The 60,948-nt window shown below is 46.4% G+C and overlaps 2 protein-coding genes across 4 annotated transcripts; one reads left to right on the top strand and one right to left on the bottom strand.

Annotated features, from left to right (window-relative positions):
• Positions 1-12,022: 12,022 nt before the first annotated feature.
• On the bottom strand, positions 12,023-13,815 carry TMEM276 (transmembrane protein 276). Of its 3 annotated transcripts, none has more exons than XM_073632321.1 (3): positions 13,478-13,766; positions 12,718-12,824; positions 12,023-12,624 (listed from the first exon to the last, which is right to left on the bottom strand). In XM_073632321.1, exons 1-3 carry the CDS (start codon positions 13,485-13,487, stop codon positions 12,139-12,141), a joined length of 603 nt encoding a protein of 200 aa, XP_073488422.1. In that variant the 5' UTR covers positions 13,488-13,766; the 3' UTR covers positions 12,023-12,138. The 3 variants fall into 3 exon arrangements, with proteins under 3 accessions (XP_073488422.1, XP_073488424.1, XP_073488423.1); XM_073632323.1 differs by having other exon boundaries at positions 12,024-12,624; positions 13,735-13,815; XM_073632322.1 differs by having other exon boundaries at positions 12,024-12,624; positions 13,654-13,792.
• On the top strand, positions 13,603-50,516 carry LOC141145551 (flap endonuclease 1-like). Its single transcript, XM_073632320.1, has 11 exons — positions 13,603-13,720; positions 19,052-19,142; positions 23,778-23,880; positions 25,406-25,445; positions 28,465-28,526; positions 29,974-30,110; positions 32,979-33,039; positions 35,207-35,338; positions 40,580-40,728; positions 42,669-42,822; positions 45,690-50,516. Exons 1-11 carry the CDS (start codon positions 13,639-13,641, stop codon positions 45,723-45,725), a joined length of 1,047 nt encoding a protein of 348 aa, XP_073488421.1. The 5' UTR covers positions 13,603-13,638; the 3' UTR covers positions 45,726-50,516.
• The last annotated feature ends 10,432 nt before the right edge of the window (positions 50,517-60,948 follow it).

Genomic DNA, 60,948 nt, shown 5'->3' on the forward strand with positions numbered 1-60,948 from the left:
GAGTTCAAAGGCTACAGGGTTGATTTCGCGTTTGATCTCGAAAGGACCCAGGAACTTGGGTCCCAATTTCCGAGATGGGCATGGTAGCTTGAGATTTATAGATGAGAGCCAGACCTTGTCCCCTATCTTAAAGGTAGGGCTCGCTCTTCTCTTCCTATCGTACTGCTTCTTATATTCTTCTTGGGCCTTCTTCATGGTATCCTGGAGTGTCTGATAATTAGTATGGATGAAATCCACTCTGTCCTGAACCGCCGGTACTGAAGATTCTGGAATGACGTTGGGTAGGAATGAGGGGTGGAAGCCGTAATTCGCCCAGAAGGGTGATTGGTTGGTAGAAGTGTGTATTGAGTTATTATAAGCAAATTCTGCACAAGGTAATAGTTGAATCCAGTCGTCTTGAGAAAAGGAACAGAAGCACCGCAGATACTGTTCCAGCGTTTGGTTGGTCCTTTCGGTCTGACCGTTACTCTGTGGGTGGTAAGCTGTGGACAAACACATTTCAATAGAAAGTAATTTGCAGAGGTTTCTCCAAAACCTAGAAGTAAATTGTACCCCTCTATCTGATACGATGTTATTTGGTAATCCGTGTAGTCGAACAATTTCCTTAATAAAGATTTTTGCTGTATCTAAGGCAGAGGGGGTACCTTTCATAGGTAAAAAATGCGCCATTTTGGACAGGCGGTCTACTACCACCAAGATGGTAGTAAATTCTTCTGAGGGGGGTAACTCCACGATAAAGTCCATGGAAATCTTCCTCCATGGTTGTTCTGGGACTGGCAAGGGTCTTAACAAGCCCCAAGACCTGGCGTTGGATCCTTTGTTCCGTTGGCAGATGATGCAGGAGCTGACGTAGGTTTTACAATCAAGTTTCAAAGTGGGCCACCATAGGGACCGCTGAACTAGCTCAGTTGTTTTTCGAACCCCAAAATGACCAGCTAGCTGATGGTCATGAAAGGTCTTCAACACTTGTAATCTGGCTTGCTGGGGAACGAAAATCTTATCTTGGTGCCATAGGAGTCCCTCTTGGCTTCTCAGGGAGGAGACTTCCGCTTCAGTACACTGACTAGAGGCCTGCTCAATAGAGGATCTTAGGTCGGGTTGGATCAGTAGGAAGTTTTGGGGAGACAAAATTGTACTGGGGGCAATTTCTTCAGGCGTGTCCGAAAACATCCGGGATAAGGCGTCCGCCTTTCCATTCTTCGACCCTGGGCGATAGGTTAAGTGAAAATTAAACCGAGAGAAAAATAGTGCCCATCGAGCCTGTCGGGGTCTTAGGCGTTTGGCCGTACGGAGATATTCTAAGTTCTTGTGGTCCGTAAAAATCAGGATGGGATGAGTGGCACCTTCCAGGAGATACCTCCATTCCTCGAGGGCTGTCTTGATTGCCAAAAGTTCCCGATCCCCCACATCGTAATTCCTCTCAGGAGGGCTCATTTTCCGTGAGGAAAAGGCCACGGGATGCAGCAGTGCTTTGGGACCCTGACGCTGAGATAGAATCGCCCCTGTGGCGACTTCTGAGGCATCGACTTCCAGGACGTAGGGTAGAGCAGGGTCAGGGTGTTGCAGAATTGGGGCAGAAGTGAAGAAGGTCTTAAGCTGATCGAAGGCGGACTGTGCCGCTGCTGACCACTTAAACTTGGTATGCTGGCGGGTTGTCTGAGTAATAGGTGCTACAATGGTGGAGAAATTCTTTATAAACCTTCTGTAGAAGTTGGCGAAGCCAATGAATCTCTGTACACCCTTCTTGTCAGAAGGGGCCGGCCAATCAAGGATGGACTTTACTTTTTGAGGATCCATGGCGATTCCACCTGTGGTGATGATAAGACCCAGGAATTGAATTGAAGTTTTTTCGAAATCGCACTTTTCAGATTTGACGAATAACCCATGGGTTCTGAGGATGCTCAGTACCTTCTTCACGTGTATTCTATGGAGTTCCAGAGTGGCAGAAAAAATAAGAATGTCGTCAAGGTAGACAACAACAAAATGATCTAAATGTTCCCGGAAGATGTCATTTATGAAATGCTGAAAGGTCGCCGGGGCATTGCACAACCCAAACGGCATGACTAGGTACTCAAAATGTCCAAATCTTGTTCTGAAAGCCGTTTTCCACTCGTCCCCCTCTCGGATGCGGACGAGATTATAGGCACCACGGAGGTCGAGTTTGGTAAAGATGTGTGCTGTGCGGAACCTTTGAAAAAGCTCAGGGATGAGCGGGAGTGGGTAGCGGTTCTTAAGGGTAATTTTGTTTAACTCCCTGTAGTCCACACATGGTCTCAGTGTCTTGTCCTTCTTCTCAACAAAGAAGATTCCGGCACCTGCAGGGGAAGAAGAAGGACGGATAAAACCTTTTTCAAGATTCTCATCAATATATTGTCTCAAGGTCTCAAGCTCAGTCTCGGAGAGGGGGAATATACGACCAAAAGGAATAGTAGCTCCTGGTAGTAATTCAATGGGGCAGTCGTAAGGACGGTGTGGCGGTAAGGTGTCTGCTTTCTTTTTATCGAAGACATCAAGAAATTCCAGGTAAGCTGCTGGTACATTAGGATCCGGACTCGGTGTAGATTGTACAGTCAGGCAACTGGAAAAGTCCTGGAATTCGGGGGTCAAACAATGTTGTTGGCAATAGGGAGATGTAAGGAGTACCTCCTTCTTGGACCAATCAATCTGAGGATTGTGTGCTTGTAGCCATGGGATTCCCAGGATGACTGGGAACATAGGGGAACTTAAGACATCAAATCTGAGAAACTCCTGATGACCAGAATTGGTAGTGGTAAGAATAGGTATGGTTTCCTGGGTGACATGACCCGAGCTTGGCAAGGAGCCGTCAGCCAGATGAACTGTTAGTCTCTGTTCCTTATAGTTTAACGGAATAGCTAGATCTTTAGCCAAGGCCAAGTCCAAGAAGCAACTACACGCCCCGGAATCCAGTATTGCTTGGAGGTGGATCTCCTTACCTGCCACTAGCAATGTAACAGGAAGTGAGATATGGGCAGAGGAAGACCTGGATACTTGAAGGTGAGTACGGAGGGTCGGTTTTCTTGGTCTTATAGGGCAGTAATCTATGAAATGTCCTGATTCCCCGCAGTAGAAGCAAAGTCTCGCCTGCCGGCGATAAAGTCTCACCCCAGGAGTTAATGCTGGATGGAACATGCCGACTTGTAAGGGAGCTGATGCAGACTGAACTTGGGGCAGGTTCCGAGTGGAGCAAGAGGCCTGGTCACGTTCACCCTGACGTTCCCGTAAACGTCTGTCAAGCTGAATAGTTAACTGGATGAGATCTTCAAGTGTGGCCGGACCCTGTAACCTGGCTAACTCATCCTTGAGGGCCTCTGATAACCCCATTCGATATTGGTATTTTAATGCTGCCTCATTCCAACCAGAATCCATGGACCATGTGCGGAACTCCACTGTATAGTCCTCCGCAGGGCGCTGACCCTGACGGAGGGAATGTAGATTTGCTTCGGCAGAGGCTACCCGTAGGGGGTCATCATATAACCGAGCCATGACTTCAAAGAACTGATCCATAGTGTTGATGGAGGGACTGCTTCGTTCCAACAGGCCATGGGCCCAGGTCTGTGGTTCACCACGTAATAGGGAGATGGTGAACCCCACCTTGACTGTTTCACTGCAAAAAGTCTGTGGTTGCAAGTCAAAGTATAAGTAGCAGGAGTTTTTAAAAGACCTAAATTTTCTTCGATCGCCACGGAAACATTCTGGCATTGGGACACGTGGTTCTGGAGGGACCATGATCCCAGCAGCTGCCGCTGGAGGTGGACCTTGAACCGAGGAGGAGGATGACTCAGGTAGGTGCTGCAGACGTTCCTCCAACCGGAAGTATTCCTCCTGAAGCTTCTGAATGACTGGGGTAAAGGCCGTGATTTGCTGGAGAATGGCCTTCATCGGGGAGTCACCTCCGTCGGTCTCTGACATGGCTGGATTATACTGTCAGGACCTTGGTAGGAGACCGAGTTGCTGAGAGGGCTCCCCTTGCGGCCGAGTGCAGCACAACCCTGAATATGGTACAGGGATGTGGTGCTCACAGAAGCACGGGTTGCCTGGAAGTAGGAGCCGGTGTTGGTGGCTTGATAGAGAAAGTCCGTAGAGGCAACGTGCTTAGGATCCAAGGATGGGACCAATGGAAGTCCAATAGGAAAATCAGAAGCCAGGCCAGGGGGTCAAACACAGTAAGCAGTCCGAGAATCAAAGCAACAAGTCCAGGTACAGGAGACAGAGGAATGCGGAGTCCGTTTAGCCAAGCCGGGGTCAGATGCAGGAAGCAGGCAGGGAGATTCAGAAGCAAGCCGGTTGAATAAGCCAGGAGGTCCAGAGGAGTCGATAACAAGCCAGGTCGGTGCACAGGAAGTCAGGACAACAGGAAGTCAGGATAACAGGAAACACAATCACAGGAACACAGGAAGAGCTGACGATAATCCAGCAATGTGGCACCATCAGTGGGACGTTTAAATAGACAAGGCGTAGTATCACGTCGTACGCACACCGTTCCGTTCGTGCGTTCGTAACATCGCGACGTTGCTACGCACGCGCATTCGTCCGAATTTGGTGCCAGGCGTCCGCCTAGTAGAAACATTGCACACCCGTGTGCGTTGATGCGCGTTAGCGCGGCCTTGCCTGTGCTGGTTTGCTAGCCTATTTCCCTGACACAGTCCAGGCCCCGCGTCCTCCTGACAATGGGAGTTTGGATCTGCCAGGTGCTTGGACTGATGGGCTTCTCAGCGAGCCACTGAGACGGCCGCTTTCCGCCCCTCCACAGCTCAGCGCTCCAGTGAGTGCGGAGGAGCAGAGCAGAGAGCTACTGATTGACAGACAGCAGATCTCCACTCGGGGAGCTGAGAGAACTAAGCCATCGGCGGTGTTCGATCGCTCGGCTCTCAGTGAAGAGGCGCCTGGGGACAGATGCTGCATAGGACCAATGCTACATCCACCTAGGTAAATATGATTCTACAATAACCCCCATTCCCATACTTCTTTTTAAGGCTGCATTCACACTTCAGTGTTTTAAACCGCTGGCAGATTTGCCCGTGACTTGAAAGCACCAATGTGTGAATGAAAAATCGCGGGACTTGCATTTGAGATGCCATTCATTTGAATGACACCGTAAATCACGGTACAGGTCTGCCGCGATTGTCGCGTGATAATTCACGCTGCATTTGCAGCAACCCATGTTGCGGGAAGCATGTTGGCCAAAAAAAGTTCAGGCGCTACTTCTGGGCGTCATGCTTCCCGCGACACGGGTTACAGCGTGAATTATCGCGCGACAATCGCGGCAGACCTATACCGTGATTTGAGGTGTCTTTCAAACGAATGGCATCTCAAATGCAAGTCCCTCAAATCACGATACAGGTCTGCCACGATTGTCGCGCGATCATTCGCACTGCGGGAAGTATATCACGCGACAATCACAGCAGACCCACACCGTGATTTGAGGCATCATTCAAATGAATGGCATCTCAAATGTGAATCCCGTGATTTTTCATTCACACATTGGTGCTTTCAAATCACAGGCAGATTCACAGCAAATCTGCCTGCGATTCAAAATGCTGAAGTGTGAATGCAGACTTAGGCTGGATTCACACCTATGGATGTTTAGTGCTTTTTGCATTTTGCAGATTTGCACTACAGCCCATTTAACATGGTTTCCTATGGAACATGTTCTGTAGTGCAAATCTGCAAAATGCAAAAAGCACAAAAAATGCATAGGTGTGAATCCAGCCTTAGAAAGGCTTTCCAAAGCATAGTGTTTCTAAACACTGTCTTGAGTGTCATGAAAAAAATCCAGCGGTTACTACATTTATTGCCATTGATAGATTCACGCCCCATTGGAGTGGGAGTTTTGTGAGGAGTGAGATCTCTCGAATGGAGACCTGCTGGATCTATTTGCCCTTTGGACTTAACGTTGATAGAGACGTGAATTGTTTCATTAACATCAGCTAATATCTCATTGTTATTCCAATTTTTTTTTCAAGTCATTATGACTAGAATTGGTTTATTTGGTTGGTAGGGTGTCTTAATATGTGTAATATACATTTTCTTTTGTTTGTCATTTTAATAATAATTTATATTTTATTCTGTATTTTATGTATATTATTTGGTAATTCATGATATGCTTTTTGTCCACTAGGTGGAAGCATCTTCACCTGCCTGATTTATTGATTTCTTTTTTTTTTTTTTGCACTTTTTTTTATCAGTTATTGTTTTGTTTTTTGTATTAAGGTCGTGATTTTGTATGACTAATTAATCTTTGGTGTTTTGTTTTCTACAGTGAGAGAAAAAAGTATTTGATCCGCTACTGATTTTGTACGTTTGCCCACTGATGAAGAAATGATCAGTCTATAATTTTAATGGTCAGTTTAATTTAACAGTGAGAGACAGAATAACAAAAATATCCAGAAAAATGCATTTCAAAAAAAGTTATAAATTGATTTGCATTTTAATGAGTGAAATAAGTATTTGATCCCCTATCAATCAGCAAGATTTCTGGCTCCCGGGTGTCTTCTATACAGGTAACAAGCTAAGATTAGGAGCACTCTTAAGGCTCTGTTTCCACTACTGCGAGTTGTTGTGCGACTTGACACATGTGAAGTCGCATGACAAGTCAAAACCCATGTATTTCAATGGCCCCCGTTCTAATTGGTGCGACTCAAGTCGCAGCGACTCCAAAAAAGGTTCTTGCACTACTTTGGTCCTACTTGGGTGCGTCTTGTTCTCACATGGCTTTCACCGGTCGCATGACATCGCAACACAAATCACATAGCAAAGTCGCAGTGTCAATTGCGTGACTTTGGGGACGCAATAGTGGAAACATAGCCTTAAGGGAGTGCTCCTAATCCCAGCTTGTTACCTGTATAAAAGACACCTGTCCACAGAAGCAATCAATCCGATTCCAATCTCTCCACCATGGTGGAAATAAACCTACCATTAAAATTATAGACCAATCATTTCTTTGTCAGTGGGCAAATGTACAAAATCAGCAGGGGATCAAATACTTTTTTTACCCTCACTGTATATGTATTTTTTTTCCAGTCAATATTATATGGCATTGCGATAATGCGCCAGCCTTTCTGTGTTTGCATTGCTATTTTAAAGTGCATCGGAGAGGTGGAGCATTTCTGTGGGATTGTTTTACATCAATCATCTTGACTTCCGGCTGTTGGAACACACTGATTATTTTCGGCCACTTCTGGCAGCCAACTTTCGGCAAATGAAGGCTCCGGTTTTTATGTATAAAGAGGCGTGCTTGTGTCAGTTGGCCACGCCTCTGACAATGTCCTATTGGATGAAACACGTTGGACAGGCCCTGAGAGCCACAAGCACGCTATGAGCTGGCGCGTTTTACGATTATATTGATGCTCATTTTTATGCTTGTGTTTGTAAGTACATTTATATTACATCTTTTTTTATTGACCTGAACGTACTTCACTGTGTGCCTCTTTTTTCTGCGACTGCATTCCTTTGGAAAAGTGATGTGGAGGTCCGGTCACTGACCTTTTGACTGACGAGGATTATTACATCAACTGCATCATTCTGTAGACTTGTCCAACCTCTGATCTGACGCTGGAGAGTGTATCAACCCTTGGTTTATGCCGGTTTCTATTTTCGTTCTTGTAAGGAGATTTCATTTACACTGTGGTGTGATCAATTCACACTGAAGCTGGTGCGGGGTCTCCTCTCTTGACTCCAATATTTATTGTGGACTGTTTTCTCTAGTATTTTAGCGCTGCTTTCGGACTCATGTGTTATACTTACCTGCTCTGTGCCAGGCTTTCGCACAGAGCAGTCCCAAACCTCCTTTTCTGGGATCCCCCACTGCTGTATCTGGCTCCTCCCCTTAATCGGGTGCCCCCCCCATGGAGAGCCGCAGTCCCTGGGGGAACCCGTACGGGCACGCTCCCGAGTTCTGCTGCTGTGTCCATTGACACAGACAGTGGGACTCAGCCTCGCGTTACTGGATTTGATTGACAGCAGCTCCTGCTGCTATCAATCTGTCCAATGAGGACAGAGACAGCGGAGGGAGCCACTGCGCTCGTGCACATCATTGGAACGGATGGGCCCAGGTAAGAAAAAAAGGGGGGGCTCTGGGGGGAGCTGCAGCAAAGAAGGTTTTTCACCTTAAAGCGGAGTTCCGCCTAATTTATTGATTTATTTTTTTTAAGTCAGCAGCTACAAATACTGTCGCTGCCGACTTTTAAAATAAGGACACTTACCTGTCTGGGGTGCCCGCGATGTCGGCACATGAAGCTGATATGTCCCTCAGGCCCTCGGGTGAAAGCGCCGCCATCTTCGGTAAGGGAATCAGGAAGTGATCCCACTGGTCCCTGCTGTCTTCTGGGACCTGCGTGTCTCCCAGAAGACAGCGAGGGGGCAGAGAATGGCGCCGGAAGTGGCGTAGATACCCGCAGGTGGCTTGGCTATCTATGCCCGGAAGTGGGAGCAAAATACCTGTATTAGACAGGTATCTGCTCCCTCCTCCCCCCTGAAAGGTGCCAAATGTGACACTGGAGGGGGGGGGATTCCAAAAAGCAGAAGTTCCATTTTTGGGTGGAACTCTGCTTTAATGTTTTGCAATATGGCAGCTATTACAGACCCAAGCCTTCTTAAAACAGATACTAACTAAAGGCAAATAGACTGTGCAAGTGCAGTTGCTCCAGAGCTTAGTAAATAAATTAGGTAAAGCATCACTTTTCAAAGAAAACCCGATCATATGAAAGGAAAAAATAAAAATTAAAAAAAACAGCATTTTTGCTTGCACAGAATTGGACAATAGAAGGCGGCAGAGCTTCCCCTTATTTACTAAGCTCTGGAGCAAATGTACTTGCAGAGTGCACATTCTATTTGCCTTTAGTAAATAAACTCCATAATGTACATAACCAGCCTACAACCGATAATGAAGATCTGCCAGCACAGTACAGACAGGATTCATTATGATAAACAGAACGCCTCATCTCCCTCACAAGCATTGTGTAGAAAGGGAGAGCTAAAAAGGATTTTCCAGTAATCGAGTTTTCAGAAAGGAGCATGTGAAAAGGTAAGGACATCCCCTGATGACGTGGTTTACCACAAAACGCATTGGGTGGAGCCCGTTCATGATGTAATTGCGCGCGTCGCTGATCGGGCATTGGTGCAATTTGTGATTGTTGGTTATACAGCAAACAAAGTGCATTAAGCCCCACCCAGAGACAGGCCACAGGCCCGTTGTGCTGCTTAAACCAATTTTGCTGGCGGTGCTGATGGCCCCGCCTCCCTATGTTGTATCACTGGCCTCCAGGCCAACCAGGCTGGCTGTTATGCTGCAACAACAAACTTTGTAACCAACAAAGAATGGTCTATACATTTGAAGCAATAACCAACAGGTTTCCCGTTATATACACCTTACACTTTCAGTATATTCTCCCTCCCTATTGCTAGAACAGTCGGTTTCCTCTGTTAGTGTTGTATGAGTTGGGGGGAAATGATGTCCCGTCCACTGGCCCTCTTCCAGCAGCATGCACCAAGCACCTCCAACCCCAACTCTGGAGAGGTGTCCATCACCGCCTGTAGACTTCTTAGTGCAGAAGATCTCCCATAGAATAAACACCACAACCATCATCGGTAAAATAGTTTATTCTGAAAATATGACATTTCTTGTAAACCAAAACCAGGCAGATCTATCACACACCTAGGTGAGAGGACATTCGCCTTCAAGACCGCAACTAGAGAAAGCCCAAATCACCGGCCTGTATTGTGTATTAGCAAGGGGGTGATACTATACATACAGCAGAGCCCCGGTCCCCGTCCTCCATACCCCAGACCCATTTACATCTGTCCTCCATACCAATTTACAGTGCCTTGAAAAAGTATTCACACCCCTTGAAATTTTCCCCTTTTTGTCATGTTACAACTAAAAATATCAGTGTATTTTATTGGGATTTTATGTGATAGACCAACACAAAGTGGCACATAATTGTGAAGTGGAAGGAAAATGATAAATGGTTTTCAACATTTTTAACAAATAAATATCTGTAAGTGTGGGGGGGGGGGGCATTTGTATTCAGCCCCCTTTACTCTGATACCCCTAACTAAAATCTAGTGTAACCAATTGCCTTCAGAAGTCACCTAATTAGTAAATAGAGTCCACCTGTGTGTAATTTATTCTCAACATAAATACAGCTGTTCTGTGAAGCCCTCAGAGAATTGTTAGAGAACCTTAGTGAACAAACAGCATCATGAAGAAACACACCAGACAGGTCAGGGATAAAGTTGTGGAGAAGTATAAAGCAGGGTTAGGTTATAAAAAAATATCCCAAGCTTTGAACATCTCACGGAGCACTGTTCAATCCATCATCAGAAAATGGAAAGAGTATGGCACAACTGCAAACCTACCAAGACATGGCCGTCCACCTAAACTGACCGGCCGGGCAAGGAGAACATTCATCAGAGAAGCAGCCAAGAGGCCCATGGTAACTCTGGAGGAGCTGCAGAGATCCACAGCTCAGGTGGGAGAATCTGTCCACAGGACAACTATTAGTCCTGCACTCCACAAATCTGCCCTTTATGGAAGAGTGACAAGAAGAAAGACATTGTTGAACGAAAACCATAAGAAGTCCTGTTTGCAGTTTGTGAGAAGCCATGTGGGGGACACAGCAAACATGTGGAAGAAGGTGCTCTGGTCAGATGAGACCAAAATGTTACTTTTTGGCCTAAAAGCAAAACGCTATGTGTGGCGGAAAACTAACACTGCACATCACCCTGAACACTCCATCCCCACTGTGAAACATGGTGGTGGCAGCATCATGTTGTAGGGATGCTTTTCTTCAGCAGGGACAGGGAAGCTGGTCAGAGTTGATGGGAAGATGGAAGGAGCCAAATACAGGGCAATCTTAGAAGAAAACCTGTTAGAGTCTGCAAAAGACTTGAGACTGGGGCGGAGGTTCACCTTCCAGCAGGACAACGACCCGAAACATACAGCCAGAGCTACAATGGAATGGTTTAGATCAAAGCATATTCATGTGTTAGAATGGCCCAGTCACAGTCTAGACCTAAATCACATTGAGAATCTGTGGCAAGACTTGAAAATTGCTGTTCACAGATGCTCTCCGTCCAATCTGACAGAGCTTGAAATTTTCTGCAAAGAAGAATGGGCAAAAATGTCCCTCTCTAGATGTGCAAAGCTGGTAGAGACATCCCCAAAAAGACTTGCAGCTGGAATTGCAGAGAAAGGAGGTTCTACAAAGTATTGACTCCGGGGGGTGCCATACAAATGTCCCCCACACTTTTCACATATTTATTTGTAAAAAAATTGAAAACCATTTATCATCATTTTCCTTCCACTTCACAATTATGTGCCACTTTGTGCTGGTCCATCACAGAAAAAAAACAATAAAATATTTTTACATTTTTGGTTGTAACATGACAAAATGTGGAAAATTTCAAGGGGTATGAATACTTTTTCAAAGCACTGTACGCCCGTCCCTGTGCTTCCATCCTCAAACCCCGGTCCTCCATACTCCAAACCCTTTGGTCCTTCTACTCCAGGCTCCAGTCTCTCTATCCTCCATTCCTCATGGCTCCAGACCCTCGACCCTCCCTACACCAGACTATCCAATCTTCATATCCCAGACCACTGTTGTCCTGTCCTCCATGCCCCAAAAACCTGTCCCTCTGTCCACCAGACTCTAGAGCCTCCACTCCTATGTCCTCTATACCCCAGACCCCTATCGTTTTGTCCTCCCTATCCCAGGCCCTCTGCTCTTCCTACCCCTGTCCCTCTGTTGTTCATACCACAGACCCTCTATCCTTCTTTCCCCAGACCCCCGTACCTCTGTCCTCCTTTCCCCAAACCCCCGTCCCTCTGTCCTCCTTTCCCCAGACCCCCGTCCCTCTGTCCTCCTTTCCCCAGACCCCCGTCCCTCTGTCCTCCTTTCCCCAGACCCCCGTCCCTCTGTCCTCCTTTCCCCAGACCCCCGTCCCTCTGTCCTCCTTTCCCCAGACCCCCGTCCCTCTGTCCTCCTTTCCCCAGACCCCCGTCCCTCTGTCCTCCTTTCCCCAGACCCCCATCCCTCTGTCCTCCTTTCCCAAGACCCCCGTCCCTCTGTCCTCCTTTCCCAAGACCCCCGTCCCTCTGTCCTCCAGACTCTAAAAATCTCAAGCCTCTTGCCTCAGAGCCATGTGGAGCAGCAGGATTGACATGCTAAGCACATAGTTCTGTATGGTCTTCCCTTGGAAAGGAGGAATATCTGCAGTCTTCAGGAAGGACATGAGACTCGAAGTTGCCAGGGCCAGGCTGCCCAGCACTCCATAACGGTTCCCAGTGAACACCGAGATCATCAGAATGGCCAGGGTGGCTCCGGCTCTGGTGAAATAAGGGGCCACCATTTGGCTTTCCTGAGTCAGGTACCCGTAGCCCATGGCTAGAAGCAGCGCGGAGCCCAGGACCAGGTTGGCCGTCAACTGATCTCCATTCAGCCAGAAGAAGGAGAAGACCAAGAAAGGCAGGCCAAGAACACTGGCAATCCAAAAGCTGGAGCAACGGAGAGAGTCAGGGTCCTCGTTCCATAGAAGGTCACATCCTATGGCGATGGCAGAAGCCGTGGCGTGGAGCAAGAATCCAGCCGCCGCCCCTCTGTGCACCTGAAAATACAAGGAACCTCAGAATGGAGGAATACACCAACAGGAAACGAGCACCCCCCTCCCCTCCCCCACCATAACTGTTCTGCTGCTCACCTGCAGAGTGCGCAAAGCTGAGTAGAGGCAAACACCACTGAGACACAGATATGAGGCCACTAGACCCAACTCCGGGACCCCCATCACCAGGGAGGAGAGGAGAGCCACTGCCAGACAGAGAGGAGATATCACACAGAGATCGTGTATGAGGGACCCCAAAACTTATCTCCACCCACAACACCCCGCGTCCTCCTCTCCGCCCACAACACCCCCCCTCCACCCGCAACACCCCGCCCGTCCTCCTCTCCACCCGCAACACCCCCCCATCCTCCTCTCCGCCCGCAACACCCCCCCCGTCCTCCTCTCCACCCGCAACACCCCCCCCCCGTCCTCCTCTCCGCCCGCAACACCCCCCCCCCCCGTCCTCCTCTCCGCCCGCAACACCCCCCCCCGTCCTCCTCTCCGCCCGCAACACCCCCCCGTCCTCCTCTCCGCCCGCAACACCCCCCCCCCCGTCCTCCTCTCTGCCCGCAACACCCCCCCGTCCTCCTCTCCGCCCGCAACACCCCCCCGTCCTCCTCTCCGCCCGCAACACCCCCCCCGTCCTCCTCTCCGCCCGCAACACCCCCCCCGTCCTCCTCTCCGCCCGCAACACCCCCCTGTCCTCCTCTCCGCCCGCAACACCCCCCCCTCCACCAACACCCCCGTCCTCTCAGCCCGCAACACCTATCGGTATAAATGGTCCAGGCACCCCAATAACCCCCCTCCCCTACACCCCAGTACTCCACACCCCCAAAGTGTTCTTGTCACTGTCCTGCACCTTGTAGCATTCTGCCTCTCCTCCTCTACACCCCCCATCCTCTGTTCCACCCAGATCATCTCCCCGTCCTCCTCCTCCATGTCTCCGGTCACTTTGAATCTCCCGCTCCCCGGCTCTCTCCGGATGATCCTCCCGGTTCTCCCCGCCCTTCCTCCTCCGGTATGGGGATCGCACACCTCGCCGATCTTCTCCGGGATGAGACCCCGAAAGCCATCCAATCCCCGCCCCCCGACCACTACAGAGGTGAGTGACGTCACCTTATCAACGTCCTGCGGAACTGGAGGGGCGGAACTGAACTGACAGCTCGTGACGCGGCGCTCCGGAGCCCGGACACTTCCGGGTGGGACACATACTGACTTCCTGTGTACATAATGGGGGGATAAAGAGGACCTGTCACCGCTGATTATAAAGTCCCAATATCTCCCCTACAGGAATAAACTATGTGATCACCAGAGGAGTGATAGTGTCATCATTGTCCTCACCACACCCCCCCCCCCAATATTATGTCTAAAACACCCCCTCCTAACGGTTCAAATCGCCCAGACACCCCCAATAACCCCCCTACTGCCCAGGTCTCCCCATCCAACTCTCCCTGTCACTGCCCTAGACCTTGTATTCTGCCAGCACTCCATACACCCCCAAAAGGCCCTGTCACCCCCCCCCCAACATTATGTCTGAGACACCCCCTCCCAATGGTTCAGATGGCCCAGGCACCCCAATACCCCCTACATCCCAATACCCCCCTACACCCCAGTACTCCCCACCCAACTCTCCTTGTCACTGCCCTGCACCTTGTAGTATTCTGCCAGCACCCCAATACTCCTTACACCCCCAAAAGGCCCTGTCCCCCCCCAATATTTATTGTTCCTACGACACCCCAATATTGTCCCTCAAGTGTCCCCATCACCCTCTATAACTCCCCCTTCACCCCACTATCCCCCTATTTGGCCCTGTCATCCTCCAGCACCCCCTAGAACCCTCCCACACCCCAGTGAGGGGACACTATGTGCGCCGCATTACTATTCTCTTTGGAGCGCCCAAATGTGTCTCCGGTCTGTTACAATCCTACAGTGTATGCTAACAAATATTTTTTTTCTGTTCAGCGCTAAAGTGTTCGGGTTTGGCTTGAAGAAAAAGTGGCAAAGCCTGCCCCCCCCCCCCATTGGCCCTCTTACCCCCTAGTACCCTTCCTACACCCCATTCTTCCACCTGTCACGTGACCCTGCCACCCTCCATCATCTCACAGCTCTGTCCATACACCCCAGTATCCCCCCCCCCCCCCCCCGGGGGCCCTGTCACCCTCCATCATCTCACAACTCTGTCCATACACCCCAGTATCCCCCCTTCCCCCCATGGGGGCCCTGTCACCCTCCATCATCTCACAGCTCTGTCCATACACCCCAGTATCCCCCCTCCCCCCACAGGGGCCCTGTCACCCTCCATCATCTCACAGCTCCGTCCATACACCCCAGTATCCCCCCTCCCCCCACAGGGGCCCTGTCACCCTCCATCATCTCACAGCTCCGTCCATACACCCCAGTATCCCCCCTCCCCCCACAGGGGCCCTGTCACCCTCCATCATCTCACAGCTCCGTCCATACACCCCAGTATCCCCCCTCCCCCCACAGGGGCCCTGTCACCCTCCATCATCTCACAGCTCCGTCCATACACCCCAGTATCCCCCCTCCCCCCACAGGGGCCCTGTCACCCTCCATCATCTCACAGCTCTGTCCATACACCCCAGTATCCCCCCTCCCCCCACAGGGGCCCTGTCACCCTCCATCATCTCACAGCTCTGTCCATACACCCCAGTATCCCCCCTCCCCCCACAGGGGCCCTGTCACCCTCCATCATCTCACAGCTCCGTCCATACACCCCAGTATCCCCCCTCCCCCCACGGGGGCCCTGTTACCCTCCATCATCTCACAGCTCTGTCCATACACCCCAGTATCCCCCCTCCCCCCACGGGGGCCCTGTCACCCTCCATCATCTCACAGCTCTGTCCATACACCCCAGTATCCCCCCTCCCCCCACGGGGGCCCTGTTACCCTCCATCATCTCACAGCTCTGTCCATACACCCCAGTATCCCCCCTCCCCCCACGGGGGCCCTGTCACCCTCCATCATCTCACAGCTCTGTCCATACACCCCAGTATCCCCCCTCCCCCCACAGGGGCCCTGTCACCCTCCATCATCTCACAGTTCACACACAATTGACCTCTCCTGATCTCAGATGCCGACACACACATACCCGGGGCTGGCCGGTTCTTCTTGCTCGCAGTATGAAGGTTGCTGTGCTTTGTATGAGTCTATTGAGTGGGCCGTAGGAGTATCCTGAGTATTCCGGGACCCATACATACAATCAGTGTTCACCCCATCAGTTTCTGACAAGTGCCTCTAATGCAGGGCTTCTGCACTGAATTATCTATATCCTTGGTTCCTAATCTGCGGTTTAGGGGCCACATGCGGCCCTTTGGAACTTTTTGTTCTGCCCTCTCTGATCTCTGTATATCACATTCAGTCTCTGACAGTCTTCTGAAGAATGTCTGCAGTCTCTGATCATCTCCTGTATCACCTCTGCAGTCTCTGATCATCTCTTGTATCATGTCCGCAGTCTCTGACCATCTCTTGTATCATGCCTGCAGTCTCTGGCCGTCTCTTGTATCATGTTCATAGTCTCAGTCCATCTTGTCTATCATGCTCAGTCTCTGACCATCTCTTGTATCATGTCCACAGTCTCTGACCCTCTCCTGTATTGTCTCTACAGTCTCTGACCATCCCTTGTATCATGTCCACAGTCTCTGACCGTCTCTTGTATTATGCTCAGAGTCTTTGGCCATCTCTTGTATCATGTCCGCAGTCTCTGACCATCTCTTGTATCATGCTCATAGTCTCTGACCATCTCTTGTATCATGTCTACAGTCTCTGACCATCTCTTGCACCACGTCCATAGTCTCTGACCGTCTCTTGTATCATGCTCAGTCTCTGACCATCTCTTGTACTGTGTCTACAGTCTCTGACCATCTCTTCTATCATGCTCATAGTCTCTGACTATCTCTTGTATCATGTCCGCAGTCTCTGACCATCTCTTGTATCATGTCCGCAGTCTCTGACCATCTCTTGTATCATGTCCGCAGTCTCTGACCATCTCTTGTATCATGTCCGCAGTCTCTGACGGTCTCTTGTATCATGCTCATAGTCTCTGACCATCTCTTGTATCGTGTCTACAGTCTCTGACCATCTCTTGTATCATGTCTGCAGTCTCTGACCGTCTCTTGTATCATGTTCATAGTCTCTGACCATCTCTTGTATCATGTCCACAGTCTCTGACCCTGTCCTGTATTGTGTCTACAGTCTCTGACCATCTCTTGTATCATATCCATAGTCTCTGGCCGTCTCTTGTATCATGCTCAGTCTCTGACCATCTCTTGCATCATGTCTATAGTCTCTGACCGTCTCTTGTATCATGCTCATAGTCTCTGACCGTCTCTTGTATTGTGTCTACAGTCTCTGATCATCTCTTCTATCATGCTCATAGTCTCTGACCATCTCTTGTATCATGTCCATAGTCTCTGACCGTCTCTTGTATCATGCTCAATCTCTGACCATCTCTTGTATTGTGTCTACAGTCTCTGACCATCTCTTCTATCATGCTCATAGTCTCTGACCATATCTTGTACCATGTCTGCAGTCTCTGACCGTCTCTTGTATCATGCTCATAGACTCTGACCATCTCTTGTATCATGTCCACAGTCTCTGACCCTATCATGTATTGTATCTACAGTCTCTGACCGTCTCTTGTATCATGTCCATAGTCTCTGACCGTCTCTTGTATCATGCTGATAGTCTTTGTCCGTCTCTTGTATCATGCTCAGTCTCTGACCATCTCTTGTATCATGCTCATAGTCTCTGACTGTCTCTTGTATCATGTCCCTAGTCTCTGACCATCTCTTGTTTCATGCTCAGTCTCTGACCATGTCTTGTATCATATCCACAGTCTCTGATCATCTCTTGTATTGTGTCTACAGTCTCTGACCATCTCTTGTATCATGCTCATAGTCTCTGACTGTCTCTTGTATCACGTCCATAGTCTCTGACTATCTCTTATATCATATCCACAGTCTCTGATCATCTCTTGTATTGTGTCTACAGTCTCTGACCGTCTCTTGTATCATGTCCATAGTCCATAGCCCATAGGCTCTCACACTGGAGCGGTGCGCTGGCAGGGCTTCAGAAAAAGCCCTGCCAGCAGCTTCTTCGGAGCGGTGAGGGAGCGGTGAACTCCCCGCTCCTCCACCGCACCTCCCCATTGAAATCCATGGGGCAGCACTGCTATACAACTGGCAAAACGCAGCTGCGGCGGCATTTTGGGGGCGGATTTAACCCCTTTTCGACCGCTAGCGGGGGGGTTAAAACCGCCCCCCGCTAGTGGCCAAATAACGCCGCTAAAACGACGATAAAGCGGTGCTAAAAATAGCGCCGCTTTACCGCTGACGCCCTAGGCGGCACAGTGTGAAAGGGGTCTCAATGAACTGTAGCTCCCCAGTGCCAGCAGCATTCATGCAGCCCCAGACCATGACACTCCCACCACCATGCTTGACTGTAGACAAGACACACTTGTCTTTGTACTCCTCACCTGGTTGCCACCACACACGCTTGTCACCATCTGAACTAAATAAGTTTATCTTGGTCTCATCAGACCACAGGACATGGTTCTAGTAATCCATGTCCTTAGTCTGCTTGTCTTCAGCAAACTGTTTGCGGGCTTTCTTGTGCATCATCTTTAGAAGAGGCTTCCTTCTGGGACGACAGCCATGCAGAACAATTTGATGCAGTGTGCGGTGTATGGTCTGAGCATTGACAGGCTGACCCCCCACCCCTTTAACCTCTGCAGCAATATTTGCAGCACTCATACGTCTATTTCCCAAAGACAACCTCTAGTTATGACGCTGAGCACGTGCACTCAACTTCTTTGGTCGACCATGGCGAGGCCTGTTCTGAGTGGAACCTGTCCTGTTACACAGCTGTATGGTCTTGGCCACCATGGTGCAGCTCAGTTTCAGAGTCTTGGTAATCTTCTTATAGCCTAGGCCATCTTTATGTAGAGCAGATCCTCAGATCCTCAGAGAGTTCTTTGCTATGAGGTGCCATGTTGAACTTCCAGTGACCAGTATGAGAGAGTGAGAGCGATAACACCAAATTTAACACACCTGCTCCCCATTCACATCTGAGACCTTGTAACACTAATGAGTCACATGACACCGGGGAGGGTTTTCACTTAGGGGTGTACTCACTTTTGTTGCCAGTGGTTTAGACATTAATGGCTGTGTGTTGAGTTATTTTGAGGGGACAGCAAATTTACACTGTTATACAAGCTGTACACTCACTACTTTACATTGTAGCAAAGTGTCATTTCTTCAGTGTTGTCACATGAAAAGATAGAAGAAAATATTTCCAAAAATGTGAGGGGTGTACTGACTTTCGTGAGATACTGTAATACCGGGTATGTGAGTCCATGGAGAGTGTTGGCGATCCGGGGAGATCAGTGATGTTTTGCTGTGATTGTCTCTTCCAGGGAAAATCCTCGCGGTGGACGCCTCCATTCTTATCTTTCAGTTCCAGTCGGCGATGCCTGTGCTTTCCAACCGGCACGGCGACGACATCAGGTGAGTGCGTACCGGGGAGGACAGACACCATTCTCACACTGCTGTTATGGACCCCAACCAATCACATTCACTAGAGCCCAAATCTGACCTCTGCCTTCTCTTCCCTCTTGCACAGTTGCCCCGGCTCCTCTCCTTGACTGAAATGTCTTCCTCTGATTTCACTGCTCACTGTGAGCTTCTCACAATATGCATTAGAAGCTGCAGCAAGCCAGCTAGAGCCCACATCTGGAAGACACCCAGCATAATAAGCCCTTTCCTTCCCATCTTGACTGTCTCTGGCCCGCCCCTTTCATTCACTGGATGTCATTTCTTCAGTCCTGGAGGCTCAGTGTCACATGTGGGGGGTCTGCATGCAAATGCTGCCTGCCTAAGAGTGCCTACTCCTCCAGACTGACACCCACCCATCAAGGTGGTTTCATATTTGCATAACTCCTCCCACTGCTTGTATCAGGACTCTGGAGAGGAATACTGAGGCCGGGGGCTGTGATGTTATCAGGAAGCTCTGTACAGCAGAAAATACAATCTATTTTTTAGAGCAGGAGGGGAGGATCGGGGAGCTGAGACTCAGAGAAGGAAGGGGAGAGAGGACAGAGGAAGACAGACACAGGAGAGCAGGCTGCAGATGATGGAGATACGTACGCTGACTCCAGTGTCAGGGCTCAGCAGCCCTGATACATGGTAGTCAGCGCAGAGAGGGTAGAAACTGGCAGGATCGACCAGGTATTTCATGTGTTACAGGGGGCCAAATGACAGAGCACAAGCACTGTGCTGTATAACATGCGTTAAGGGAACAGGATTACATTTTTCTTTTTTTTGGGTTAACAAAAGCTTTAACCAATTGCGCACCGACCTATAGCAGTTTTAATGCTATAGGGCGACCCTCCTGTGCTGGATCACGTATTATTTACTGTACATGATTGTGCACTTCTGCCTGCAGGGGGCGTGCGTGTACCGCCGGTGGCCTGCTTCTGCTGTGAATAATCACAGCAGAAACCAATCTGCCAGGTTCCGGACACTGGATGTCTGCCACACCCGCCAATCCTCGGTAAAACACACAGAATGGAGATCTGTCTATGTAAACAAGGCTGATCTCCATTCTGATGGGGGGGATAGATTTTCTGTCCCTGCAAAGGAATAAAATCAATCTCTTCCCCTAGTAAAAGCAGCACACACATGTCACAAAAACACTGGCTAGGCATGCATTTAACCCTTTAATCACCCCTGATGTTAACCCCTTTCCAGCCAGAGTCATTAGTACAGAGACAGTGCATATTTTTAGCACTGATTACTGTATTAGTGTCACTGGTCCCCAAAAAAGTGTCAAAAGTGTCAGTTATTGTCCAATTGTCTCCCGCAATATCGCAGTCCCGCTATAAGTTGCCGATCGCCGCCATTACTAGTATAAAAAAAAATAAATAAATTCCACCAATTCATACTGTGGTTTGTAGACGCTATAACGTTTGTATAAACCAGTGATGGCGAACCTTGGCACCCCAGGTGTTTTGGAACTACAAATCCCATGATGCTCATGCACTCTGCAGTGTAGTGGAGCATCATGGGAAATGTAGTTCCAAAACATCTGGGGTGCCAAGGTTCGCCATCACTGGTATAAACCAATCAATATACGCTTATTGGGATTTTTTTTTTACCAAAAATATGTAGCAGAATACGAATTGGCCTAAATTTGGGAAGAAATTCGATTTTTTAAAATTTTTTTTATTGGATATGTTTTATAGCAGAAAGTAAAAAATATATATATTTTTTTTTTAAATTGTCGGCCTTTCTTTGTTTATAGCACAGAAAATAAAAACCGCAGAGTTGATCCAATGCCACCAAAAGAAATCTCTATTTGTGGGGAAAAAAAAGACCTCAATTTTATTTTAATTACAACCGCACAATTGTCAGTTAAAGTAACGCAATGCCGTATCACAAAAAATGGCCTGGCCGTGAAGGGGGGGGGTAAATCTTCCGGAGGTCAAGTGGCTGTCAAGTAACCGTAATGCCCCGTACACACGAGCGGAATTTCCGTCGGAAAAACCATCCAAGATTTTTCCGACGGAAATTCCGCTCGTGTGTACGGGGCATTACGGGGCATTACGGTTACTTGACAGCCATTCCGCTCAAGCTTGTCTTGCATACACACGGTCACACAAAAGTTCTTTGAATGCATACAGACGATCGCATTTTCGGATAGGAACTTTTTCCGACTGAAAAATAGAGAACCTGCTCTCAATCTTTTGTTGGCTGGAATTCCGCCAGCAAAAGTCTGATGGAGCATACACATGGTCGCATTTTCCGACCTAAAGCTCTCATCAGTCTTTTGCTGGCTGAATTTACGATCGTGTGTACGCGGCATTATAGTACGTCAAAGGTGGTGCTTTCAATTAGATACAAATACCCATCAGGTTCGGCACTTACTGGGAACATCAGACCCGCATTTCTGAAGGTCTATAAATACTTGTGTTACCGCCTTCTGATCATCGACTGTCCAGGCAATCATCCCGCGCTCTTCCTCCTCCTATCTCTTTGATTACTCCTGATCTGCACACCAGCACAGAAACAGGATTACAGCTTCAGTTCAGCTTTTACTTCTTCTCCAGTATATCGGACTGGAACTTGATACAGGGTCAAAAACCAGCATGGTGTAAGGCCTCGTTTACACTTGCGGCTGGGGTGGCCATAAAAAACAGACATTTATACCACGCTTTTACTGCTCCACAATGCAGTGGCAATGGCAGCCGGACAGGGTGCACACATGCCACGGCACCGACACAGCTGCAGCAAAAATGATCCTCCCTGTCGCATTTGATGGGAAGTACGGCCACCGAGTTCCTGCCATTCAACTAAGTGAAGCTGCACCTCCTCCTCACCACCTGTCAAAATGTGGTGGTTCGCCTTTCAGAGGTGTGGCAGTGATAGCTGCCTGTGTCAACCTAGCCTAACTCTGATTTATTTAAAACAAAGTAAAAACTATTACAAAAAAACAGCTGTAGCATGCTTTATGCGTTTCGTCCATAGACTTCATCAGAGGAAAAGTGCTGGTTACATGACTTTCTTAAAGCCGTAGTTAAGTCCACTGTAATGTATTCTTTTTGGGGTCCCCCAGGTGGGATATGCCCTAATGTGCTAGTATGCCCAGCATATTATGGCATACTTACTAGGGTTGCAGCAATATCGATACTATGCTCTCGATGCCTAATCTGATACCTAGGAGTGAAGAGGCGGCGTCGTTCGCTCCCGAAAGTCAGTGGGCGGAGTGGGCAGAGCGGAGAGCGAGTCCTCAACAGGATAGCAGCAGCGGAAGTTAAGCTGGCCGGGCAGGGGTGCGGGGCACAGCCGCATGTTCCGTCAGAATTGACGACCCGGGCCTTCGCATTCAGCAACAGAAGTGGCGTTCTGTGTATCCGTCTCCATCACGACACCCATCTAAGTACACCCTGCACTCAGTTGCAGTAAGCCTGCAGCGGACATCTTGTTACACCCAGCCCATAAAGCTAACTAACTATATGGGCTGGGTGTAACAAGATGTCCACTGCTGCCTTCTGACTGTAGGCTAACTGTGGCCAAGTGCAGGGTGTACCAAGATGGGCGTTGCAGCATTTGTACTTGGCTACTACTACTAGCATTGCAAAATCCTTTCTTTCCAAGTTTGAATTGTTATTGTCTCACTCTCACCTCATCATTTATTATGCCAGCAATTGCCCATCAGTGTCTGCCCATCAGTGCCACCTATCAGTGCCGCTTATCAGTGCTGCATATCAGTACCCATCAGTCAGTGCCACCTATCAGTGTTGCATATTAGTGCCCCCTCATCATTGCCTTTCAGTGCCGCCTCATCAGTGCCTATTAGTGCAGCCTCATCAGCGCACATCAGTGAAGGAGAAAAATAAATTATTTACAAAATTGTGCTTTGAAAACTGACACATGACATATAAAAAAAATATCGGTATTCGGTATCGGCGAGTACTTGAAAAAAGTATCGGTACTCGGTCTTAAAAAATTGGTATCGGTGCAACGCAAACACTTATCTGTCAAACTGAGCCATCCAGCGCTGCGCTGTGATTGATCACTTCTACAGGCAACTGAAGGGAGACCCCCCCCCTCCTCCCACCTCCACTTTTCCTGGGCTCCCCCCGTCCCATTAGGGCCCCCCGGGACCGCACTGACAGCGGCATTAGAAACCAGAAGTGATGAGGATTTTGTCACTTCCGTTACGGTTTGATGTTTGCAAGCTGTTACTGGCTTGTACAAGCACCTGATCAAACCGATCTTGGTTCAATCAGAAGCTTTGGAGGCCAGAAGAGACATCTTGAGACCCCCGGATCTCTCCCTGTCATGCTTATTGCAATCACATAGGATGTTGTTTATCCCTTGTGATAACAATAAAGTTGATAGAAAAAAACCTTGCGTTTAAAAAACTGCTGCACAAATACCATCTGACATAAATATATGCAGCACCCAATGTTTTATTCTCTAGTGCCTCTGATAAAAAAAAATATATATATATATATATATATATATATATATATATAATGTTTGGGGGTTCTAAGTAATTTTCTAGCAATAAAAAGTATATATTTTTTCATATACAGTATGTGCGACACCTGGATTAACATGAGGATTATTTTGCTGCAGTGTGTTACAGGGCCTCTTTAACCGCACAATCTACATGCTGGAGAACGGAATGAAACCCGTCTATGTATTTGATGGAATACCGCCAGAATGCAAGCGTGCCAAGGTGAGCCAGTGATGTAAGCAAGCAGCTTGAAGTAGTTGTAAGCCCTTATATCTACCCAGTGAAGTGACTGACCTCAGGTGACACACAGTGACGAAACAAATGCTCCTACATAAGTTGTACCTGTTTATCTGCAGTCTTCTCCTCTCTACATCTGTTCAAAGTCCAGAATTTATAAAGCTTGTCTGAGCTGTCAGAAAAAAAGGGGGAAGAGAACTGAAATTACACTCTGCAAAGCTCAGAAAGGAGAGCTCTGAGAGCTGATGGGAGGGAAGAGTAAAAAAAAATCAGCGTGGAGTTTAGCTAGGCTTCTCAGGCACCTGGTTCTGCCATGCTGGAGTGATTGGCTTCTCAGGCACCTGGTTCTGCCATACTGGGATGGTTGGCTTCTCATGCACCTGGCTCTGCCATGCTGGGGTGGTTGGCTTCTCAGGCACCTGGCTCTGCCATACAGGGGTGGTTGGCTGCTCAGCCACTTAGCTCTGCCATACTGGGGTGGTTGGCTTCTCAGGCACCTGGCTCTGCCATGCTGGGGTGGTTGACTGCTCAGCCACCTGGCTCTGCCATACTGGGATGGTTGGCTTCTCAGGCACCTGGCTCTGCCATACTGGGATGGTTGTCTTCTCAGGCACCTGGCTCTGCCAAGCTGGGGTGGTTGGCTGCTCAGGTACCTGGCTCTGCCATATAGGGGCGGTTGGCTGCTCAGGCACCTGGCTCTGCCATACTGGGGTGGTTGGTTCTCAGGCACCTGGCTTTGCCAAACGGGGGTGGTTGGCTGCTCAAGCACCTGATGGTGCCATACTGGGGTGGTTGGCTTCTCAGGTACCTGGCTCTGCCATGCTGGGGTGGTTGGCTTCTCAGGCACCTGACTCTGTCATACTGGGGTGGATGGCTGCTCAGGCACCTGGCTCTGCCATACAGAGGTGGTTGGCTGCTCAGGCACCTGGCTCTGCCATACTGGGATGGTTGGCTTCTCAGGCACCTGACTCTGTCATACAGGGATGGTTGGCTTCTCAGGCACCTGGCTGCGCCATACGGGCCTGGTTGGCTTCTCAGGCACCTGACTCTGCAAGGCTGCGGTGGTGGGCTGCTCAGGCACCAGGCTCTGCCATACTGGTGTGGTTGCCTTCTCAGGCACCTGGCACTGTAATACTGGGATAGTTGGCTTCTTAGGCACCTGGCTCTGTCATACAGGGGCTGATTGACTGCTCAGACACCTGACTGTGACACATAGGGGTAGTTGGCTGCTCAGGCACCTGGCTCTGTCACATGGGGGTAGGGAAAGAGTTCTCAGCTCAGTGTAAGCTCCAAGTTGTAAACTGAGTGCCCATGACCGTTCACTAGTAGCAAAATTATGCGAAACAGACCCATTTTCCTGGATACTGCGCTGAAACATGGCAGCCATCTTGTTCTCTGGAATCGATCTTCCAAAGCTTTATTTATAATTGGCATAGCCCTAAGCTTAATGTATACATAGTTCTACCAGGAGGGTCTGACTGTTTCTCATCTATCTATTCTTCTTTCTCAGGTCAGTAAAGATGGCAGCAGTTATGTCAGGAAAGGCCCAGGTAAGAGCATTAATGTATACTTGTATGAGAGAACAGAACATGGCATTTATTAGGCTGAACTCAGGACTGCGTCCTCCCTGAGTCCATTGTGTGGGTGTATCCTGCGTATCAGGTATCCTATGTATAAAGAAAAAAATGTGGGCGCTTACACGATCAAACAACCCTGCACCCAAACATGTAAGTCAATGTATGAACAAATTCATATATTAAAAGTCCAATATCATATAAAAATAAATAAAAGTCCAAGAATCCAGTAGATGCACCAGGGCGAGCTTTTCCAGTGAGCAGAAGCAGGCTCTGTATGTCAAACAGGCAAAGAAAGAGGAAAGCGCCTCTAAGTGCTCTAGGTGTTAGCCTGGTTAGCCAAATGGCTACTTACATAATGTAGGTAGATAGCAGACTCATCGTATAAGAAAAGTCTGGGACGCAGGGCAAGATGAATGCTGTGGAGCCACCAGGGACCACTTCCATGCCTCTGGAGAACTCCAAGATGGCGTTGAACTGCAAGTGTGACCCGCAGTGTCAGATGGATGATGTCACTGGAAAGGACGACGCGTTTCAGAGCATGAGCCATGCCGTGTCTGGTCATGCACGCTTTTTCATCAGGCTAAGGATACAAGACCATGTACCGCTATTTATCGGGACCAGTCGGCGTGAGAATACAATGCCCAGCTTGCCCACAATTATTTTAGGCTTGATGGAGACTTACCTACAGATTCAGGGAACCGCTATGGGGACTAATGTTGTGCCTTCTTACCCTAATATGACCATGGGTCATTGGGAAACACTATACACACAGTATCTCACAAAAGTGAGTACACCCCTCACATTTTTGTTAATATTTTATTCTATCTTTTCATGTGACAACACTGAAGAAATGACACTTTGCTACAATGTAAAGTAGCGAGTGTACAGCTTGTATAACAGTGTAAATTTGCTGTCCACTCAAAATAACTCAACACACAGCCATTAATGTCTAAACCACTGGCAACAAAAGTGAGTACACCCCTAATGCCATGTACACACGAGCGGACTTTTCAGCATCAAAGGTCCGACGGACTTTAGACGGAGTTACGACTGACTTTCGAACGACCTGACTTGCCCACACAGGAACAGACTAAAGTCCGTTCGAAAGTCCGTTGGTTTGAACGTGATGACGTACGAAGGGACTAGAATAGGGAAGTTCATAGCCAGTAGCCAATAGTTGCCCTTGCGTCTTTTTTTTGTCCGTCGGACTAGCATACAGACGAATGGATTTTTCGACTGGACTCGAGTCCGTCGGAAAGATTTGAAACATGTTCCAAATCTAAAGTCCGTCTGATTTTCGACAGAAAAAGTCCACTGAAGGTCCGATGAAGCCCACACACGGTCGGATTGTCCGATAGATTCGTTCTGTCGGACCAGTTCGGTCAAAATGTCCGGTCCTGTGTACACAGCTTAAGTGAAAATGTCCAAATTGGGCCCAAAGTGTCAATATTTTGTGTGGCCACCATTATTTTCCAGCACTGCCTTAACCCTCTTGGGCATGCAGTTCACCAGAGCTTCACAGGTTGCCACTGGAGTCCTCTTCCACTCCTCCATGACGACATCACAGAGCTGGTGGATGTTAGAGACCTTGCGCTCCTCCACCTTCTGTTTGAGGATGTCCCACAGATGCTCAATAGGGCTTAGGTCTGGAGACATGCTTGGCCAGTCCATAACCTTTACCCTTAGCTTCTTTAGCAAGGCAGTGGTTGTCTTGGAGGTGTGTTTGGGGTCGTTATCATCTTGGAATACTGCCCTGCGGCCCAGTCTCTGAAGGGAGGGGATCATGCTCTGCTTCAGTATGTCAGAATACATGTTGGCATTCATGGTTCCCTCAATGAACTGTAGCCCCCCCCCAGTGCCGGCAGCACTCATGCAGCCCCAGACCATGACACTCCCACCACCATGCTTGACTGTAGGGAAGACACACTTGTCTTTGTACTCCTCACCTGGTTTCCGCCACACACGCTTGACACCATCTGAACCAGATAAGTTGATCTTGGTCTCATCATACCAAAGGACATGTGGTCTTCTATGGTCAATATATAGACAATATTATTATCTGGGACGGCCCCATATCACTTGTTGATGATTTCATTTCACACTGCAACAACAGTTCCTTTGGTCTTTCTTTCACCTCTGTTAGAGATTACCATAATTTAGCCTTTCTAGATCTAAAAATGGTCCATGAAGATCGCAAGATTCATGCTAGAAACTACACTAAACCCACTGCTATGGGCCACACTTGCGGTTCAACGCCGTCTTGGAGTTCTCCGGCCGGCTTCCTTCTCCATCCCACAGTGTGGTCCCTGGTGGCTCCCCAGCATTCAGCCTGCCCTGTGACCCAGACGTTTATTATACGATGAGATTGCTATCTACCTACATTATGTAAGTGGCCATTTGGCTAACCTGCCTTTTAATAAAAATGTCTAAAGTCTGCACTTAGAGGAGCTTTCCCCTTTCTATCCTGTGTATAAAGCTGCCCATAGATGAGTCCGTTTTACCCCTCAACCAGCGGGTCAAAGGAAAAAAACTGACCTGAATCCCCCATTCAGACAGTCAAGGTTGATGGAGACTTCTTCACCATCAGAATACACTGATCAGTGTTGCAGGCTATAGCCTACAGCACTGATCGAGAAGAAATTTTCCAGCAGGATGGCTGTACAGAAATCGGTCGGTAGATCTACTTCTGTACAACCACAGTGCCCATACATGTATCAAAATTCGTCAGGTTGCTGTTATAAATGATAAAAAATAGACACGTGTGAATGGACCTCGCCCTGTCTAAGTCAGCTATAGCTTATGCTGTATGTCAGGAACTGATAATACTTGTGTATTGCATGTCACCAGTCTGTGTATATCACCTACAATATCTCTCCTAGTGTCTCCAGTCTAACACGCTGCGCCCACATCTGTCCTCATTCACATTCTATATCTATTTGTCACCTTTTCCTATTTTATAAAATACAAAACTCCTCCATATGTGTCACTGCAGGGCCAGAGAGGCATGGAGACCTGAAGGAACTGCTCAGACTTCTGGGGGTGCCTGTTATACAGGTAAGATGGAAGTATACTGTATCCTATTCTGCATTTGTATAGCTCTGACATATACCGCAGTGCTGTACAAGGAGCGCAGATCTAGCCACAGTGGTCTTTGCGCCAGAGAAGCTTACACTCTAATGTCCTCCCTATAGTCACATACTATTATTATTATAGCATTTATATAGCTCTGACATATACTATATTACCAAAAGTATTGGGACGCCTGCCTTTACACACACATGAACTTTAATGGCATCCCAGTCTTAGTCCATAGGGTTCAATATTGAGTTGGCCCACCCTTTGCAGCTATAACAGCTTCAGCTCTTCTGGGAAGGCCGTCCACAAGGTTTAGGAGTGTGTCTATGGGAATGTTTGACCATTCTTCCAGAAGCGGAAGGTGAGGTCAGGCACTGATGTTGGTCGAGAAGGCCTGGCTCGTAGTCTCCACTGTAATTCATCCCAAAGGTGTTCTATCGGGTTGAGGTCAGGACTCTGTGTAGGCAAGCCAAGTTCCTCCACCCCAAACTCGCTCATCCATGTATTTATGAACATTGCTTTGTGCACTGGTTCAAATCATTTGGCGGTGGGGGATTATGGTGTGGGGTTGTTTTTCAGGAGGCATTTTTCCTCCACACAACTGCCGCTCACTGGATATTTTCTCTTTTTTGGACCATGCTCTGTAAACCCAAGAGATGGTTGTGTGTGAAAATCCCAGAAATACTCAGACCAGCCCGTCTGGCACCAACAACCATGCCACGTTTCAAAGTCACTTATATCCCCTTTCTTACCCATTCTGATGCTCGGTTTGAACTTCAGCAAGTAGTCTTCACCACGTCTAGATGCCTAAATACATTGAGTTGCTGCCATGTGATTGGTTGATTATCAATTTGTATTACCAAGCAATTGAACAGGTGTACCTAATAAAGTGGCCGGTGAGTGTAAGGCAGGCCATACATGGGTCGAATTTCGAAAGAATTTGTTTTCAAAAATCTTATCTAAGAATTTTCATTCGTATTTCGCACCATTAGTGGGCTGCAGCAACAGATCATTTTTGAGTAATCGGACATGTTGGAAATTTTTTGAAAAACTAACGATTTTCTAATCAATGATGGGAGAATCGTGCGAGAAATGTAATCAAAAAAGAAATGCGCATGTGCAAGAAAAGAAAATTCCCGGAAAGAAAAGAAGATTCCCAGCCATGAAAATTCTTTTCTGTAGCAACATGAGGTGAAATTGAAGGCTTGGTTGGCAGAATTTCAAAATCAATGGTGGCATCTTCGGATCACAAAACATACAAATTTTCTAATTTTCAAAAGAAAATTCTTCTGAAATTTGACCATGAATGGTCTAAGTCACCATTGGTATGAAGCTGGTTCGTGTACTCACCAGCAGACCCCATAGTGTATAAGCTTTCCTCATTGGCTCTCCCCATTGTGTCGTGTCTCCTCTTTTCACCTCTTAGGCCCCCAGTGAGGCAGAAGCCACTTGCGCCGCCCTGGTGGAGAAGGGCCGGGCGTGGGGAGCGGTAACGGAGGACATGGATGCTCTGCCTTTTGGCTGCACTCGCCTCATACGGAACCTGAAGGCTGATAAGAAGAAGTATGTATCTGAGATGTTCTAAATTATAATTTATGTAGCTAGGATGCAGAACTGCAAAGATGAAGTTGTGATCCAGGTGTGGGGATGATATACTCCATTGCACCGGTGTCTTCCTGTCTTTCTCCTGATCAAAGCAAACTTCAGGTGACCCACTGCATTTGTCAATGCTAAGATTTGACCTAGCAGACTTTAGATGTAGTCCAGAGCTTTACTTATCCTTCAGAGCACCCTTGGAGCCTCCATATACCAACATTCCACCCACCAATGTCAGAGACCCATAGGAAGGTGTAGGCTTCACCTTTCTGAAGTGGCTATTTGAATAATAAATGTTTAAGGGCTCCTGGACTATAGAAGTAGCTGCATTTAAAGGCACGCTCCATCTTTGTACCTGCATTCAGGCCTACAGGTCATTGAAGCTGCCTTCAGTTTCAAGGCACACGCTCCTGTATTGTTTACCCCCAGCCCCAGGTCCATACGAAGGTGTGGATTTTCCTTCATGGGACTGGAGGAAGTTGTGAATGGACTACAACTGCAGTGACTTCACCACCCTAATGCCACGTTCTGCTGAGTCCCTTTGCTGCAATGGCAGATGGGACTTGTAGTATGCGGCTGTACAGGGATGGTGCTAGACTATTTTGAGCCCTAGGCAAGACCAGCTACTTGCATTACCCCCCCCCCCCCAAAAAAAAGTATTAAATTGTTAAGCAGCAGCGCTATAAAATAAGGTATAGACCGGCTTATTTTTTTTTTAAAACACATGCACTGGGGCAAATCATTTACTATAACAGAGGGAATTGTGGCACGAACACTCAATTATATTACCAGCATGGGGGGAGCGCCGGGGAGCGGATCGGAGCTGACAGGCAGAGAGGGGAGGGGGGAGAGGAGAACAGAGGAGAGCTGCGGATCATGGAGGCATGTAAACTGACCACGGTGTCAGGGCTCAGCAGCCATGATAAACCGTGGTCAGTTTACAGGGGGGTGGTGTATAGGACTCTGCTCTATGCTGAATCCTAAATATGGGTGTATAATAAAACATTGTCTAAAATGTGGACTATGCCTTTAACCCCAGCAGGCAGTTCAATCTATAGTACAGATTTACAGTAATTTAATTTCAAATGTAATTTTATTTCTGGTAGAGCTTTTACCTTTCTACTTCTTTGAAAAAGAAATCTGCTAGACTCATGAAATCTGAACCATATATTCATCAATATTGTATATATAAAATGTGAGTTATTTTTTCTTCATACTAAAATTGCTTTAGACAGTTACAAGATTAAAAAGAGGCACAATGCTATGTAAAGGCTGCAGTGCCATATTTTTTTCTCCCCCAACAAGAACATTATCACTGGAGGAGATTTACTACAATCTGGTGCATAGTGTGTATAGTAACCAATCAGCTTCTAACGTCAGTTTGTTCAATTAGGCTTTGACAATAAAACCTGGAAGATGATGGGTTGCTTTGCACAACTCCACCAGATTCTGTGTCCACCAGATTTAAAATCCAACCACAAAGTATACACCGCTCAGGCAATCAGTGAGTGATTGACTGACTGCTGCAGGTGCTTACCCTGGCTCGCCACCAAAGGAGCAATAGAGAAAAGGAAAATGGTAGTACACCACAGCGAAGTCAAAATATCAAAGGTGCTTTATTGTTGCCAAGCCAGACAGACACACAGGGACATGGTTGACGCGTTTCACGGTAATCACTCGTGCTTACTTATAACTTTATGAGTAAGCGTGAGTGATTTTTATGAAACGCGTCAACCATGTCCCTGTGTCTCTGTCTGGCTTGGCAACAATAAAGAACCTTCAAGACTTTTGACTTTGTTGTGGTGTGCTACTATTTTCCTTTTCTCCACCAGCTTTAGTAAATCTTCCCTAGTGCTTCATAGCTGACATAGTGATCATATGATCAGGAATGCCTCTGATTGGCTCCCGATCATTAGTGAGGAGCAGAGCTGTCAGTGACAGCCAGGTTTGACAGCTAACAGAGGTGCAAATTGTTGGCTGATCACCGTCAAAGTGAAGATGCTGAACTAAACTCATCCATTTAACTGTTTCACAAAACAGCTACATTCAAGGCATGACATGAATGATAACTCTTGTGCGTCTACGCGTTTCACCGTTAGGCTTCTTCAGGACACGACCAAGGTTCAGAGACGTAACAAAAAAGAGACAAGAGAACAAATCTCACTATCTTGAATTGAAATACGTCTTATGTACAGAGCCCAAATAGGCGAAGAGTTTTTCAAAACTATGGATGATAAATACATTTCAGATAACAAAGACAGGGGCGGATGTAGACCTTCACTCAAAGCATACACGGGACCAGCAGAGCAATAATATTATCAGGTGGTCCAATATTCCCAGAAGGAACAGACCCTTAGTGGGGTTGAGCAATGCTAGCAGCAAACATAGAGCCTGGACTAGCATGCTGTGCATGAAGGATCAAATGTGTAACTGTGCCCCTGGGAGACAGCTGGTGCTGTACAAGGCGTAGATGCACAAGGGCTCACTGTACAAACTTTATCATATGCATGTATTATGTGCTTTTTATCCTTTTTGAACATTATGTTTATATTTTGTACTTTTTTCAATAAATGTGATGAATATTAATCTTGGTCATCCCCCCCCATTGTTTCCTTGCCTTCAAAGTCTGACGTTTGGTTACTCTAATAGTACCCTCCCCATTTCTCCCTGAATTTACGGATGTGGCAATTCAAGTGCTTCCCCCTTTTTCTACATTCTTCACACCAGTTCTCTGATGATCCATAATGCATTGCAGCTGGTCTGTGGCTCCTCATAGGAGGACTCACCTATGCCGTGGTGATTGTATACAATGGACATGATATCTGTTTCTTTCAGGAATATTGAAGAGTATAATCTTCCCGAGATCCTACAAAACCTGCAAATGACCCAAGAACAGGTGAGTCCTGTCTTTGCCACCAACAAAGTCCAGAGCGTAGTACATTGCCTTGTTGATATATCTCCTTTAGGTACCTATAAGTAGGGCTTTTTTTCAGTGGGAACGCATGGGAATGCAGTTCTGGCACCTCCAGAACTAGATGTATGTATTGGCACGGGGTTCTGGGATTTGCTGAAGTTTCTATTGATGCTGGCTGCTGGGGGACCTACACTATATTGTCAAAAGTATTGGGACACCTGCCTTTACACTCAAATGAACTTTAATGGAATCCCAGTCTTAGTCCGTGGGGTTCAATATTGTGTTGGCCCACCTTTTGCAGCTACAGTATCTCCCCTCACATTTTTTAAATCTTTTAATGTGATGAAGAAATGACACTTTGCTACAATGTAAAGTAGTGAGTGTACAGCTTGTATATAAGTGTAAATTTGCTGTCCCCTCAAAATAACTCAACACACAGCCATTAATGTCTAAACCGCTGGCAACTAAAGTGAGTACACCCCTAAGTGAAAATGTCCAAATTGGGCCCAAAGTGTCAATATTTTGTGTGGCCACCATTATTTTCCAGCACTGCTGTAACCCTCCTGGGCATGGAGTTCATCAGAGATTCACAGGTTGCCACTGGAGTCCTCTTCCCCTCCTCCATGATGACATCACAGAGCTGGTGGATGTTAGAGATCTTGCGCTCCTCCACCTTCCGTTTGAGGATGCCCCACAGATGATCAATAGGGTTTAGGTCTGGAGACATGCTTGGCCAGTCTATCACCTTTACCCTCAGCTTCTTTAGCAAGGCAGTGGTCATCTTGGAGGTGTGTTTGGGGTCGATATCATTTTGGAATACTGCCCTGCGGCCCTGTCTCTGAAGGGAGGGGATCATGCTCCGCTTCAGTAGGTCACAGTACATGTTGGCATTCATGGTTCCCTCAATGAACTGTAGCTCCCCAGTGCTGGCAGCACTCATGCAGCCCCAGACCATGAAACTCCCACCACCATGCTTGACTGTAGACAAGACACACTTGTCTTTGTACTCCTCACCTGGTTGCCGCCACACACCCTTGACACCATCTGAACCAAATAATTTTATCTTGGCTGTGGGGAGATCTGTTGCTAGGGGGTCTATTGTTGTGCTGGGGGTATTTTGTTGTTGGTAGTCCATTGTTGTTGGGGGGAGCTATTGTTGATGAGGGTCTTTTGTTGTTGCTGGATGCAGGGGGTCTATTTTACTACTTTTTTGTGTTATTATTAACAAATTCAATACAAATTACTTGGCACCAAAAAATGATACCTGGCTCTGTATTCTCTATAAAGGGCAATACAGGGAGGTGGGCAGGGGGTGGAACCAAGGGACGGTGCTCAGAGGTGGGTGGAGGGCAGAGAAAAGGGGTGACTCAGAAAGAGAGAGTTCTGCACCTATTCTTTGGGAAAAAAGCCCTACCTGTAATGCCGCTTACACACGACCGGACTTTACGGCATACTTAGTTCGGCGCACCGGAGTCCGTCGGACAATTCGACCATGTGTGGGCTCCAGCGGACTTTTTTTCCCCAAAAGTTCGACGGACCTAAACCGACGCTAGGGCAGCTATTGGCTACTGGCTATGAACTTCCTTGTTTCAGTCCGGTCGTACGTCATCACGTACGAATCCGTCGGACTTTGGTTGATCGTGTGTAGGCAAGTCCATTCGTTCGGAAAGTTCGTCGTAAAGTCTGTCGAAAAGTCCGCAGGACGAAGTCTGCCGTAAAGTCCGCTCGTGTGTACGCAGCATAAGAGTTTTATTTAAAATAACAGGAGCTGTCACCATGTTCCTTGTGTAATTAGAAGGATTTTGCTATCAGCCAGAACATGACAACCCTTCCCAGATTCAGAGAAGTTTCCCTGTACTGTGTAATTATTATAACCCTATTTGAGAGTTGTCACTGGAACAGGTCTCCAGAGTGGAATATTTCCCCTCTATTCATGTTCTTATGACAACTGTGAAGTTTTGTATTTCCCATCATTTTCGGTCCCAATGACATTAGTCCCCTGGAGAGGCTAAGTCTCCCAGCAGGGACATGGACATCAATAAAAACCTGATAGGGGGTCTAAACCCCCGTAATCAATCCAAAACTAAAGAAAAAGAAAAAAAGAGCTTTCGATATAGCTTGATATTAATGTTTTATTTTACCCCTGTAGTTTATAGACTTGTGCATCCTGCTGGGTTGTGATTATACTTCAAAGATCAAAGGTTTGGGGGTGAAAAAAGCAATAAAGATGATGCAGAAGTATGGAACCATCGAAGGGATCCTTCCAAACATCAACCCAAAGGTGAGAAGACGGGAGAATAAATCCTCCTCTCTGTCTGCGTTTTATAGTGCTGCGCATTATCAGTGTTGCATAGTTCCATAAATACTGTATGTATATCTTCCACCATCCATCATCTTCCATATTTCAAGATTTATGTCCTCCAGCATCCCTCTTCTTATGTATTTCCAGATATATCTCCTCCATCATCCATTTTCTTCAGTATTTCCAGATATATTGTATCTCCTTCATAAAACCTCATCTTCCATATTTTAGATTTACCACCTTCAGAATGCATTATCTTACATACTGTATTTCCAGATAATATATCCTTCAAAATCCCTAATTTTCCAGATTTGCAGATGTATGCACCCCTTCATCCCTCATCTTACATATATGTAGACATATTCCCTCCATCATCCTTTATCTTTCATATATCCAGATATAACTCCTACATTATTCCTTTTTTTCTATATTTGTGGATATATCTCTTCCACAATTCCTTATCTTCTATATTTCCAAATATGTCTTGTTTATTATCCCCCGTTTTTCATATTTCCAGATATATGTCATCCATCATCCCTCATCTTCCATATTTTCAGATATATCCCCTCCATAACTCCATAACCCCTTATCTTATATATCTCTTTCTCTATATATATATATATATTCTCCATCATTCTTCATCCTCAATATATACTGTATATCTCCTCCATCATCCCTCTTCTTCAGTATTTCCAGATATACCGTAGCTCCTTCATAATCCCTTATCTTGCATATTTTAGATATACCACTTCAGAATCCATAATCTTCCATATTCCCAGATAATATATCCTTCATTATTCCTCATCTTCCATATTTCCAGATATCCTTTCATCAAAATCCCTCATCTTCCATATTTCCAGATATACCTCTATCAAAATCCCTCATCTTCCATGTGTACAAATATACCTCCTTCAAAATTCCTCATCTACCATTATTACAGATATACCTCCATCAAAATTCCTCATCTTCCATTTTATACAGATATACAGTTGTGTGAAAAAGTATTTTCCCCCTTTCTGATTTTTTTTTTGCATATTTGTCACACTTAAATGACTCAGATCATCAAGCAAATTTTATTATTACACAAAGTTAACGCGAGTACCGTATATACTCGAGTATAAGTCGTTCCGAGTATAAGTCGAGGCCCTAATTTACCACAAAAAAAATGGGAAAAACTTATTGACCCGAGTATAAGACGAGGGTGAGAAATGCACAGCTACTGTAAGTGGAAAAGAGGGTCAACAATGCCCATTTGCAGCATCACTGTGCCCATTTTCATGCCTCACTGTGCCCATTTGCAGCCATAGGTCCCCTGAACTTCAAACTCGGTAGTTAAGGGTTCCTAGATGCCCCCCAGCTGCAGCCAAAATTTGGGGTCTCTGGACCCAAAGGGTCCCGAAATGACATTGCTGCAGATAGACACAGTTGTCCGCAATTTGGGGTCCCGTATCTCGGGGCCACTTAGTGCTAAGAACCCCAAATTTGGAGTGCAAACCCAGTGGAACTAGCACCATAAAATTTCCAAAGCTGGGGTTTCTAGCACCAAGTGGCCCCGAGATACAGGGCCCCAAAAATCGGTTCAGAAAATGTCAAGCACTTTTTTGCAGCAGAGAATGACATTTTCCGAACCAGTTTTGGGGCCCCGCATCTCAGGGCCACTTAGTGCTAGGAACCCCAGCTTTGGATATGTTATGGTACCAGTTCCACTGGGTTTGCACACCAAATTTGGGGTTCCTAGCACCAAGTGGCCCTGATATATGGGGCCCCAAAGTCGGTTCAGAAAATGTCAAGCACTTTTCTGCAGCAGAGAATGACATTTTCCGAACCGATTTTGGGGCCCCGTATCTCGGGGCCACTTAGTGCTAGGAACTTCAGCTTTGGATATATTGTGGTACCAGGTCCTCTGGGTTTGCATACCAAATTTGGGGTTTCTAGCACCAAGTGGCCCTGAGATACGGGGCCCCAAATTCGGTTCAGAAAATGAAATTTTTTGCTGCAGAAAAGTGCTTGACTCGAGTATAAGTCGAGGGGGGCACTTTCAGCACAAAAAAATGTGCTGAAAAATTCGACTTATACTCGAGTATATATGGTAAATACAAAATGCAGTTTTTTAAATGATGGTTTCATTTATTAAGACAAAAAAGCTGTCCAAATCTGCCTGGCTTTATGTGAAAAAGTAATCACCCCCCCCCACCCTAAACCTTATAACTGGCTGTGCCACCCTTGGTGGCAAGAACTGCAATCAAGCCTTTGCAGTAACTGGCAATGAGTCTTTCACATGGCTGTGGAGCAATTGTGGCCCACTCTTCTTTGCAGAATTGTTTTAGTTCAGCCACATTGGAGGGTTTTTCTAGCATGAATGGCCTGTGTAAGGTCATGATACAGCATCTCAATTGGATTTAGGTCCGGGCTTTGACTAGGCCACTCCAAAACCTAAATTTTGCCTTGTGTTAACCATTTGGCTGTGGACTTGCTGGTGTGTTTTGGGATCATTGTCCTGCTGCATAACCCAAGTGCACTTGAGCTTGAGGTCACAAACTGATGACCGGACATTCTTCTTTAGGAGTTTCTGGTAGAGCTCAGAATTCATGGTTCCATCAAGACCCAGACCATCACGCTACCACCACCATGTCTGACTGTTGGTATGATGTTCTTGTTATGAAATACTGTATTCGTTTTATGCCAGATGTAACGGGACGCACACCTTCCAAAAAGTTACATTTTTGTCAGTCCACAGAATATTTGCCTAAAAGTTTTGGGGATAATCAAGATGTTTTTGGTAAATGTGAGATGTGCCTTTGTGTTCTTTTTGGTTAGCAGTGGCTTTGGCCTTGGAACTCTCCCATGGATGGTATTTTTGCCCAGTCTCTTTCTTATTGTTGAATCATGAACACTGATCTTACCTGAGGCAAGTGAGGCCTGCAGTACTTTAGATGTTGTCCTGGGTTCTTTTATGGCCTCCTGGATGAGTCGTCGTCATGGAATAATTTTTGTAGGCCGGCCACTCCTAGGAAGGTTCACTACTGTTCCAAGTTATCTCCATTTGTGGATAATGGCTCACCCTGTGGTTCACTTGCATTCCAGAGCCTTAGAAGTGGCTTTGAAACCCTCGCAAACCGAGTCAGGATTTAAAAAAAAAAGTTTGCTCGTCTTTCAAAACGCTTAACCGCATTACTCGTTAACTAAGGTTACACTGTACATTACTTTACTTTACAAACATTACTTTGTTTCTAATCTGTTCTTGATTTTTTTTAGATTGTGGCATGATGTGTGGCTTTTTGTGATCTGTTAGCGTGCTTCACTTTGTCAGACAGCTTCTATTTATGTAATTTCTTGATTCAACAGGTCTGGCAGTAATCAGGCCTGGGTGTGGCAAGTGAAATTTAACTCAGCTTTCCAAGAAATTGTGGTTAAACACAGTTCATTCATAATTCAGCATGGGAGGGGGCAATTACTTTTTCAAATACGGTCAGGCAGGTTTGAACAGCTTTTTTCCCTTATTAATGAAATAATAATTGCAAAACTACATCTTAGATTTACTTGGGTTATCCTTGTGTAATATTAAAATTTGTTTGATGATCTGAATCATTTAGGTGTGAGAAATATACAAACAAATAAAAAATCAGGAAGGGAGCAAATACTTTTTCACAGCACTGTACCTCCATCAAAATCCCTCATCTTCCATACTTACAGATATACCTCCTTAAAAATTCCTCATCTTCCAAATTTACAGATATATCTCCATCAAAATCCATCATCTTCCATATTTACAGATATATCTCCATCAAAATCCATCATCTTCCATATTTACAGATATACCTCCATCAAAATTCTTCATCTTCCATATTTACAGATATTTCTCCATCAAAATCCATCATCTTCCATACTTACAGATATACCTCCATCAAAATTCCTCATCTTCCAAATTTACAGATATATCTCCATCAAAATTCTTCATCTTCCATATTTACAGATATATCTCCATCAAAATTCTTCATCTTCCATATTTACAGATATTTCTCCATCAAAATCCCTCATCTGCCATATTTACAGATATACCTCCATCAAAATCCCTCATCTTCCATATTTGTAGATATATGCCCTCCTTCATCCCTCATCTTCCATATGTCTAAACATATCCCCTTCATCATCCTTTATCTTTCATTTACAGTATCCATCATCTTCCATATTTACAGATATACCTCCATCAAAATTCTTCATCTTCCATATTTACAGATATTTCTCCATCAAAATCCATCATCTTCCATATTTACAGATATATCTCCATCAAAATTCTTCATCTTCCATATTTACAGATATTTCTCCATCAAAATCCCTCATCTGCCATATTTACAGATATACCTCCATCAAAATCCCTCATCTTCCATATTTGTAGATATATGCCCTCCTTCATCCCTCATCTTCCATATGTCTAAACATATCCCCTTCATCATCCTTTATCTTTCATTTACAGTATCCAGATATATCTTCTACATTGTTCCTAGTTTTCCATATTTGCTGACAAATCTGCTCTGTAATCCCAGATCTTCCATATTTCCAGATATTTCTTACGCATTTTTCATATTTCCTGATTTATGCCATCCATCATCCCTCATAATCCATATTTTCAGATATATCCCCTCCATAATTCCTTATCTTCCATATTTCCAGATATATCTCCTCCATCATGCTTCATCTTCAATATATATATCGCCCCCAAAATCCTTCTTCTTCCATATTTCCAGATATGTCATGTCCATTATCCCTAATTTGTAATATTTCCAGATATATGCCCTCCATCATCCCTCATCTTCCATATTTTCAGATATATCCACTTCTAAATCCCTTATTTTCCCTATTTACAGATATACTGTATTTCCTCCATCATTCTACATTTTCAATATATGTCTTGTCCATCATCCCTTCTTTTTCATATTTCCAGATACTGTATATCTCCTCTGTCATCCCCTATCTTCCATATTTTCAGATATATCTCCTCTATAATCCCCCATATTCCATATTTCCAGATATATCTCCTCTATCATCCCTCATCTTCCATATTTCCTGATATATCTCTTTCATCATCCCTCATCTTTCACATTTCCAGATATCTCGTCCATAATCTATCATCTTCTGTATTTCCTTATCCTCAATGTCCACCACTCCTGAGATCCCTTGTATGGAGTTGCTTTGTACTTACTCCTTCTCCCCTTTATACAGGATCGTATTCCCCCAGATTTCCATTACCAAGAGGCTCGTAAACTGTTCCTGGAGCCGGATGTAGTTGATGTCACCTCTCTCAATCTAGAATGGAAGAAGGTGGATGAAGACAAAGTCCTCCAGTTCCTGTCAGGGGAGAAGCATTTGAAGTATGTGTTCTTAGAAGGACAGAATGACTAATTCCAGGAGGGAGGACAGACTTTTCATAGACTTATTAATTTCAAAGAGACAGAAACTACCTTTGGGTTGTTGGTGGTGGTTTGCAGTCAACCAGTTGACTAGCTTTGACACTTACTGTGATAGCACAACAATGAAAAAAGATCCGTTACATGAGCCACAAAACTGCTAGCTCCTTGTAGTTTAATTTGAAAGCATTATTATTTGTGGTAAAAACATACACAAGAGAAACGCCTAGTGCATTATCACCAGATCAGAGGAAGGGGTCTGTCCCCTGAAAATTGGGAAAGCTTTTTCACTGTGTGGCATTAGATGAGATACCTGTCTCACCTGCTGGAGTTGTTCACTTGATAAGCTTGATTCTATCCCAATTTTGTGAATAGGACACCGTTGTGTGTTTTCTGGCTTTGGTGATAATGCACTAGGCGTTTGCACCCTCTTGTGTATGTTTCTACAGTATTGTCACGTACCTAGCAGATGATCCCGAACTGCAGAGGAAGGCCTCTCTTACGCCACCAACTCAAGGCCCCTGGTAGAGAAAAAAGGAGGCACGGGAGTGTAGAGTAGCACGAGTGCCTAGCAGGATCAACAGCAAGTGGACAGTCCGTAATTCCAGGTGGCACTGTGCAGGGAGGTCAGTAGACTGGAACTGGAACAGGCTGGAGCAGCGGACAGGTGCAGCAGGCTGGAGACTGGAACAGCAGACTGCGGGTAGATTCCCACTGGACTGGGACTCAGGAGGATCAGACAAGCCGGGTCATACACAGACAGGAGTACTGGAACAGGGCAGAGGCAGAAGCAGGGTCACTGGAACAAGCTGGGTCGGTATCAGGCGGGCAGCAGAAAGACCAGAGGAGCAGGCAGGAGCAACGTCAAGACAGGCTGGGGTCATATGCAGGCAGACAGCTGGGATAGTCAGATACAAGCCGGGTAATACACAGGAACAGGTTCAGATAGTAAGGTATACACGGGAACGCTGTAGATCAGACAGCAATGTTTCTGTGTCAGTCTGGTTTAAATAGCCCGCCTGGCGTCAGGGGCCCGTGTTCACGCGTGCAGGTGCACGATCGCGAATGTGCATTGGCACCCGCAATCGTGCACCAGCAAGTCCGGATCTCCTGTTACTGGCAGGATTTTCCTGACAAGTGTCCTGAAGATCGCCCAGTCTGAGGAGGGCTGCATCGTTGAAACCATTGCCTGCCATAGTCCTCTTGGGAAGTTCTTTGGATTGAGCGTTGGATATTTTTTTATTTATTATTATTAATTGAGTAAAACACTTTCCTCTGGACTATGCTCCTTCTCTCATCAGGATATCAAGGACAGAGGCAACACAGCTTCCTGAAGGGTGGCATAGGGTCTGTTCTCATTTGTATGTCTGCAGGTCTTTGCATTTTTAATGTGTGTTGCTGCAAGCATGTTGTTGCACTTTGTACACACTAAGACACATTATTTTACTCATCTTTATATGCATTTGTATGTGTTTGTAATGCATGTGTTTGGTCCTAGTCGTGTTGATTTTACAAAATCTTTAAAATAAACAGCTCTATGTGCATTTCAATTAAATCCCGTGATGCACCGGGGAAAGGCAAAATGAGACAGGGAGGATTTCCTAGAAATGCACTGAGATTCTATATATATTCATTTGTGCCTGTGCTACTGATTGTCTGCTGTGAATCTGCTCTACGGTACAGTGCTGTGTATTGAGGTAAACCGCTGTTGTGTGAATAAGTATATTGTGCTGTACTTGGTAAAGAATTACAGATATTCCAGACAGATATTATTTTACTGTCTCCAGTTGTAGTAATAATATTTTCTCCTAGTAATAGAGAATGGTTGTAATAGCTGTAATAATGTCATAATGTAATAATATAGTGCTGGACTGGATATCATAATATTGTGTTCTTACTTCCAGCAAGGAGAAGGTTCAGCGAGCATTACAGAAACTCCATCCGGCTGAAACTTCGAGAAAGAGCAAAGCCAAATCCAAAGCCAGTGGTCCATCTGCAGAGAAGCAAAAGAAGATCAGTGATTTCTACCCAGCAAAGAAATCAGCAATTCAAGAAAAGGTGAGCAAAGTACAACTCACCTTCACCTGACCTGGGCTCTTACCTGTCACTGGGAGCAGAGTTATGGGAGAGTGAGGTACGTCTCACACTTACCTCACCTGGGCTCCTACCTATCACTGGGAGCAAAGTTAGGGGAAAGCGAGGAACAGCTCACACTTACCTCACCTGGGCACTTACCTGTCACTGGGAGCAGAGTTAGAGGAGAGCGAGGTACGTCTCACACTTATCTCTCCTGGGCTCTTACCTGTCATTGGGAGCAGAGTTAGGGGAGTGCAAGGTACGCCTCACACTTACCTCACCTGGGCTCTTACCTGTCACTGGGAGCAGAGTTAGGGGAGAGCGAGGTATGCCTCACACTTACCTCACCTGGGCTGTTACCTGTCAGTGGGAGCTGAGTTAGGGGAGAGCGAGGAATAGCTCACCTATAGCTCATCTGAATACTTACCTGTCACTGGGAACAGAGTTAGGGGAGTGCAAGGTACGCCTCACACTTACCTCACCTGGGCTGTTACCTGTCAGTGGGAGCTGAGTTAGGGGAGAGCGAGGAATAGCTCACCTATAGCTCATCTGAGCACTTACCTGTCACTGGGAGCAGAGTTAGGGGAGTGCGAGGTACGGCTCACCTTCATCTTGTGAGAAACCATAAACCAGGCAGAGACAGAAAATGCAGTTAGAATCATACATTTTACTGAAATTCCAGAAATAACACAGACCAGGAACGTAGTCAAAAACAGAAGCCAGGGTTTGGATGCCAGAGCGCATAATCAGATGAGCCGGGGTCAGGTAACCAGAAGTCAGTGTAATCAGGAGCAAATAATCAGGAACAGGTATCGGAAGAGAAGTCAGCCAGGCCAAATCATACACAGGAACACAGGCAGAAACGCACTGGAGAACATAGACCACACAAGGGCAAGGAAGAAATGAGCCAAAAGGGGCTGGCTGTAGGCTGGATTAATGGGGCAGGTTAATGGTAACCAGGTTAATCACTGTGGTAACAAGTGGCTGGTAATTAACCGACAGCTGAGCTATTTGAGCACTGAAGGAAAAGAGTTGCTCATAAGTAACAGGAGCTCAGCCCTGACACATCTCACCTGAGTACTAACCTGTCAATGGGAGCATGGTTAGGAGAGAGCGAAGTAAAGCTCACATGCAACTCATCTGAACATTGGTGTCAGATTGATATGCTATCCAATCTGCTCTTAGCAGAGTCTATGGTGTCATCTGGAATTCTGCTGGTCCTCATCCAGAAATATTGGTTAGTTTTATTTGGGGGTTCAGGTGTAAGCATTCACTTGCAGTCTGTAGATGGTCATAAAAGGGGCCACTTATCAGCAGAGGTTGGCTGTTCCAAGCTTGGTCTGATCATTATCAGTGTATATGAAGTCTCCCTAGTGCCATCTGCTATGATGATGTTTGTGTGGGGTGGAAAATTCCATCCTTTGACCATATGTGGGCTGTGTATGCGGTTATTGTACATCCTTCAGACAACCCTCCACCTCATCAAGCATATTCAGTGACCACATTGTACAGATTTCATCTTTATAGATGTATGGCCAAACTTGTAAAAGGCAGGAGCCCCTGAGACAAGGCGGAGTTGAGTTGGGAGGATAGAGGTCTGAAGGTGTCACCAGAGGAGATCTCCATGGTGCGTTCGGCTGGCTGATCATACACTATATTGTCAAAAGTATTGGGACGCCTGCCTTTACACCCACATGAACTTTAATGGCATCCCAGTCTTAGACCGTAAGGTTCAATATTGAGTTGGCCCAAACTCGCTCATCCATGTCTTTATGGACCTTGCTTTGTGCACTGGTCTGAATCATTTGTTGGAGGAGGGATTATACTGTGGGGTTGTTTTTCAGGGGTTTGGCTTGGACCCTTAGTTCCAGTGAAGGGAACTCTTAAGGTGTCAGCATACCAAGACATTTTGGACAATTTCATGCTCCCAACTTTGTGGGAACAGTTTGGGGCTGGCCCCTTCCTGTTCCAACATGATTGCGCACCAGTGCACAAAGCAAGGTCCATAAAGACATGGATGAGCCAGTTTGGGGTGGAGGAACTTGTCTGGCCTGCACCTCAAGCCGATAGAACACCTTTGGGATGAATTAGAGCAGAGACTGCCAGCCAGGCCTTCACATCCAACATCAGTGCCTGACCTCACATACGCGCTTCTGGAAGAATGGTCAAACATTCCCATAGACACACTCCTAAACCTTGTGGACAGCCTTCCCAGAAGAGTTGAAGCTGTTATAGCTGCAAAGGGTGGGCCAACTCAATATTGAACCCTACGGACTAAGACTTGGATGCCATTAAAGTTCATGTGTGTGTAAAGGCTGGAGTGTAGTGGTGTGTGGAGGATTAACTCATCATGTGACAGAAAGCTCTTGAATTGGGAAGAAGGGAACATTATGTGTTCAGGGTTCAGGATACAGATATGGACCTGGAGCCATTTGGCGTGCCTATATTGACCTATCAGGATCCAGTTTACGTAAAGTTGTTCTTAAGACAAAACGTTTTACCTTAATGCATTCTATGCATTAAGGAAAAAAACTTTCTGAACGCAGCTCCTTCCCTAGCTCCCCCTTCCCGATCTCGATCCAGCACTGTGCACGAGAGCAGAGGCTCTCTCAGCTTTCTCCCTCCTCATTGGCTCAGACACAGCAGCAGGAGCCAATGGCCATCACAGTCAACAAGGAGGGAATAGTGGGTGTGACATGGGCGTGTGCATGCACAAGTGGCTCGCTATTGGGGCACTTGTGATTGACTATGAGGAAGAATATTTTCCACCAATCCTCTGCCCGACATTAATCCTCAGGTGGCATGGAGAGTGAGAGATGGAAACTCATGTCTTATTTCTTGTTTGACAGCCTTCTACGGGGAGCTCTCCGACTTCCAACAGATGAGCCCCGCAGTCTGAATATAGCCGAGTTCTGACATTGAGCGCCATCAGATGGGAGACTGAACAATTCTGGACTCCGATGACATTTTATTTTATCATGTTACAGTAATCGGTTTGTGGCAAAGACTGCAATGGCGGGAATGTTATCATGTAACCTTGGGGTGTATATACTCTGTTCTAGAAAGGGTATGGAGGGATGTTCTCATCACTGTATTCTTTTCTTGTTGGGTGACACACCATGAATAGGATAATATATGTCCTGCCTACAGTGAGAAAGGGGTTTTCCTTCTTGTCCTCCGAGAGGCACAGCAATTCTTCAACTTTCGGGTTATACTGCTGCCTACAGGAGACTCGAACACTGGAATACAAAGGAGTCCCTCTCACTAGAAGCATGCCTCCATTTTTTGCTAGTGTCTTACAAGGATGGATGTGTTTTTTTTTTATTTATCCTAATGCATTCTTTACATTAAAGTAGAACTATAGGTAAAACTTTTTTTTTCATTTTGGATAGAGCAAGGGAAGTGCTGCATATCAGTGCAGCCTATCAGTGGCCATCAGTAAGAATATATATTTTTTTGCCATCTGAGGCATTGCTGAGATTTCCCTTCACTTCCTGTCCTCATAGCCAAACAGGAAGTGAGAGGAAATCCATACAAATTAAGAGAATTCCTTGACCACCCCCCCCCCCCCAGGTCACCAGAACTACTGTTGTCATTAGAAGATTTCCCCTCTATTACTTTTCTGGGGACAATCCAGAATTTGTGATTTTCTTTTACTTTCACTTTAAATGATCATGATAAACTGGATAAATAAAGAAGGTGAATCTCCTTGGGGGAACACAGAGCTATAAAAACTGACAGCCGTACTAATCACTCTCCACTGTATCCAAAACTAAAAAAAAGAAAATTTGGAAGAAAGGATATTGGGATTTTTAAGATGCTACATACAAACTTGCATAAACTTCATTTAAAAAAAATCATAATTTGTTGAATTTTTTAAAAAAAACATATCCATATAAAACCATATATAGTCTTAGATATGTATCTTGTTATCCATAATTCCATAGCAGCATTATGGTTACAATTCCCAACATGTTTCACCCTTCGGGCTTCTTCAGGGGACGTATTGCTCCCTAATGGTCATAGCACCGGAGCCGCATGGGTGGTGTTTAACAAACAGATGTCTACAGCTCTGCATAATCTGGTTTCAGTCCCCCCATGAGGATTGAGCATCCCCTTGTGGTTTTCTTTGGTACCAGATATTCGATTGATTACAGTCTGGTTTTTGAAACCTCCTGTGGTCACACACAGCCTGTGATTTGACGTCACTGGGAAGGTTACCCAGTATTTACCATCGAGTATTCAAATAATATATCATATATTATAGGTGCTATGACCATTAGCGTGTAATACGTCTGCTGAAGAAGCCCGAAGTGTGAAACATGCTGGTAATTGTAACTGTGATGCCGCTATTGAATTAAGGATAACAAGATACATGTTTATCCACTTCTCAATACTGGTCACATTTCCCCCCTTTCCTGCCCATGACAATTTTCAGCTTTCAGTGCTGTCCCAATTTGAGTGACAAATGCGCAGTCATGCAACACTGTACCCAAATGAAATTTTTATCATATTTTTGAGACAGATAGAGCTTTCTTTTGGTAGTATTTAGTCGCCACTGGGGTTATTTCTTTTTTTTTTTGCTAAAATAATGAAAAATGACTGGAAATTTTTGAAAAAAAAGTTTTTCTTAGTTTCTGTTATAAAATTTTGTAAATAAGTAATTTTTCTCCTTCACTGACGGGCAGAACTGATGGGCGGCACTGATGGACTCTGAAAGGCAGCACTGATGGGCACTGATGAGGAAGCACTATTAAGTGTCACTGATGGGCACTGATAGGTGACACTGATGGGCACTGATACAGGGCATTGATGAGGAGGCACTGATGGGCACTGACAGGCATCACTGATGGACACTGAATGGCAGCACTGATGGGCACTGGTTGGAATCACTGGTGGGCACTGGTGAGCATCACTGGTGGACATTAGTAATCGGGCAGATCTCCCCTGTAAGGAAAGCCTCTGATCGGCTCTCATCTCCTCAGTGTGAGGAGAGGAATGCCGATAACCGCCATTTCCTCTTTACACTGTGATGAGCTATGATTGGACACAGCTGATCACATGGTAAAGAGCCCACATCAGAGGCTCTTTACCAAGATCTGTGATTCGGTGTGTCAGAGGGACACACCACGCCATGGATTGCCACGCTGCATGCCTCCAGGGGGCGCGCACGAGCGGCCCGTCGTGACGGACGTCATATGACGTCCACTCAGAATGGAAAAAGCCCCCACCCAGGCCTATAGCAGAATGAAGGTGTTAAGGCAATATATGGCTTTTATATGGATATGTATTTTAACATTTCAAAAGAAATGGTGAATTTTTAATGAAGTTGATAAAAGTTTGTATGTAGTACCTAAAAAGTCCCAGCATCCTTTCTTCCAAATTGTCTTTTCACCTACATTACCAATTTAAAACAAAAAAAAAACAAAGTTTTGCCTTTAGTTATACTTTAAGTTAAAAACCTTCTATGATCATCTACCCCCCCCCCAGCTTCCCCCTTCCTACTACTTACCTGAGCCTGATATCCATCCAGTGCTCTTTCTCTCCTCACAGGACTCAGAGGCAGCAGCCAGAACCGTTAGCTCCTGCTTCTTCCAATCAAATTTTGTGAGGAGGCAAGGGGGCAGGGCTGAGCTGAGCTGTGTGTGTCAATAGACATACACTGCCCAGCTCGAGATTGAGCCTGCGACAAGTGCCCCCTCATAAGGGAGGAGGAGCCCTCTCATAAGGGAGGAGAAGCCCACTCATAAGGGAGGAGAAGCCCCCTCATAAGGGAGGAGAAGCCTCACTCATAAGGGAGGAGGAGGAGCCCACTCATAAGGGAGGAGAAGCCTCACTCATAAGGGAGGAGGAGGAGCCCACTCATAAGGGAGGAGAAGCCCCCTCATAAGGGAGGAGAAGCCCACTCGTAAGGGAGGAGAAGCCCCCTCATAAGGGAGGAGAAGCCCACTCATAAGGGAGGAGAAGCCCCCTCATAAGGGAGGAGAAGCCCCAATTATAAGGGAGGAGAAGCCCCCTCATAAGGGAGGAGAAGCCCCACTCATAAGGGAGGAGGAGCCCACTCATAAGGGAGGAGAAGCCCACTCATAAGGGAGGAGGAGCCCCACTCATAAGGAAGGAGAAGCCCACTCATAAGGGAGGAGAAGCACACTCATAAGGGAGGAGGAGCCCCCTCATAAGGGAGGAGAAGCACACTCATAAGGGAGGAGGAGCCCCCTCATAAGGGAGGAGAAGCACACTCATAAGGGAGGAGGAGCCCACTCATAAGGGAGGAGGAGCCCACTCATAAGGGAGGAGAAGCCCCCTCATAAGGGAGGAGAAGCACACTCATAAGGGAGGAGGAGCCCCCTCATAAGGGAGGAGAAGCACACTCATAAGGGAGGAGAAGCCCCCTCATAAGGGAGGAGGAGCCCACTCATAAGGGAGGAGAAGCCCCCTCATAAGGGAGAAGCTCCCTCATAAGGAAGGAGGAGCCCCACTCATAAGGGAGGAGCCCAGAGTGCTGGTGGGAGGAGGGGGGCCAGAAGAGGAGGTTCAAGACCGCTGTGTGCAAAACACAGATTGCACACAGCTAAGTATCACATCTTTATTATCTTGAGGAACAAATAAACTTTTACAATCACTTTAAGGCTTCTTGCACACAATACTTCTGTTGAGCATCTACTTTTTCAGACATTTTTTTTTTATTTGTTTACATTTTCTCACAAACTTATTCTCACGTTCTTCTGCAGATTGTAAATAATGGCTATTAGCGCACACTTGTGCGCAATCGCGTGTATTTTTTGCGCACTTACGCGTATTTGCACATATCTAGGAGTGATTTACTGACCAAAAAATGCTGATTTTTCTTCTTTTTTTTATGAAGAATACACGGGTCATGTTTACGCTCCTGTGTGGACAGGCTCATTACAATTAATAGGCTGTATTTTCGCTCAGTAAAAAAAAAATAAGCTGTACTGAGCTTTCTCAAGCTGCAGTGTGCAAGAGGCCTAGGCTCTGTTGTATAAAAGAGTAACTTATTTTTACTACCGCCATTTTTTTTCCTTCCACCCTAAAGTTTCACTGCTCTGCTCTCATGCTGCCATCTTGGAAAGAAAACCTACGCATGCGCAGACATGCCACGGGGTGTCTGCCAGGTCAATGGGCGGATCTCAGGCATGTGCAGATACTCTGCGGTTCTGCACATGTGCAAGATCTCGCACTGAACCTCTGAGGTAGACATTTCAGGAGGCAGCGGGTGGATGGGCCATGTCATCCTCTCCCAGGCAAGGATTCAGGAAGTAGATCAATGCAAATATAAAAAAAGGGGAATTTAATTTTTAAAAATAAATATTTTGTCAATTGTGTAAGAGGGAGGAGGAGGAGGCAGAAGAAAGGAAAGTGCTATTCATGAGTAAAGGACCGATCGAATGAGCTGCATGACCGTGACCCTTCTCTAGGTGAGGGGGATGAAATCACATAGATTCCTGAAGGCTGATATCAGGTCTGTACTCATTTATATGTCCTCGGTTTTTATGTTATTACATGCATGTTGTTACATTTTGTACACCTTAAGGTGCATTTTTTTATTGTGTTTTTACATGCACTTTTCTGTAATTTTTATACATGTATTGTGTCTTAGTCATGTTGATTTTATGGAATAATCAAAATTAAAACCTTGTTGTCTTTTCCTGTTACTACATGTGATTCCCTTTGTAAAAAAACTGCTAAACTGCTATATATGCGTTTCTCTTCACTCTATTTGTAGGGCAGGTGCAAAGGGTGGGGTGTGTGGGCATGGGCATCCGCAGAACTTTTTTCAGGGGGAGGGCATCATTTTAGGGTCACGCATGCGCCGCCCCTTTTCGACAATGTCATTATCATGGTCAGAGACTGCAGATGTAGTACAGTCCCTAGGATAAGTAATGGATAATGGCCAATAGGCCCTCTTAACAGACCCAGCAAAACTACAGCGGTGATCCCTCCGGCTGGACAATCGCTCACTCTGGGTTCCCAGGGGGTGACTCTGGTAGCATGTCTGTACCCTTTCAGCGGCTCAGTCTCTCTCTCTCTCTGGTGGCACTGGGCAGCATGTGTCTCTCTCTGGTGGCACTGGGCAGCATGTCTCTCTCGCTGGTGGCACTGGGCAGTGTGGCTCTCTCTCTGGTGGAGCTGGGCAGTGTGGCTCTCTCTCTGGTGGCGCTGGGCAGTGTGGCTCTCTCTCTGGTGGCGCTGGGCAGTGTGGCTCTCTCTCTGGTGGCGCTGGGCAGTGTGGCTCTCTCTCTGGTGGCGCTGGGCAGTGTGGCTCTCTCTCTGGTGGCGCTGGGCAGTGTGGCTCTCTCTCTGGCTTCCGCCCAGCACACTCCTCTTTCTTTGTCCTGTAGCACTCACTCCCTCATCTTTTTTCCAGGCTGCAGTCTCTCAATCTCTCTTGATTGAGCTGTAGCCTCCACCCTGTGGAAAATTGAGCCACCAATCTTTGGGACTACATGTCCCATGATGCTCTCCTCTACTAGTCTCCTTTGATTGGCCCCTCAGTTATGGCCAATGGGGAAGGAATGGAGTGGACAGGAAGCTGGGCGGGGAACCTAGCTAGAGCCGCTGTCTCCTCTCCCTGACAGGAGAAAGGGGGGGAAACCTCTGACAGCCTGCAGCTCGCCTTTCTCCTGTCACAGCGCCGCCGAGTTCTCTGCTGGACTAAGCAGGGAAAAGAGCCCGCAGTCACACTACACTGATGGTCGGGGCTTGACAGCACCTTGATGGTGTCACCTGACTGGCGGGTGGCACTCGGGTGTGGGCTGCCCGCACCCCCATAGCGACGCCACTGTGCTGAATTTAACAGTGCCAATCCCCGATTCCAGGGGTGGGGGGCACTTGACCCCCCTTGGCCCTACCTGCAGACGCCCATGTATGTTGGTAATAGTCACATCCTCCCATGTTTCCCCATTAACCACTTGACCTCCGGAAGATTTACCCCCCTTTATGACCAGGCCATTTTTGCTAAACTAAACTGCATTACTTTAACCACCTCACCCCCGGAATGTTTTACCCCCTTCCTGACCAGGCCATTTTTTTGCGATACGGCACTGCGTTACTTTAAAACAAATGAATCTGTTGTGCCTTAAAAATTATACAATAAACTGTGAAAAAGCAGCTGACACTATATTGCTGGACACAATAATAAAACATAAAATGGAAAGGTGTAGCGCTTATAGTAATATGTAAACAATAAAGTCCATCAAAGATAGAACTGAGAAGACGATCGAATCAGAGATCTTTTTCTAAAATCCAGATAAAGTGGATAGAATAGCCACCACCAGCACCCAAAATGACTGACCCTTACTGTCAGTGTGTAGGGTACACACAATGATTTATTGGTTAATGGCCCCAACGATTCCTCTGCACCGATCAATCCACTTTAACAAGACCTCAGACCAATCCTCTCCCAACCATCAAAGGAACCCAAGAATCACTTTGATTCATTAAAACTTTAGCGGATAAGCTCCAGCATCCACGTTCAATATGTAAAAAATGAAAGCGCTCATTGCGCAGGCATCCAAGTTACAAATTTATTGAATAAAAAAAAGCTGGTGCACTCACATGTTTAAAAAGACCGCCAGGCATATGGAAACGACCGTCGTTTCCAGCCTTCAAAATGGCCGCTGTGTCTCTGGGTCAGCGTCCCACGTCCTTAGCTCCACCCGACGTTTCGTCATAAAAATGCATCATCAGGGGCCTGCGTTACTTTAACTGACAATTGCGCGGGCGTGCCACGCTGTACCCCAAAAAAATTGTTGTCCTTTTTTCCACAAATAGCGCTTTCTTTTGGTGGTATTATAGAAAAATTGCTTCCATGGGCCTATAGGCAGCTAAAACAAGTAAACTGAATAGAATGTATCAAAAAAAAAAAAAAAAAGATCTTTATTGCGTACAAATATACAAAAAAAAAAGACATTATTAAAAAACGGCATGAGCTCTGCTATGCATGAGGTTCAAACAATGAGATGTCAATGTTACACGTGCAAATAGCAAAAAAAAGAGTTTCTTAACACTAGATACTGCTGCTTTCGGTGGTATCCGATCGCCTCTGCGGTTTTTCTTTTTTGCGCTATAAACAAAAAAAAGAGCGACAATTTTGAAAATAGAAAACAATATTTATTACTTTCTGCTATAAAACATATCCAAAAAAAAAATCGAATTTCTTCAAAAATGTAAGAAAATATATATCCTGCTCCATCTATTTATGGTATAAAAAAAAAAAAATCCCAATACGTGTATATTGATTGGTTTGCACAAAAGTTATAGCACCTACAAACTATGGGATATAGACTGAAATTTTTATTTAAAAAAAAATGTTTATGCTAGTTATGGCAGCAATCAGCGACTGGACTGCGATATTGGGGAGAACATTCTGACACTTTTGACACTTTTTTGTGAACCAGTGACACTATTACAGCGATCAGTGCTAAAAATATGCACTGTCACTGTACGAATGATACTGGCTGGGAAGGGGTTAAACATCTAGGGCGATCAAGTGCCTAGCCGGTGTTTGTGTACACTATGTGAGGTGCTCTCACTAAGGGAAGTAATGGATTTCATTCCCTGCTATGTGGGGAAAAAGAAATCCATTACTTTCCCACTGATAGGACAGAGCTCTCCGTTGTTTACATAGACAGAGCCCTGTCCTGTGTGTATTCTGGATAATCGGTGGGTGTCGGTGTTTCGTCAGATTAGGCGACCCGTCAGAATGTGTAACGGAAGTGACGTTTCGTCGCCGCCATCTTGCTACACCCCGCACTCCTCCATAGTAAGGATACACTGAGAAGGGGGAAGCGGACATCTTGTTACACCCACCGGAGTTTTACATTTTACACTATTTTTTAACAGTAAACTGAGTTTATATAGTGAAATGCAGTACTTAGAACTCCGTCTGACTGTTTACATGTTGAATTTTAAAAGCAGCGAACTTCTGTCCGATTAGCAAACCTGTGAGATGACCGGGCTTACCGCTGCTTTTAAAACGCAACATATAATCAGTGAGACGGAGTTCTAAGTACTGTATGTAGCACTAACTCTCGGTGGAGCTGCTGGTTTAAAGCGGGCTTGTTACCTTCACTCTCGACACCTCTGTTTCACCGGCACCGGGTCTAGGGTTCCGTTGAGTTTACCTCTGGACGATATAAGCACCAAACACTTGAGTAGGTCTTCCAATGCTTTAATGAACAAATAAAGGAAGTATCAGGACAGAGGCAGAAGGAAAGCTGCAGGGAAGCTCAAATACCTTTCCTTAGTATTCTTCAGAACATTCTTTGGCATTGAACACTGGTAGTTGAAAGCGCTCCCCTTGTGGGATTCAATCTTTGCCCGCCTGGATAGGCCTCTCTCACTTGACTAGCAGCCAGTACGTAGCACGAACAAAAGTCTCTGCCACAGACTTGTTTGGAATAAAACCCGTACGATCCTCTGCCACAGGATGTATTGGTTTGCGATGAATGTCAGACACAGTACTTGAATCTTTAAGCCAACCCGGCAGTACTATGCAGTAAGATTACTTCAGGATACGTCCTCCAACTGAGTCACCAGGCCCCTCTCCAGACCAGCACTCTGCATGATCCTTCCATGACGGGTCCTTCCCTGGGATCTTCTCAGTTGTCCAACTTCTTCTCTCAGGATAGAGAGCTCAGGACCATTCCTCTGCTGCTGTGGTAGGCCCCAGACAGGCTTCTGGGCCCACCCACACGCCACAGCGACGTGGGCCTCCGGAACGTAGGACCATGAGGTGGTACTCTTAACACATACCTGTCAGCCATGAGGGCCAGCAGGTGGCTGAAGACGAACCCTAGAACATGGCGTCTGTCCCATAAATACCCTCTCCCAGAATGCAACTCGGAGGACCCCCTCCACCGAGTTGTCTCCGGGACAGAGGAGCACTCATACGCTTCGACACGTTGCTTTTCCAACACTGGCCCATGGCGACCACGACACCCACTGGCACAGTGTGGAACCACACGCAACGTCAGCCAAGCTGGAACAGAGGCAAATATAACTTCCTATAATAATTGACCCACTAGATTTACCTATCAGCGGTAGATTAAAATCTACCAGCGCTACATGTATTTTACTATATAAACTCAGTTTATTGTTAAAAAAAAAGTGTAAAATGCAAAACTCCGGTGGGTGTAACAAGATGTCCACTTGCCCCCTTCTCACTCTATCCTTACTGTGGAGGAGTGCGGGGTGTGGCAAGATGGCGGCGACGGAACATCACTTCCGTTACACATTCTGACGGGTCGCTTAATCTGATGAAACACCGGCGGTGATCTACTGGCCGTCACCCGCTGATCGACATATGCTGCGTTTAATCACAGCATGGCCAGTTTGCCGGCGGCACGCCTCAGGCACTTACCCAAAGGGCTGGATCACGTACTAGGTACATGATCTGCCACTGTATATCTAAGTTGGTAAGCAGTTAAAGTGATACTAAACACACACTGTTTAATGTACAATGTCCCGTCTATTTCTGTATATGGATGATGGCGCTGTAATTATTTTAATAAAAAAAAACTTTTTCCTAATCGATATCCAACTGTCACATGACCCAGCTCTCTCCCAGCCTGTCTGCAGGGAAACATGAGCAGGAGGAGTCCTCTGCTGCTGGCCACATGTTCAAAAATAAAAACTGTCTTTGGAATACAGGAAAAACGTTTATAATTAATATAATTTTACTATTTTAAATCATCATAAAAATATATATTTAAAATCAAATCTTTATTATTTTTTTGGCAATAACATGGTGTGGGCGGATTTCTGCCAGTCAAAGGCTGTGTGACGCACCTCCAGCCTGAATCTTAGAATAAAAGGGAGGTGAAGCCTCCATCAATCTACATGTAATATCTCACCCCCTCTGTGTTTAGCTGGTTAGTGAGCATGGATGAGGAGGAGGATGGGAGTGGGCTGTCATTTACCACTGTGTATATGCCAACATGTGTGACTCTATAGTCACATGGGCTGCTCAGATGTGATGGGTGTCCTGGCAGCTGCATATCAAGTCAAAGCCTGCTGTGTGATTGTGAATGGCAGTCTCAGTCTGGACCCCCACCATGCCACACCCCCCCTCCAATCTATTTCACTACGCCCAATCGAGCTTACTCATGGGGTATGGTCACATGGGCTGCTCGGATGTGATATGGAGGAAATGGTCAGCATAGAAACTCACTGAATACTGAGCATGTGCAGAGTTGCCACCACAGCTGCAAAATCCATAGCTGAAATGGGGACATGAACAGAAGGGGGAGATAGAGAGCAGTAGGATCAACCAGGTTTTTTGCAGAATACAGAAAATGAATCTCATAGTGACTGAGTGAGTGTGGACATTTTCACTTAGGGCCGTACTCACTTTTGTTGCCAGCGGTTTAGACATTAATGGCTGTGTGTTGAGTTATTTTGAGGGGACAGCAAATTTACACTGTTATACAAGCTGTACACTCACTACTTTACATTGTAGCAAAGTGTCATTTCTTCAGTGTTGTCACATGAAAAGATAGAATAAAATATTTACAAAAATATGAGGGGTGTACTCACTTTTGTGAGATACTGGATGTATAAGAATGCTATTCATATGATCTACCCATAGCGATTACCAATATTAACCAAATGTGTAAGTACATAGCACACATCTCCTGTGGTCTGGCTCTTTGGTAACATGTGGTGGGACGGGGTTAATATCAGATGGAACCTCTGCAGGTATTTTGGCGATTGGCCCCACCTAGTGAAGCCAGTGGAGGGGAGAGGTCTCTGTGTCATATCTCTATAAAAATCATGTTATTGCAACAAGTTGGATCAGCTCTGAGGAAGTGGGCTTGTCTCCCGAAACGCGTCAGTTTTCCAACTACAGAGATCTGGATATCCACCATGCTGGGGTTGTGATTTGATATGGTTTGATCTTTTCATGTTTGTCAGTATGATTTTGGCTTTTTAATAAATTGAAGATGGTGTTGGAGGTAATGCACTAGGAGTGTGCACCCTCCTTTGTTTGTTTTTTTCTTTCAGTGCTTTGGAGTTTCGCCGCTCAAGGAAAGCAGCATCGTTATTAAACATTACCAATGTACCATTGGATGTGAGACGGAGTGAGCGTTGAGGCTTAATTGTGTTTGAACCACTTCGTATATATATATAGATAATTAAAATATTTATCCATTTAACCACTTGCCCCCCCGTGCTATAACCGAAAGACGGCTACAGCGCGGGCTTAAATTGCCCGTTGGTGCAGCCTATCAGTGCCCACTATCAGTGCCCATCAGTGCCTCCTAATAGTGCCCATCAGTGCCACCTATCAGTGCCACCTCTCCATGCTACCTATCAGTGCCCATCAGTGCCACCTCGTCAGTGCCACCTATCAGTGCCACCTCTCCGTGCCGCCTATCAGTGGCCATCAGTGCCACCTATCAGTGCCCATCAGTGCAGCCTATCAGTTCCCACTATCACTGCCCATCAGTGCCTCCTAATAGTGCCCATCAGTGCCACCTATCAGTGCCACCTCTTCATGCTACCTATCAGTGCCCATCAGTGCCACCTTGTCAGTGCCACCTATCAGTGCCACCTCTCTGTGCCACCTATCAGTGGCCATCAGTGCCGCCCATCAGTGCAGCCTATCAGTTCCCACTATCAGTGGCCATCAGTGCCTCCTAATAGTGCCCATCAGTGCCACCTATCAGTGCCACCTCTCCATGCCACCTATCAGTGCCCATCAGTGCCACCTCGTCAGTGCCACCTATCAGTGCCCATCAGTGCCGCCTATCAGTGCCACCTCTCCGTGCCGCCTATCAGTGGCCCATTAGTGCCACCTATCAGTGCCCATCAGTGCAACCTATCAGTTCCCACTATCAGTGCTCATCAGTGCCTCCTAATAGTGCCCATCACTGCCACCTATCAGTGCCACCTCTCCATGCCACCTATCAGTACCCATCAGTGCCACCTATCAGTGCATCCTCTCCATGCCACCTATCAGTGCCCATCAGTGAAGGAGAAAAATTACCTGTTTGCTAAATTTTATAACAAACTATGAAAAACTTTTTGTTTTTTTCCTAAATTTTTTTTTGTTTGTTTAGCAAAAAATAAAAAAACCCCAGAGGTGATTAACCACTTCAATACCAGGCACTTAGACACCTTCCCACCCAGGCCAATTTTCAGCTTTCAGCGCTGTCACAATTTGAATGACAATTGCGCGGTCATGCTACACTATACCCAAACAAATTTTTTATCATTTTGTTCCCACAAATAGAGCTTTCTTTTGGTGGTATTTGATCACCTCTGTGGTTTTTATTTTTTGCGCAACAAATAAAAAAAGACCGAAAATTTTGAAAAAAAACACGTTTTTCTTTGTTTCTGTTAAAATTTTTTGTAAATAAGTACGTTTTCTTCTTCAATGACGGGCACTGATATGGCTGCACTGACGGGCACTGATACGGCGGCACTGATGGGCACCGATGAGGTGGCACCAATGAGGTGGCACTAATGAGGTGGCACTGACGGGCACTGATGATGGGCACTGATGCGCACTGATAGGTGGCACTAATGGGCACTGATAGGTGGCACTGGTAGGTGGCACTGATGGGCACTGATAGTGGCACTGATGGGCACTGATAGGCGGCACTGATGGGCACTCGTAGGTGGCATTGATGGGCACTTGTAGGTGGCGTTGATGGGTAGTTATGGGTGGCACTGATAGTTGGCACAGATGGGCACGGATGGGCACTGATAGGTGGGCACAGATGGGCACTGACAGGTGGCACCGATGGACACTGATGGGTGGCACTGATGATACTGATTGATGGCAGTGATGCCCCTAAGTGTGGCCATGCTGGGCATCACTGCAACATAATTGTGCCAATCAGTGCCCATTTGTGGGCACTGATTGGCACAGATTTGGCACTGACTGGGCACATGGGGATGGCCATGGGGTACATACCTGGCCATCCACATGTTTCCCTTCCCTGGTGGTCCTAGTGGCGTCCCTGGTGGTCCAGTGTGGTGATCTGAGGGGGGGCTGCGCTGATAAACAATCAGCGCAGACCCCCCCTGCCAGGAGAGCCGCCGATCGGCTCTCCTCTACTCGCGTCTGTCAGACGCGAGTGAGGAAGAGCCGATCAACGGCTCTTCCTATTGACAGCGTGATCAGCCGTGATTGGACACGGCTGATCACGTGGTAAAGAGCCTCCGCCGGAGGCTCTTTACCAAGATCGGTGTAGCGGTGTGTCAGACTGACACACCGATCCACCGATCGCCGCGATGCGCGCCCCTGCGGGCGCGCGGCGGCATGTTATCCTGCTGGACGTCATATGACGCCCAGTCAGGATAACTGAACCACCGCCTGGCCGTCAATCCGCTATGGGCCGGGCGGGAAGTGGTTAAATACCACCAAAAGAAAGTTCTATTTGTGGGAAAAAAAATGATAAAAATGTCATATGGGTACAGTGTTGGATGACCGCGCAATTGTCATTCAAATTGCTACAGCGCTGAAAGCTGAAAATTGGCCTGGGGCAGGAAACGGGTAAAAGTGCCCGGTGTTGAAGTGGTTAAAAAATGTACCAATTCTGAAAAGGAGGTAGGGTATGTTAATGTTGCAAAGTAAACGTTTACATATTTTAGTAAATAATGTGAATCTGTGAGCTCTTTGAATGCCTTGACATGGGCAAAAAAAAAAAGGATTTATGTTTGTACATGACGGGATGACTGCACTGAGCACAGCTGTCCTTATTCACTAAACTCTGTGTACATTCAGTTTGCATTGTCTATTCATTTAGTAAATCAGCCCCGTATATCTTTGCAACCCTTTTCTTGTGTCAGGATGGTTGGCAGCAGGTGAGTAAAGCACAGCAGAGAGCCGGGAAGGACGGCGGGTTTTGTATAATGTATTATTGTACAAATAACATAGAATTCTAGGTCTTAAAAATGCTCCCGTCTCCCCCCTAAAACCTATGCTTACCAACCTGTGTAAGAAAGATGTAAATGCCTATTTTTCAGGCCTCCCAGGTCCGGTCACGTGACCCCCCCCCCCCCCCGCGCGTCCCGTCAGCAGCAAGCAGAGGCTGCAGGGGAGAAGAGGGAGTGCCAACAATGAATGGGCCATAGGAGCCTATGAGTGACATCACCACTCCCAGGCATTATCAGCCATTATTGAGTGCACTCTCCTCTCCCCTGCAGCCTCTGGTTGCTGACATGGAGGGGGGGGGGGTCACGTGACCGGACCGCGTACTGACATAGTGGGTCATGTGACTGAACTGGAGCCTGCTGAAGATAGGTATTTACATCTTTATTACACAGATTAGTCAGCACACAGTAGGTGTCAGGAGGGGGCATAGGACTAGCTCGGTGGTAACCTGGAATTCTACTTTAAGTGTGAATACCAACCAAAAACTTTTTTTTGTGTGTGTTCGGGATGGAGTAAGGAACAGTTATCTCTGTTCTGAGTTTTTTTTGTTGGTTTTTTTTTGTGCTGTTCCCATTGGGGAGATTTCGCCTTCAAATTCTGTGCTGGAGACATGATAAGAAAGGACGGGGAATCTCCTCTTAGATGCCCCCAGAAGAGGTTTCCCCTTTGGAAGATCTCCCTCAATTCATGTTTTGGTGACAGCTACACTATTTTTGATGACCTATCGTCTCTTCTTTAACCACTTCCTGCCCGCGCTATAGCCGAAAGACGGCCGCGGCTCGCTCCTTCGGACTTAGCTGATCACAGATTGGGGTAAAGGACCAATCACAGTGGCCATTTACCACGTGATCAGCTGTGTCCAATGACAGCTGATCACAGGGTGTAAACACAAGCCGGTTGTCAGCATTCCTTTTCCTCACGCTGTCAGCAGTGTCCTGATTATCAGTACAGTCCCACCAGTGCTGCCAATCAGTGCCACCTATCAGTGCCCATCAGTGCTGCCAATCAGTGGCCATCAGTGCCTCATCATCAGTGTCACCTATCAGTGCTTCCTATCAGTGCCCATAAGTGCCGCCTATCAGTGTCACCCATCAGTGCTGCCAATCAGTGCCCATCAGTGCTTCCTCATAAGTGTTAACTATCAGTGCCCCCTACCAGTGCCCATCAGTGCTGCCTATCAGTGCCGCCTATCAGTGCTG

Source organism: Aquarana catesbeiana, linkage group LG05 (assembly GCF_042186555.1).
Source record: "Aquarana catesbeiana isolate 2022-GZ linkage group LG05, ASM4218655v1, whole genome shotgun sequence".
Lineage (NCBI taxonomy): Eukaryota > Metazoa > Chordata > Amphibia > Anura > Ranidae > Aquarana > Aquarana catesbeiana.

Excerpts from the sequence above, each read along its gene's own strand:
- TMEM276 (XM_073632321.1), bottom strand. Across the intron at positions 12,625-12,717 it reads CAGCTTTGCGCACTCTGCAG|GTGCACAGAGGGGCGGCGGC; the intron begins GTGAGCAGCAGA and ends TTGTATTTTCAG.
- LOC141145551 (XM_073632320.1), top strand. The coding sequence starts at position 13,639 with ATGGGGATCGCACACCTCGCCGATCTTCTCCGGGATGAGACCCCGAAA. Across the intron at positions 19,143-23,777 it reads CGGCACGGCGACGACATCAG|TGTGTTACAGGGCCTCTTTA; the intron begins GTGAGTGCGTAC and ends ATTTTGCTGCAG. Across the intron at positions 35,339-40,579 it reads TTCCAAACATCAACCCAAAG|GATCGTATTCCCCCAGATTT; the intron begins GTGAGAAGACGG and ends CCCTTTATACAG.